Raw genomic sequence first — 72,089 nt, 5'->3', positions numbered from 1 at the left:
TAGGAATGGGAAAATGTTGGTGAAAGGGTAAAAGCTTCAATTATGTAAAAGTCTCAAGATGTAGGTTCTGGGGATCTAACGTACATCCCCATGAACATATTTAACAATACTATACTATATACTTGAAATTTGTTAAGAGGGTTGATCTCAAGTGTTTTCATCACATGCACAAAAGATGGCAACTATCTGAAGTGATGGAATGTGGTGATTCTTTCACAATCCCTATGTCAAATCATCCAACTGTTTAAATAAATACAATTTTAATTGTAAAAAAAGACAAAATGCTAATGTTGTGACCAAAATGCACTAAAATTAAAAATATAATATAAAAACAATCTAAATCTGTAAAGGAAAAATATCTGTGTTCATAATGAGACTATGCTTGCTTGATTATTTTTATTCCTGGGTAATTTCTATCTAACTTTAAAAGGGGAAATGTAAGATATCTTTTCTTGAATTCCTCTTTTTTGAGGTATCTAAAAATCGTGGTAGAAACTAGTAATTAATTTTTTTGTGATAGTGAGGATTGAATTCAGGGGCATTCTTCCTCTGAGCTACACCATCAATCTGATTTTATTTTTATTTTGAAACAGGGTCTTGCTAAGTTGCAGAGGGCCTCATACACCTGTAATCCTAGTGCTCTGGAAGGTAAGACAGAAGGATTGTAGGTTCAAAGTCAGCCTCAGCAAACCTGTAATTCTCTTGTATCAGCCTCCCAAGTAATGGGATTACAAACATGTGCCACCACACCTGGCATTAACATAAAATGCACATACTTGCATTATTAGTGGTTCTCAAGCTTTAGCACATTTAAGAATCTCTTAGAGGAACTGATTTATGGATAAATGTCCAATAACCACATACCTAGGAGAGAACAAAAAGCCCTGAATTGTAGAATTTGCCAATTTTCATGGTATAAATACTTCAACCACAGAAAATATTAGTCTATCATATGAAGTCAACTGGCTCACACTGATTTCCATTATTCCTGCAATTTTAACAGTCTGTTCTTGGGAGATGGTATTTACTAGCTTCCTCCCCACTACCTGAAGGGCTTCTTAAAGCTATTATTTCTGGACTCTCAAAGGTTCTGATTGAGTAAATCTAGGGTGGGACTGCAGAATTTGCTTTTAAAAATACTTTTATTGGTGTCTTTTAATTATATATCACAGAGAGGCTCAAGGTGATATAGACATACATGCACATAGCGTTGGTGCATTGCCATGTAAGTCCCACCCTGCTTCCCACCCCTCCCTGTATGCATTAGTGAGACTGGTAGTGTTTTTAAAAGGAATTTCCAGTATCTTCCAAAGTAATGATGTCTGGATGCACAGATCACCCTTAGTGTAGCATTTTCCAAGTATGTTTGGCAAAACCCAAGTTTAGTAAGTATTAATGTTTTAGAGGGGGGGAAACCTTCATGATTAAATATCAAGAAATACTACTACAAGCAAAGCTAAATAGGTTTTCCTTATTAGGACTTCCAAGCTTTAATTTGTCCTGCAAGGTGATACATTAATGAAAGAACACAGTTGTCCCATAAGAGATTGATTTCAGGATGGACTGCCACCCCTACTTCCACAGGATACAAGATATGCCAATACTCAAGTCCCTTATGTAATATGGTATAGTATTTAGATAGAACCTATGCATATCTTCTTACATACTTTAAATAATGTCTGGATTACTTTTAATACCTAATGCAATGTAAATTATAAGAAAATAGTTGGTATATAGTTTAGGAAATAATGGCAAGAAAAATGTATATGTTCAAGACAGATTCAATGCTTTTACTTTTATGCAATATTTTCTATTCTCAGTTGGTCAAATCCATGGGTGCAGAACCCACACATAAAGAGAACTGATTGTACAGCATTTCAGAAATTTATTTGCTCCTAGAACCTGTTTTCAAAGTCATGCTGTTCTTCTGAATAACATTAGGACTCACATTTTCTATTTATGGAATTAAAGTTAGAATGCTGGGTCATGGGATTTTGTAAAAGAATTCATTGCACAATACTAAGCATGAAGTAAACACTGAACTATAGATTTTTCAGAAGGAAGTTCACACTCAGTGTGCAGCAAATGGAAAGGCCTTTATCTAAGCACAACCTTTGCCACTTCTTTTGATATTAAATAGAAACTAGGGAACAGGTACTGAGCTCCTTAGCGTTCTTGAAGCCTGTGGCCTAGAGGAATCTGAATCTTTCAGTTCCATAGTTTTAGAGTAAGAAGAGGCCTTAGAGACTGCAGTTAGAGAATTTTGCAGCTTAGAAGAGATCTAAGAGGTCATTTGGTCAAAGCCTCCTGCTCAACAGAGGAGGAAATAAAGCCCAAGGACATAAAGTACCTACCCCAGAGCTGGGGCTAAGACTTCCTAAAGCCAGAAGTTGCTCTTTTCGCTATATTAATTTTTTTCTCTTTCTTGGAAAAAGTTCAAGACTCCAGCTGCCTCTGAGCAAGCAGTTAGGGGGCCAGAAGTCCAAATGTCCTAGTCAGAGCTGTTTCAGAATAATCCTCTTAAATTAAACTGGATATCGGTCTCCTTTGAAATTCTGATTAGTTGAGGATGTTTGATTCTGATAACCCACCAGGGAGGAAATTATGCTCTGAGGTCCAGCAACTTCCAGAAGTCAAGCTGTCAGCTTAATACCAGCTCTTTCTCTCCATTTTTATCTGCAAAACATCCGGGAACGAAGCATGGAGGGCAGAGCTGTGTGAGAAAACACAACAGCACAGAAAGTTGGCATGAATGGAGTCCTGCTCTTAGAAGCATGGCAATATTGTGTGATGCTTTTTCATTACAGTAAAAAAATAAACATGAGGGAAAATAAAACACCTGTGCTGTGTGACAATAGAAGGGTATATATAAGGGTTCCTTTGCATCCTTAGAACAACATGGTCAACTGTCTATTTTGCATTCATTATGCCACTGAAACATTATCTGAAGGAATTGTTCTAGTCCACGAAGCAGAACAATTATTCTCTCATCCCCTTTTCAATACCTACTCTCCATCCTCATGTAGAAGGCACCAGTGACTCAGTAAGTACTAATGGGGTCGAGGTGACACAGTATTTAAACCAACACATAACCAACCCTTCCACTTACTGCTCAGATACACTTATCGAGTACCAACTATATTCCAACTATTGAGCTACATCAGATGGGTATGAAACTGAGCACCCACGAGCCTGATACCTGCTCTCATGAAGCTAAGAGTGTTACATAGATGGCAGATGATAAGGGAAACATAACTCAAAAATGTGTATGTAAAATTACCAGTTGGGATAAATGCTTTGAAAAGAAGGCACATGCTGCTGTGAGTGTGTACAGCATCACAATGTGATGTGATCTAGACTAAGATTTCTCAAACTAGGTGTATGGAAGAGCCACTTTTCCTTTAACTTGTCATTGGTATACAAATTGTATGTTAGGTGCGACTTACCCTGTGAATTTGACAACGTCTGAACTTCTCTTTACCCTGTTCAACAGGTTTGGGTGTCCTGGTAATATTAAAATAACATAAATTTTTTTTTTCTGCGCTGGGCGTGGTGGTGCACGCTTGTAATCCCCGTGCTTGGGAGGTGGAGACAGGAGGACTGCGCTGGTTCGAAGCCAGCTCTGCTGGCTTAAGAGACCCTGTTTCCAAAGATAAAAAAGTATGAAATAGGTCTGGGAGTGTAGCCTGGAGGTAGAAGGGCTTCCAGGAACCCCAGCACCACCAAAAAAGGAAAAAAAAAAGTTTTTTTCTGCCACTGGGGATGAAATCCGCGATCATTCTATCTCCAAGTTACACTTAGCCCTATTTTATTTTTTATTTTGAAACAGGGTCATGTTAAGTTGCTGACAGCTTCACTATGTTGCTGAGACTGGCTTGAAACCTATATTCCTTCTGTCTCAGCCTCCCAAGTACTGGGATATGTCACCACACCCAGCTTTAAAAATTCTTATTTCTCATTTTTAGCATTTATTGTACTGCGAAGAGCTTGCGAATCAACATTGAACTAGGGATTGCACATTGAGGAGTTCTGACTTAGAATGCCAAATTAAGAAAGCTTTCTTGAAGGAAATATTTGCATGGTAATCTGAAGAACATATAGGCAAAACCAAGATAAGAAAGAAAACTCCAGGTAGGGGAAATACAGGAAAATGCCAGTATGGCTGGAGAGTACAAATGAATGGGAGATGAGCCAAGAAGAGTTGGGTGTGCAATGCCAGGCCATGCCTGTGTTATATTCATGCCTTTTTCATGGCAAGGGTAAGCTCTTGGAGGGTCTTAAGCAGGGGGACTTGATCAGGTTCAGGGTGTTAAGACTACCTTGCTGAGCTGGGCGCAGAGGCATGCACTCCTGTAATCTCGGTATTTGGGAAGCTGAGACAGGAGGAGGACCACTGGTTCGAGGTCAGCCTTGGCAGGTTAGAGAGAACCTGTTTCAAAATGAAAAAATATAAAGGGGTGGGGATAGTAGAATGCCCCTAGGTTCAATCCCCAGAGGCCCCCCCCCCAAAAAAAAAAAAAGAAGAAGAAGAAAAAAAGGAAAAGATATCATCTTGGTGTGGTATGAACAATGCATTTTGGTGTGTTTTTGTTTGTTTGGGCTGCTATAATAATATACCAGAAACTGGGTGGGAGCTTATAAACAATAAAAATTTATTTCTCACCTGGAGGCTGAGGAGTCCAAAATCAAGGTGCTAGCAATTTTTATGCCTGATAAACACCTGCTTTATAGTTCTCAGAGTCTTCTGGCTGAGTCCTCGACGGAGGAAGGGGCAAAGGATCTCTTGGGGGCCTCTTTGACAAGTATGTTAATTCCAATTACGAGGGCTCCATACTCATGACCTAGTCACCTCCTAAAGTTCCCACTTCCTGATACCCTCACCTTGGGGTTAATATTTCCACATATGAATAGTGTAGTGACAAAAACATTCAGACCACAGCAGGAGGACCAAAGTGAAAGCAGGAAAACATGACTGATACTCGACTGCAGCGGTTCCTGTCCCTTGAGCGGGTCAGTGAGCTTGTGAGATTGAGGGAGTGAAGCAGTGTTTCTGGGGGAGTGGACAGGAGGTGGAAGGAATGGGAAAGAGCAAGATGACTTTTCTGGAGCCTTATAAATCATCCCAATATTCTGCTATAATGCAGAAAGAGAATACTGCTTTTTTTTTTTTTTTTTTTTCTGTTCAGGACCAATGAAATATCTCATTCCCTAAGGAAGTCTTTTGGCAGAAGATGGAATTCCATTTCCCAAGCCCTTCAGAGGCTCTGCCAATGTTTTTGGATGTGCTTTACAACTGCCATTCTTTCTCCATTTTTCCATTTCTGGAACTTAATGAATATAAATTATTCTTTTTTTTTTGGTGGTACTGGGGTTCCTGGAAGCCCTTCTACCTCCGGGCTACACTCCCAGACCTATTTTATATTTTTGAAACAGGGTCTCTTACGCCAGCGCGGCTGGCTTCGAACCTGCGCGATCCTTCTGTCTCCGCCTCCCAAGCATGGGGATTACAAGCGTGCGCCACCACGCCCGGCCTAAATTATTCTTTAGGCTGTTTTCTCACTTTTAAAATCTTAGTTCTAGAAGATATTGATAAAAAAAAGTCTTATCTCTCATCAACCTAGAATACTCTGTTTCAAAATAAAAAATAAAATAGGGCTGGGGGTATAGTTTAGAGTTTGAATGTCCCAGGGTTCAATCCCCAGTACCAAAATAAGTAAATTAAATAAATAACACTACAAAGAATCTCATTAGAAATTAGATGTATGTCTCTATTACTCTGAATTTTATCATGATGTATGATTACAATGCATCAATACAAAATAAGTAAAAAATAAAAAAGAATATATTTGGGAAGTGCTGGGTTAGCAAGGAGTCAGACTTGTTTTTCTTCAGTGCGGGACTTCTAGAGCACTTAATATGTTAATGTGCATCTTCAGTTTCCAAGAGGGAAGATGTACTTATTTAGTTGTGGGTCCTTTATGTCAGGAGCATGTACAAGGTCACTGTGGAACATTCTTTGGGAGAGGATGCTGTGTGGTGGCTAGCATTGAGATTTTGGTTCTGCTTTATGTTGTTTGAGGCAAGAAGTGAACTAGGATATTCTAGTTCTGTTCCATAAGGTGCTTTTACTAATAGGTTAAGCAAGCCTGTTTTTGGAGTCAGCACCCCCTGTACTGAGCATGCAGTTCTGGCTCTGTTGTGAGAATGGCTTTATGCTAGTACTCAGTGTCTGTTCCGGGACAGCGTTCTGTGCATCTGTCCTGGGACAGGATGCTCTAACCAGGAAATAAATCAGAAAGGAAGACTATCTGCTGCTTCCCTGATGGGCTCAGGTGACATCTGTTTAAGAGTAGTGTGCTTTCCATTTTAGCTGCCTGGACAGCAGCAGTGTTTAGAAGTGTTAGCTATGTCTACTGAAGCAAAGTCCTCTCCATCTTCCTTTCCTCCTGGCCTTTGGGGACCATCGCAAAGAATGGAAACAAAAACATGTGTTTTTAAGTTTAGTAAATGGTGTCATCCATCAACAGGTACTTGAGATCACTAGTTTAAAGTGCACCTAAATGCCTTGGGATGGTGGTATTAAAATGCAGATTTAGACTGTAGATCTGTGTGGGGGGTAGAAAGCTTTACTTTTCCTTCCTTCCTTCCTTCCTTCCTTCCTTCCTTCCTTCCTTCCTTCCTTCCTTCTTTCCTTCCTTCCTTCTTTATTTTGTACTGGGAATTGAACCCAGGGGAATTTTACCTCTGAGCTATACCTCCAGCCCTTACTATTTTTTTTTTAAACAGTTTCCCTAAGTTGCTGAGGCTGGTCGTAAACCTGTGATCCTTCTGTCTCAGGCTCCCAAGTTCTGGGATTTGAGGTATGTACCACCATGCCTGACTATTCTAATGGGTTTCCAGGTGAGTACAGTAAGCAGTATGCAAAGCAAAGTTTGAGTAACCATGATCAGAATTCATCAGTCTTACATTTTGGAGTACCAGAGAATCCCCTGGTCTATTTCCTATAAATGCATATATTTAGGCATCACTTCTAGATATTGTTATTTAGCAGATCTGGAGTGAAACATAATAATTTATATTTATCTTTATTTTTTGCTCTGGTTTCAATGTGTCCCTCCAAACTCTGTGTTGGGCACCTAACCCGTACAGAAATAGTATTTAGAGGTGGGGACTAATGGAAGTTGTTTAGGTCATTAGGCTCCATACTTATATAGATTAATGCTGATTATTAAAAGGCTTGAGTCTGTACTTTTGCTTGCTTTCTCTCTTTTTCTCCTTGCCTTTCTGCCATGGCATGATGAAGCAAGAAGGCTCCAGATAGCTGCTGGCCCCTTAATCCTAAACCAGGAGCCAAGTACACTTCTGTTGTTTATAAATTACTTAGTCTGTGGCATTTTGTTATAACAGCACAAAACAGACAAAGATACCCTTTACCTCTATATATTTCAGTGTTTAAACCCTAAATTTAAGACAATTTCCTTGCATAATTACAGTATAATCTTCAAAAATCAGTCAATTAATCTTGATCTTGTTATAATAGTGTTATCTATAGATCGTATTTGAATTTCTCTAATTGTCCCAATCGTTTCCTTTAAAGCACAACTTCCCTAAAACAACTTTCAGGCCTTGGCCAAAGGCACCAGATGTTTACATTTTTGAATTAGTTCAGACTTAAGAGAATAAGAAGTAATAGGAAGGAATAGAAAACAATAGATTCACACTCCCACCAACAGTGTAAAAGAGTTCCGATTTCCCCACATCCTTGCCGGCATTTGTTATTTGACTTCTTTATGCTTGTCCCTCTGATTGGAATTAGATGGAATCTCAGCGTAGTTTTGATTTGCATTTCTCTGATGGCTATTGCTGTTGACATTTTTTCATGATATCTATTGGCCATTTGTATCTCTTCTGTTGTGAAGTGTCTATTCAATTCATTTGCCCATTTCTTGATTGGGTTATTTGTTTTGCTAGTGTAGAGTCTTGAGCTCATTGTATATTCTGGATATTAGCCCTCTATCAGAGTTGTAGCTGGTAAAGATCTTTTCCCATTCTGTAGGCTTTCTCTTTAGGTTCTTGATGGTTTCCTTTGAGGGGCAGAAACTTTTTAGTTTGATACCATCCCACTTGTTAATTCTTGATTTAATTTCCTGTGTTTTGGAGGTCTTGTTGAGAAAGTTACTGCCTGTGCCTGTGTGTTGGAGTGTTGAGCCTATGCCCTCCTCTAATAGCTTCAAAGTCTCTGGGCAACTATGGAGATTAGTGTGAAGATTCCTTAGAATACTGGGAATGGATCCATCATATGATCCAGCTATACCACTCCTGGGTATCTTTCCAAAGAGAATGAAATCAGAGAACTACAGAACATATGCATACCCATGTTCCTAGCAGCACAATTCATAAGAGCCAAAATATGGAACCAACCTAGGTCTCCGTAAACAGATGACTGGATTGCAAAATTATGGGAAATGCACACAATGGAATTCTACTCAGCGATATAGAAGAAGAAAATAATATCATTCGTAAGAAGATGGAAAGGCCTGGAGAACATTATGTTATGTGAGATCAGCCAAGCACAGAAAGAGAAGGGACAAATGTTTTCTCTAATATGCCCAAACTAGAGAGTATTAGGGATACCAGAGGGACTCCAGATAATGGAGGGGAAACCTCAGCAAAGCTAGAAAGGAAGGGTAGGGGAGGAAGAAGGCTGAGATTGATTAACTGGAGGAGCTACATTCGAATATGTGTATAAGTGTGAATGTATCATGGTGAACCTGGACACTCATTATTGGGAGGGAGAGAAAGGGGAAGGGGGGGGAGGGCACGAAGCACTGTGTGAATATATGCCATTTTCAGTATGATCCACATAAAAAAAGAAAACAAATTAGAATAAATGTAAAAGAAAAAAATTAAAATGCATAAATAAAAAAGAAAGCAATAGAATCTGGTAGGAATTATAGCTACCTGAAGTGAATAGCACTTCTGATGACATTTAAATTACAATATCTTAAAACTATAGTTTTATATGCACACCTCCAGCCTCCAGCTTCTCTCTGCCGCTTCCATTCCTGCGACTATGTCCTTGAAGCCTGAGACTTCCCCAGGTATGTGATTTTCCTTTGCATAGCATCTTTAGTTCCCCTAATAGAGCTCTTGGCTTTGCCAGGCAACACAGCCACAGTCAGTTATTATGCCCACGAGGCAATCCATCATTCACTCAGGCAAATGGATAAATGCTAGTTAGAAATGCCAGGTGGGGTTGTGAGCTTTTAAGCTTGTTAAACACAGGTCAGCCTATTGCCTTTCAACTACTTGCTTCCAGGTTGCTGAACTGGTTCCGTGTCAAGGATCACACCCAGACAACTAATGAGGTTCTTCCTGGAGTGGGCATTTAATGTTCCCTTGCAAAACAGCAGCCAATGTCAATCCAATATAGTTTTGATTAGTTGTGACTAAACAAAACCACCTTTTCAGCAGAAAGACATTCTCTTTTTTTGTGTTTTGAGGAAGTTGGCAGTTTAGAAGTCTGATGTCTGGCTTTCCCACTAAACTGGAATCAGGGCCATCATAGCCACAGCTGGACATAAACCAGGACTCTTGCCAATCCTAAGACAGAAGCGAGGCACAGGACCCACCTCCCAGTGCTGCCAGCCTGCAGCTTCACAGCATCTTACCTGAAATCCTGGCAGCCAGATTTATTTCAGGATCCAGAGGTGTTTGGATTTTAAAAAAGCAATACAGACCATATGCCACGTACTATGCAAAACCTCAGTGGAATCAAGGGCCACATCTCAGCATCAAATACATTAATATTGATCTAGCAAGACTATAAATATGCAGTCAAGTGGGAGAAATAAAGACTAACACATTTTCTCAGGAGTTCTCGTTAGTGTTTACAGCCACATGATTTTGGTTAGCTTGCGGTTTACTTACAAAGGAGTGATGAAAAAACTTTGAATTTTTCAGGTCTGTCTGTATTATTTGAATTGCACATGAGTCATGATGGACCTGTTCAAGAATCTGTGATGGTAGATTTTAGTCTGTAGTGCTCTGTGAGACAGTTTAAAAAAAAAAGAGTTGCAATTATGAAAACTGAGAAAGCCAAAGGAAAGTTGGAAATCAAACTCACACACTGAGGAAAACATAAAAAATATGCAATACTGGCTGGTTCTGCCTATTATCATAGACAACATCTGGTGGAATGCTTTATAAAGAAGAGTGCTAGTCATGTTCCACTGATTAAATCACTTATTACACTTTAGGATGCTGCTGTTATACCCCGTTTTACAGATGAGAAAACTGGCATTCAGAGAGGTTGAATAATTTGCCTAACGTCACCTAGTCAATGAATAATAGAGCCGGGATTGGGATGTGGGTCTTTTTGATTCCAGTGAGTTCTAGGTCCTTAGTCAAGATGCCAAGCTACCCGTATGAAATTGATGAGCAACACTTTTTGTTGATTTTACTTGTATGTGTAGTTCACCTAGGGAATCAGCCAACTTCTTGAAATCTAATCAGTTGTCATCCCAAAATATAATCACATTATCTCTTTATTCCTATTTCAGTTTTCAACATTTTGGTTAGTTCATTGATCCAAAGTCTGCTATCCCCATTACATATCATTATCACATTAAAATAATTTGGATTGAGGTTTTTAAAGTGATTCACTGTATTATTTCGTTCCTAAGAGTAATTTAGGGCTTAAAACATTTTTAAAGTTTATATATTGAGAGTTCCTAAGGAAGCAAGTAGACTATCCCCAAGTATAAAATAGCTGCTGAGTTCAACTTGAGTGAGAAGGCACTTGTTAAGTTTCTCTTTTGTGCCTCATAATCCGCTTGAGCTGGAGCTAGGAAAAGGAGTGAAGTCCTTGCCCTAAAGGTTTCCCCAGTTGGATGGCAAGACAAAACAACAGACAAGTAACTATGTGAAAATGAAGGAGGAATCACACAAAGGATGTAAAGCAAGGAACAAAGAGGGGCAGATCCACAGAGAACAGACCATTGCCACACAGTCAATACATGCATCTCATACATGTGTGGTGTGTGACATTATCTCTAGATGCCTAGCAGTCATTCTGCAGTGGGCTCTTTATTGTCTTAATTACTCCATGAAAACACAGTAACAATATACATTCTGGAATGTGTGTGTGTGTGTGTGTGTGTGTGTGTGTGTGTGTGTGTATGTGTGAGGAAATTTGGAGTTGGAGTTGTTTGTGAATTATGAAATCATTATCATATTCTTTATTTGGGTTGTATTTGCATTTCCAAAATATCAGTGTTGATCAATTTCCCCTTCCCAATCTTACATCTTTGATATAACCTTCTCTTCTCCTTCTCATTTGCTCTACTCAAGCCATGCTGGACTCCTTGGTACTCTTACAACTCTGCACCTTGCTCATACCCCAGGGCTGTTGGAGCTGTTCCCTCTGCTAGGAGTGGTCCCCCTCCAGATAACAGTGTGGCTGCCTCCCTTGCTCCAGGTCAGTGATGGCCCAGCTGCCACCTTCTCAGTGTATCTCTCCCCACAGTCACTGCCTTAGCACCCTGTGATTGTGTGGCTTCTTTCTTGCACTTTCTCCACCACGCTCACCTTGAGGGGACACATTCCACATGTCAGTTATGTGTTTATTTATGAGTTCCCTGAAGCCAGGCGTTTTACCTCTCTAATTCACTGGTACTTCCGTGGCTCAGGGACATCATTTGGGATGTGGCAGGTGCTCCATCATTACGTGCTGAATGATTTAATACATTTCTACGATCAACCTGGCCATTGCTATTTAGCTATTGGTGTTACCCAAGTGCTTGTTAAATATATTATATTCTTTCAGTATGAAAGAAGGCTCCAGGATGCATATGTTTCGCTTTTTTTTTCTTTTTTTCTAGAAAAGCTCCTCAGTGAACACTGTCATGGAGGGCTGGCTCTCAACTATGCACAAGGTTAACTTACACTGAAAAAGCAATTAGCTTTAATAGCAAAACAAGACATAGAATTCTATGTGAACTGGAAGCCAAAATGTGGACGTCATTTATTTGCAGGAGGTGTCTCAAGATCTCACTTACAGCCTACGGAAATATCTCCCAGATGGAACTGCTTTGGTGAAAGCAACCTAGAATGCTGAGAGACCTCAACCTGCAATGTGGCTCTCAGCCCTGTAGAGTGAGGACCTCATGTTGTCAATGCCCTGGAGTTTATGTGCCTGGGGGAGGCTAGCTCATTGTACCAAATTCAGAAGAAATTGAAGAACATGCCACAGCGGGAGACACAAAGTTCAGAATGAGAAAAGGACCTTATACAGGAACCAGAATTCTCTTTTGCTTGAATAGCGTCTTCTCTCCCTGGTGGCAGATGGAAACAAAATGGTATTAGAAGCCTTGTTGGTCAGAGTGGAATCTAATGAACTGACTTCTCAAGAACTTCAAGTTCCCATAGTGAGGTGATTCAAACCCCTCACCAAGAGAAAGCCTGGAAACCTCTTTCTTGGCTGGATCAGAATTACCCAAACACGCCTCCCTACTTCTTTCTCCAGATTTCCTTGGATGACCAGCTGCCAGTGAAAACCCATCTTAATTTTTTATTTATTTTTTTAACAACACAGAGCCATGTCTTCTTTGGCTAGTAAAATGCTTTATCTTATTAAGGTAACTGCACATTTCTAATATCGCCATTGATTTAATTCCAGAAAACCAACTCTATTTTTTAATGTCTTAGAGGACATATTCCTCATGACTTCCAAGCACAATGAATGTTTCTAATTAATTTAAATAAAGTCCTTGTCGCCTTCTCCTCCTGGGTTGTCCTAACATCAAATGATGACTCTGGGAAACAGCAGATGTCTTCCTTTAGAAGTGTGTGTGGCAGTGGATGGAGGCTTTTAGAACATATGCCACTCACGCTAATTGCTCAGCGATTTAAAACCATGTCCTTTCATATTATCATTTCTGAGCACTGAATGAATGCCAGGACCCTGACTGTCTTGGAATTTTATTGAAGAGACATCTAGTGGGGCTGACGCAGAAAATTATCATTCTGAATTCCGCATCACAAAGGCTGGAAGATTCAGTGCCAAGAGGGACCTCTAGTGTTCTGCGAAATTTCAGATTCAATAATGCTGAGATTCTTTACCTTCTTCTCTTTTCCACTTGTCAAACAACAATGTTTAGATATTTAAATTAATGTACTTTTATTTGCAGTTTGCTATTCATACATAAAAAACAAAGATGCTTGGCCTGCTTAGGGGTTCTGTCTAGGTGTTAAAAACAAACAAACAAACAAACAAACAAACAAAGGATTGAACCCAGAGTCATTCTACCTCTAAACTACACCCCCATCCATATTTTTATTTTTATTTTTGAAACAAGGCCTCACTAAATTTCTCAGAGTCACACTCTGATGCTGAGGCTGGCCTCAAATCTGTGATCCTCCTGTCTCCCAAGTACTGGAATCCTCCCACGTAATGGAATTATAGGCATGTACCACCATGCTCAGCTCTGTCTAGGTGGTTCTTAAGTGGATGGATTTAAATAAAATAAATGCTTTCTATGGAGCACTAGGATACATCATTTTTATCAGAAATGATATTTCTATAATATCAAATTTCATATATTAAGCATCCAATATAGGGGTCCTTCCCTCCTTGGATTGAATCCAGGGACATCCTTTCTCCAAGCTACACCCCCAGGCCTATATTTATATTTATTTTGAAGTAGGGTCTCACTAAGTTGCTGACAGAGACTGAGCCAGGTGTGGTGGCACATGCTTGTAATCCCAGTACTTGGGAGGCTGAGAAAAGAAGATTGCAGGTTCGTGGCCAGCCTCAGCTTAGTGAGGCCCTGTTTCAAGAAGGGCTAGGGATGTATCTTAGAGGTAGAATGACTCTGAGTTCATCCCCAGTTCCAGAAAAAAAAAAAAAAAGATGCAGAAACTGGTCTTGAACCTGCAAACCTCCTGTCTCAGCCTTCCAAGTATTGGGATTAAATATATGCACATTATTTCTTTTAATTGTTATTAATGGCACTATTATTTTTCTCCATGTCTTGTAGATGAAGAATCTGAGACATAGGGAAATGGAATAACCAAATATAGAAAAATGCTAAGCAGAAAGGTCTAACCCTGATTTAACATGTCTCTGATTCCAAAAACCTATATTTTTTAGCTATGACACTTTTCAGCATAGACGTGAAGAGTTTAAAAAGTCACCTTTCTCCTCCCTCCCTTCTTCCTACCCCTCCTTCCTTCTCTCCTCCCCTCCTTCCTTCCCTGTTCATCTTTCTTCACTCTCTTTTTCTACCCTTTCTTTCTTTTATTTATTCCAGCAGGTGGGGTTCAGGACACTCTATTCCAAAATACAACTCTTTGGTGTTTGAGAGAACAGTAAAAGCAAGAAAGACATTCTCATCTCTCCATTTTTATCTGCAGCAAGTCAGAAGGCCCTCGAGAGAGGTGCTTTCCTTATATCCAAGAGTAAAGGACAGTTTCATCTCTTAGGACACAGGTGCAGCACAGAATATGAATAACTGGACTTAATAAGTTCTCCCTCCCCCAGCTTACTATCCTTAGATAGTAGTTTTTTTTTTTTTAATCTGATCACACTTTTCCATGACTGTCTATTCAGGTTTATCTGTTTCTTTGGGTCTTTATTTCCTTATGAAGCCTCCCATTTCTTTTAAACCTTGTGTTACAAAAATCTGTCCGGGCTTCTCTTGTTCATCTGTCTTTTGTGATAGGGGGTCTTAGACATGAATCTAGTGATAGGTGAGGGAAAAAATCTTTACCTCTCATACACACAGTCTTTTCTTTATTATCCTAAGCTAGCAAGTATATCCATTTCCTCTCAGAAGCTTGGTGACATTTGCCACGGGAGTGGATTTCTTTCCGTCAGGGTTACACTTGTAATGGCATTTTGACAACCTATGGGAGTTGGCACACTTTGTCTTGACACTGCTAAATGATCTCCCGCATGGAATCAAAGCAGATATTTCACATGTCACTGCTGGGTAATGGCTTTTCTTGGGTGGTGTCCAATCCTGAGAACTGGTGCTATTTTATTATCTTGATGAAAATTGTTATTTGGCTTTTCCCAGCTCTCCAATTATTCTGTCTTAGGATCTCCACCTCAGTTGGAGAGGTAAGCCTGGCTTGAAAACCATGTACTTTTACTGAAGCGGACACATCAAGGTTGAGTGAGTCACTCCTTAGAAGTGGAACATTCAGAAACCTTTCATCTCAGGACAGTGCCTGGAACCTCATGGTTTTCCAACCATAAAGGGTTTTTGTCTTTTGAGGTTTTATGCTTTGTTCATTTCCAGCTTTTGAACTGGACCTAGAAGTCCTTTTAGAAAAATACAGATGATTAGGCCAGATGTGGGGAGGCTGTGGGTTGGATGGCTGAAGGGAGGCTCAGCACAAATCTTATTGAGTGCATGAGCACCTCCTGGGTCTGCCTAGCATCTGTCTGTTGGCAAAATTCCTATCCATTGTTTGGTGGGGCCACCATGCATGTGGTCATATGGTCATGTGGGTGACTCAAAAAATTTACCCCAACCTTTTCAATAGTGCGGTATTTCCTGTAGTAGGTGTCTAACTCAAGAACAGCCATTTAGAGTCATTTCAGGGGCACTGATATGGGACTGACAGAGAAAGGGCTCCTCCTTCTGAAGATTACAAATCCAGAGGGCCATTGAAATCTGAAGCTGCAGAGATAATTTGCATTGTCCAATGGAGAAAACTTTTCTTCTTCTTTTTTTTGTGGTACTAGAAAATGAACCCAGGGTCATTTTACCTGAGTTATCCTCTCAGCCTTTTTTTAGTTTTTTATTTTGAGGCAGGGTTTCCCTAGGTTGTTGAGAATCTTGCTGGGTGGCTGAGACTGGTCTCAATCTTGTGTTTCTCCTATCTCAGATTTTCAAGTGATAGAATTAGAGGTGTACACCACCATTTATGGTGAGAAAACTTAAGAAGGAGTGAAGCAGAGCCTGAAGATGAATGAATGTAAAACAATTTTATCTTAATGTCATCATCTGATGCTGTGGATCTAGCTACACCTGACTTCTAAGAAACCTACTCCTTGACTTTGCAGTTGACAGGCAGTATGTCTCTGTTTGGCTCAGACTGATTTCAGCTGGGTTTTGTCACTGGAAACTGAAATTATCTTGACTGATACAATAACGTAGTCAGATGTTTGTGGTCAAACAAACAGGAATAGTAGAAGTAGGATCCATGTACTTTCTAAACTCATCGTCTTGTAAGAAGAATCTTATGAGGCCAGCAAATGGTCTCCTGCTATCAACTATAAATAAGTCAAGGATTCTTGTTGCTCCTGCTGTTCTGCTAACACCTGATTCATATAGAGTAATCAAACGTTGGATAGTCTGTCTCCTGATTCTTCTTTCTCCATTTGGTGTAAGATATTTGTATATAACTCAGGACATAGTTGCTCTGATCATTAACTTTTGATAAAAATAAATATTGGTGTCGCGATATTTAATTCTTTGAAATTGAGTTGCACTGCCTTAGTCCCCAAACCATCATCGCTGAGGACATCTTTTTTATGTGAAGCATATTGTTTACTTGCACATTACACTTGGTAAATAATTATAATTCTGTTTTTACTATAATCATTACATTTAAAGCAGTCAATAAGAACTGATTTTCATTTGCTAAAGCCAGAATTTCTGTATGTACAAAGCCTGCTATAAACATCAGTTTTGAGTGCGATGTTAGTTTCTTTTAGAATATTTTCAATATTGTATACAGTTGGCCCTTCACACCCATGGCTTCCATAGGCAGGGATGCCACTAACCACACAAAAATTTAGAAAAATATTATCACTGTATTGAACATGTATGAACTTTTTTTTGCCATTGTTCCCTAAACAATGAAGTACAGCAACTATTTATATAACAGTTATATTATAGTAGATGTTATAAGTAGTTCTGAGATGCTTTAAAGGATGTGAGAGGAGATGCATAATCTATATGCAAATACTAAGACATTATATAAGGGATTTGAGCATTTGAAGAATTTTAAGATCTTTTGGGAGTCCTGGAACCAGTCTCCCTTGGATACCAAGGGATAGCTGTACATTATAGTTATAAATACATTGTAAATACTTTATATAAAAGGATATTTATACTCTATTATAATTGGACACTCTAAGTTTTCACATTTTGCTGAGTACTAGAAAGATAAAACGGTCACCATGCTAATAAATTTCTTAGTTTAATTTGTAGGGAAGGAAAAATACGTCTTTTATTTACCACTGCAGATTCATCAACTGAGGTCCTGAAAATTAGATTGTCCAATGATAAAGGGAGAAAAGTCATTTTTTCTTTTTTAGGACAGGGAGCTTTTTATAGTAAAGAAGCAAAGACTCAAAGAAGTAGATAGACTCAAGGTTTTATACTCCACTTTTTAACAAAGAATGATAACCTGTGGAGACATAGTAAAACAAAGGAGAAGAATTTGGGGCTTGCTGAAGGACAACAAACTGTGGGAAGATGAAGCCAGGGGAAGACAAGTGAAGGAGGCGAAGATGTTGAGCTCACCTTGGTGTCAACGTTCCATCTTCTTCACAGCCTGAAGGCTTCTCTGGGAAGGGAATTTATGCCACTCTTAGTTTCTCATTTTTTTTTTTTTTTGAGAAACCAAGCTCTGGGAAGGCTTCTTTTTGTACCTGTTAAACCTCAAATGTCTTCAAAATAACCCTTATGCCAAAATGATATATTTTGGGGTGGCCTAAAACTCATTCATATATTTCTCCAAAAGTTTATTTACTGCTTAACAATAATAACAACAATAACAAAAATTTGTTAAATACAAAGTTGAAAGAGACATGACTTCTGCTCTCAAAGACCTCACAGATTGCTTGAGGAGAAAGTAATGTGATTCTCAGGGCACGATGACCCAGTGGCATAGTAGACGAATGTGTGTCTTACACATTTGAGCAATTAGGATTCCATAAGAACACTGCCCGCTCTCCATAGCCTCTGGTCAGCCTGATGCACTCATTTTCTCCCAAATGTATGGGGTGGCCACCACTGCATAGTGTGACCACGTGACAGGCGTATGTGATTGGCCTATGGGGAAGTAGCAAGATGGTGCTAGTATGCCAAAAGACAGGATATGTGGTTTGTTACAGGCTATATTTTGAGTGACATAAATCAATTGTGCTGGATTTTCAGGTGATGTGTTTGGGGTTAGATGAGGTCAAGTAGAGCCCACTTAGAACTCACCATGATATTTTGGTACCTATTAAAAAAAAAAAAACTTAATGGGAGGCCATTGGACTTAAAATGGCTCCAATGCCTTGGGTTCCTATGTAAACAAGATGAGATCTTGCCCCACCAATTGCAAGCAGCCAACTGGGCATTAGTTATGTTAACAAAGACTTTTTACTGGGCTAATGCAAATAAGGAAACTATATGGTATTAACCAACCAAATATTATTTTGCTTTACTCTCTCAGTCATCATATAAAAGCTTTTGCTGCACCCTCTTCTTGCTAGCCCTTGGGCCATTGTGGCTTTGGAACTGCCTGATCAGGAACTACTGTTAAGTCAAATAAATGCTCTAAATTTTAATGTCCCCCCATTACCACTGGCAAACACCAAGACCATCAACTTCAGTGGATCTTCCATGGGAAACTGGGGACACTAAGAAGCAGTGCCCACTGAAACCTTTCCCTGATCTGCTATTCCCAGATTGGAACTCCTGGGAAGGCAGCTCCTGTGGTTATCATGTTCGCTTCTCATTTCTGTGAGATGGGAGGCTTGTTCTACCAAACCTTTTATCCCATTGTTTAAGCACAAGGAGGGAATCTCACTTCACGTTGGGAAGCATTACAGACAATCCTGGAGGATTGTCACAGAAAGGGACTTGGGTGCAATTGGAAAATCCATTCTTTACAACTTTTCATAAGCATTTATAACTGTGGCTGGACCATTTGATGCACAGTTACTGTCAGGATTTTGTGTGACGATTCTGCCATCACATATGTAGAAATCCTAAGGAAACTCAGCAAAGTCAGACCTGCAGCCAAGGACCTCTAGCAACATTTTCTGAATCTTTAAAACCCACGGACTTAGCCAGGTGTGGTGGCGCACGCTTGTAATCCCTGCGCTTGGGAGGCGGAGACAGGAGGATCGTGCTGGTTCGGAGCCAGCCTTGCTGGCTTAAGAGACCCTGTTTCCACATAAAAAAGTAAAAAAAAAAAAAAAAAAAAAAAAAAGGTCTGGGAGTGTATCCCGGAGGTAAAAGGGCTTCCAGGAACCCCAGTACCATCAAAAAAAAAAAAAAAAAAAAAAAAAAAAAAAAAAAAAACAAACAAACAAACAAAAAAAAACAAAAAAAAAAAAAACAAAAAAAACAAAAAAAACCCCAAAAAACCATGGACTTCAAAGATCATTATGTTCAGGGTAGAAAGGTATATGAAGGGAAAATCAGCTCCCCCACTAAAATCATGCCATTGTCAAAATTGTATAGATTTCTAAGCCTTGCAGATTCATTCCCTTTCCTTTGCCACCATATGAATGTAGAAGGATTTTTTTCCCTCTGTGCATAAAGAGGAAATCATGCTCTGGCAGCTGCATCCTGAGTAATCACTTTTGAGATTGGACTGTTTTCTTAGCTGTAAAGGCTATATTTGCATTTCACCAGCTGCTTTCTTAATGATGACTAGAATATTTTTGGTAGTGGCGCTGGCTTCAGGAGAGGTAGTGATGCTACCTAATCTTTCCTTAATAAGGGAGTTTTGCATCAGAGGAAATGACACTTATTTAGTACAATCCAGATGTCTTCTTCTTGGGTGTTCCCTTACTGCCAGCCTTACTGATCACCCCAACTATTAGTACTCGAATAAAGACGACTTGAGGTTCCATTGCGCAAGTAAAAGGAAATAGAGAATACTGTTAGCTATTCTCTAAAGAACAGCCTCAGGCTCAGAAGTCGGGTGGATGTGATAACTTGCTCCTAGGCTTTCTCCTTTTTTTTTTTGGTACTGGAGCATTCTATCCCTGAGTTATACTCCCAGCCCTTTTCATTTTTATTTTGAAACAGGGTCTTGCTGGCCTTGAATCTGTGTTCTTCTTGTTTGATAATGTAGGGAAGGAAAATAATCCAAGCACTAGGATTATAGGTATGTGCCACCTCGCTTGGCTTAGCTTTGTGCTTTTGCTATCACTTCTATATGGTTTCAGATGGTCTTCTTTCTCATCCTTCATCTTCCCTAATGCTGCTTATAGAAAGCATTTTTGTATTATTGACTTTTTACAAAAGACTTAAGAAGCTGAGCATGGTGCATGCTTGGAATCCTAGTACTTGGGAGGCTGAGACAGGAGGATCACAGGTTCAAGGCCAGCCTCAGCTACTTAGTGAGGCCCTCCACAATTTAGTGAGACCCCGTTTCAAAATATAGAATAAAAATTAGGGCTGGGGGTGTAGCTTGAAGATAGAATGCCCCTGGGATCAAAATGCCTCTCAGTACTGAAAAAAAAAAAAAAAAAAAAACAGGATTTGAGAAAACAGGGATTGCACGGCTGCAGAGCATAATAAATTCTTCAAACTAAATGGGATTTTCCCATTGATTTCTCAATGGAGGTATTCCTAGCTTTCCTCATCAGTGGAAATTTCTGAAGCTCCTCTTTCCTGGGTCTCCAGATTCCATTTTCTTGGAGCCTCTCTATTTCTTCCACCATCTTATCCTCCCCCCACCTTCCCACTCTGCTTTTGAAAACTTAATTTTTTTTGTACTAGTGTACAGAGCGATCTACTTACCTTTGACCATCTTCTTTCTGACCAGTATCTCAGAACCTATATATTTTTTAAACTAAATGGGTTTTCAATGCATTATGCTAAGCCCAAATCATTTCCTCCTTGAGTACTTTCATTGACAGCTTTGAAAATAAAATTTTGCTATCTCCTTGCTACATTAACGCATTAAGTCTATGGCATAGTCCCATATCCCATTTTTTTCTTGTCTCTCCCTTCCTTCCTTCCTTCCTTCCTTCCTTCCTTCCTTCCTTCCTTCCCTCCCTCCCTCCCTCCCTCCTTTCTTTCTCTTTCTTTCTTTCTTTCTTTCTTTCTTTCTTTCTTTCTTTCTTTCTTTCTTTCTTTCTTTCTTTTTCTTTCTTTCATCTTTTTCAGTAGTGGGGATAGAACCCAGGGGCATTCTACCTCTGATCTACACCACCACCCTATTTTGTTAGTACTTTTTATGTTTGAAACAGGGTCTCACTGAGTTGCGAAGGGCCTTACTAAGTAGCAGCTGAGGCTGTCTGTGAACTGCAATCCTCCCGTCTGCCTCCTGAATGCTGGGATTACAAGCGTACGCCACCATGCCCGGCAATATCCAGGTTTTAATAACTAAGCAGCATTAATTTTATAGTATTGCTATACTGAGACTCATTAAGAAAATATAGCCTCATATGGCCAGAGTTTAAATTTCTGTAGTTTCCATATATATGTGTGTTTTGTTTTTGTTATTTATACATATTGCTTCCTGAAGAGAGATCCTTCCCCATAATCAGCCTCATCATCTTTCTCTTTGAAAAAAGTTTTTTTTTTGGTAGGCTAGGCGTTTTAATTTCCAAGAAACCATGAGTTAGCTAGCTAGAGATGGATATTAAAATTAAAATGATAAATCTGAGGTTACATCTAGTATGTGCAGAACTATGGAGTTTGGAAAGGGGCAACGTGCTCACTTACTTTCTTATCGTCTTTGCTATGGCCAGAAACTTGCCTATGGAAAGAATCCAGGAGCACAGTTCAAAAAGTTTTTTTCTGGCTTTGCTTCATACATGCTCATTTTTTAAAACACCCCGTGGCACAGGGAATTAAACCCAGGGGTTTTCTACCTCTGAGATACACCCTCAGCCCTTTTTATTTTTTTGTTTCCCAAGCAGCATCTCCTTAGGTTGCTCAGACTCTCACTATGTTGCTGAGACTGGTCTTAAGCCTGAGATCCTCCTGTCTCAGCCTCCCGAGTACTGTGATTCCAGGTGTGCTCCACGATGCCCATCTCATACGTGTTCATTGTTGGTGCCCATCACATCCAAGACTACAAAGCTCTTTTTTCGGATCTTACTTGGGTAATGAGAGGTGGCAGATCTGAGGTTTAGTGTTGGCGGCAATTTTATAGATTATTTGAAAGTGGTTTTCATTTTCTACATGATCATTTAATCTTTACTCATATGCTTATATGCTTTCTCTCGGACAATGTCCTTCTCTTGTTTGCAAAGTGCTAAGAAGTTCTCAGGCAGGTCCGTTTTGATACAAAGGCCTAGCATTGTGGAAACCTCCTGCAAGATACACATCCAACCTTCTACAAGTGGAGTAATCTGAAAATGATTTTATGAGGTTGAGAATAAGAATGCCATCTCTGTTGCTTTGTACCAGCTGGCTTATCTGCCCCAGGATCACCATGTGACTTCAGATAATGATATCATCAGATAGTGGGGTGCCTCCAGGGCAGTGGACCTGGCCAGGCATCTGCTGGATGGCTCTCACCTGACACTTCAGAAATCAGCCAGCAGGACCATTGCTAAGATGTCCATCTGCTTAACATTACGTTTCTTATCCAGATGTTTCCTGGTTTTACCAGCTATGAACACAAAACAGAGTATTATAAATGTGATGAAATCTTAATGTCTCTGACACCCCTCCATCTGCATAAGCAGGAACCTAGCACCCCTGAGAGTGTCTCTGGTCATCTCTGCCATCTGCCCATCTGGGGATGGAAACCAGGGACATTCTACCTCTGAGTGACACCCCTAACCCTATTTTCTTAGTCCTTTTTATGTTTGAAACAGGGTTCTCACTGAGTTGTGAAGGGCTTGTAGTAGCTGAGGCTGTCTGTGAACTGCAATCCTCCCATCTCTGCCTCCTGAATGCTGGGAGTGTTGTACAAGGCCCACAGAGCAGCAGCTGATTATTTGACGGCCTCCATGCTCTTTCTATTTTTATCCCAGCCTCCACTTTCCTCATCATCTATGTGGATTGGCCACTTGTATAGCACTAAAGAGAGTAACATTTGCAGAAAAACTATAATGTACTGAGTGTTACTACATAGGCCATGTGCCTATTAAGTCACTGAATCCTTACAGTACTGTGAGGTTGGTACTGCTCATAGTTGAGAAGACTGAAGTCCATGGAGGTGCCAGCAAGTCAGAGGTCAAATTCAAAGTCCTTGCCTTTAACCATTTTGCTATTTGTTTGGTATGCTCTTGTTGTGGTGTTGACTTAATACCTCTTTAGGGTGCAAATACAGACCTTATATTTACTCATCATATAACTTTGGTGAGTTGCTTAACTTCTCTGATCATCAGTATCCTCATCTGTAGGTGGAGAAAATGTTAGTACTTTTCAGACTGTTGAGAGTATTAAGGACAATAATGCATGTGTGAAATGAGGTCCCTGGCATGTTGTAAGCATGCAATAAATGTTAGCTCCGAATGAATTTTTTTTTTTTTTTGAGGTACTGGAGATGGAACCCAGGGGCCTTCTACCTTCGGGCTATACTCCCAGACCTATTTTATACTCTATTTGGAAACATGGTCTCCCTAAGTTGCTGAGAGCCTCACTAAATAGCTGAGGCTGGCTTTGAACCTGCGCGATCTTCCTGTCTCAGCCTTCCAAGTGCTGGGATTACAAGCATGTTCCACCATGCCCGGCCTTCTGAATGTATTAGAAATAATAATCTCCAAATACACCTTTTACAGATTAGCAAACTGAGGGTTGGAGGAGTGGGGAACTTGTCCCCAAACTAAACAGCTTTAGAGACAGGCTGGGTTTGGGGCTCCAAAGTGTGCTGTTTCCAGCTAGACCATCTCACTGACCTTGAGTGCCATTGATGCTGTGTGGGATGTGAGTTTGATCAAGAACCCCCCTGATTGTATGCACAGTTGCCTATGATCAGAGCCAAGTGTGAGAATTTTCAAATGAGGAGACTCAATGATGTGGGGCTGGAGTGCTGAGCAGCTTGGGGTCACATGACTGCGAGCCCAAATGATTTCTGAGTAGTCTCCAATCTCTGGCCCAGAGCCCAAATCTGCATTTCAGCTCTTGCTGTGAAACTCTTATTTTTCTTGAAACCCAAGAGTCTGACTAAACGTGTAATATGATAGCATGTAAATGAGGGTGATCTTAGAAAGCAGGCCTCTTTGTCATACTATAGTGTCTTTGTTTCTGTAATGAAAGCCACATGCTTCGAGGTATTTTTAGCCTCGTTAATATTAGCAGGTCAACAACATTTTTATGTAGATATGGCTATTGCAGCTGCTTTTTCTAGTTACTTCAAGAGAATTCCGAATGTCTACCAAACCATAAGCTTTCAGGAGAGTGGAAAATGAGAAGAAAGTGGCCAGACTTTCCACTGGCTCACATGGCTTCCACATGGAATTTGTATTTGTTTTTCAGTCTTTGAGAAAGGAGGACACAGTGCAGCTGACCCAGGACGTTGCCTTCAAAGAATGATGGAACAAATAACAAGGTGAAATAAATCATGAGAAATGACTTGAGTTTGTCCTGGAGGCACAAGAAGAGAAAAGAGGAAAGAACAGGGGCATACACAGCTATCTTGCTGAGTTCTTAGAATTTAATGACATGGTATGGTTGTTATTATTTTTATGGTTTTCAGAAAAGGAGGATCATTTCTTTTCATCCTTGAGACCTCTTTTGAATCTCTGAATTTGCTTCTTTCAGAGAAAGTTTTCTATTTCTTGGGAAAGTTTCTTAAATTACTTTCTTTCCTAACTTTTGCTTTTCTTTAAGATGCCATTTTTCTCTCCCTAAGGAGGGGGGGGGACAACAATAAAACAGATGGAGGACTTTGACTTCCAATCTAATGATGTCACTAAGCAGATATCTCAGTACCTGGGGGGGGGGGGTCCTTGTGGACCCAAGGACTGATTGATGGGCAGGCGCTTTCTTCTTTGCCCTGCACGCTGGAGGAAATGGGTAAAAGATAGGAATTATTTTATTATGGTTTCTCATAACAAGGACAAAGGACAAAGACCCATCTGCTGTGATTAGTTTATGACAGGCCCATGCCAGAATTATTCAGAACCCTCTGTTGGCAGAGGGCAGGGCTGATGAGACTTTGTTTTGGCATGAAAATAAATAACAACAACAACAAACAAATAAACCACAGTAACTACAACAAAACTAGTCTATTAAGAATAGATCGAGTCCAATAGCTATAAGCAGGAAATGGCTCTATTTTCCCTGCCATTGACCATCCTAATAATATACTCTGCTCAACTTCCACTACTGGTCTGATCCTTTTCAGGAAACAAAAATAAGCCTTAGTTCTAGGGTTATAACTTTTTCTATAAATATTTAAAGAAAGAAAAAGAGACTAAATTAGAGCATCAATCTTAAATCTTTCCTCCAAAGTGGAGAAGGAGGGTCTGGCCCCATGGTCTGTTAACTCCTCTCTGACACACTCCTCCTTAGCTTGCCTCTCTTTTTCTGAGATGGGGGTAGAACAGGATGGGAAACAGAGGAAGAAGTTCTTCTAGGTAGCTGTGCTCTCTGTGGAACACTTACCTTCTTTCTCTCTTTCTTCTAAGATAGGTGAACTCTTGGGGAGAGAGAAAGAGAGACTCCAGGGAAATGGAGACCTGGATCTTTGAGCATGACCAGTCATGCTTATCTCTTTAGTTAGGTGAATAAAACCCCTAGTATTCGCTTGTACCAGATCACTAGAACAAAAAAACCATCAGTTTAAGTGTCACCAGATTCCAAGAGTTGCACAACATGCCCACAGTTGATTGATGGCTAGACTGCTTGACCAAGAAGCAGCATTCTGAACTCTAGATAGAAAATGACTAACATCACATTTGATTTTCAAAGATGCATCCTTTGGAGCCTGTAAACTTCTTCCTAGGTAAATAATATAAATAATCAGAGCGCTCAGTCCTAGGTGGGTCACTCTTCTTCTCTTCTCTGAGAGGGGAGCTGTGCCTGCACCCTGCTAATGGGATGGGTTGTGAATACCTTTGCTATTTTCTTTGCTTGTTCTTTGCTTGCCATGTATCCTGGAATTCTTTTCAGCTATGTAGGTCAAGAGACCATCTAGGGAACCAGGCATGGTGGCACACACCTCTAATCCCAGTACCTGGGAGTCTGAGAAAGGAGGATTGCAGGTTCCAAGATAGCCTTAACAACTTATTGAGACCCTGCTTCTAAATAAGAAGGCCCCTAGGTTTCACCCCCAGTCTACAGATAGACTCAAACCACCTGAGCTGGGTTGAGGTCCCATCCCCCGCCCTTGGAGGGACTTCCTCACACTCCGGCCCAGCAGCACTACTATCCCTGTGTTGTATCTCCAGCCTCTGCTTCTGGCATCTCCTTCCTTCAGCAGACCATGCTCTCTGGTGAGGTCTTTTAAAGATGTTTCAAGATACACTCCACAGTGTTTGTCAGGCTCGCAGGAATCCATACTTTCTTGCTCTGCCCTACAAAGACAAGGTGGGCTGCTTCTGCTGCCCTCTCTGGCCTATTCTCCTGGACAACTTCAGGTGGACTCTTGTCTTTAAAAGGAGCCCGAATGTGATGATGGCTACTTGATATGAACACATCCATCAGTTTCTCCTGTGGAGATAGGAAGTGACCAAGTGATCTGTCTTCTTGGAAACTCCCTTCAAAAAGCCTTTTTTGGGGACTTCAAGTCTTCTCCTCTAGACTCCACAGGTAGAAGACCAGTTTGGACACCTCTCAGTAAGTTTTGGTATTGCTCAACAAGGCCCTGGAGACTGGGGAGGGAAGCGTCCCCTATATAGTTTCACCTTAGGGGATTCAGCCAAAATGCAGAGACACCAAGAAAAGTCCTATTTGCATGTAATGGAAATTTGTGGGTTGAAAGTTCCTGAGGAGAACTTTCTGTGCCGACAGCACACACTGTGAGACTTCCTCATGAGTCATTTAGAAAAAAAAAAAAATCATATCCAGATTTTAGTATTTCTGGGAATTAGAACTTGCTCTTAAAAATGTCTGTGAATATGTGTATGTCTGCTTTAGCAATTATTGCAAGATAAACAGAGACATAGTGGCTATATCTACATTGGTGAGAAACCATATATAGCTATAGCTAAAATGTCCCCAGCAATTCTTTGCCTAGCTCTGCTCTATGCACGTTTTCAGTATTTAAACCCCACTAATATTATCACCATATCATAAATGGGGAGAGTGAGGTACAGAGAGATTAATACATAAACCTGGTGAAGCAACGTTAGATTCAAGCCTTGGTTTCCAGGCTCCTGAGTTCTTGCTTGTGATGGAGATTGGCTTGCACTGAGGAGCAGTGGTGTCCTCATTACCGACCTCCAAGTTTCTTATTAGGTTGAATGACTTGGAACTGGGGAACAGATGGATTCTGGCTCAAGGTCAGATCTTTTGGACAGTAGGCTGGATTTTCATAGCTTGATGACATAGCTCTATAGATGGGAGGAACATGCTGTTTTGGAGAGGTGAGATCCTATTTAGGAACAGGCTTATGACCATGGTGAGAACCTTGTGAGAAAGGTCCTCTTGTCTGGATAGTTCCCTATTAGGTCACTGGAGGAATCACAAGCAGCATACAGTTACATTTCAGAAGGAGAAAATGTCAGTGGTTCCTTGTACTTCTCTGGTGCTTCACACAAGACCAGTACCCCTCCACTCTTGTGATACTGTGGAGGATAAAGGTTCTGGGAGCAGGTGGAAGTGTGACCAGCCCTGATCCAACCTCCATCTGAGTCATGGGAAGGGAGAAGCGCTCCGGGAAGGGACTGTCTGGAAGTTCTGGATGGGACCCACCAAGGAGTGGTTAGGGGCCCAAGGCTAAGCAGGAAGGAAAACGAGTGTTCAGAATCAAGCTCCAGCTCAGAGGATGGAAAATAAACCTTTCTTTCTCAATGCACTCTTAAAGAATCTGACCTGTTTGGGGGAAAGAGGAGGAAAGGAAGACACGTGGCTTTGATCTTTCTTCACTAAAGACCAATAAGGCTGTCAATTCCTGTATGGAATTTGAATAGGATTTGACAGAAATGGGGTTGAGAGGCCTGTTGGACCAGCCAGGGCAGAAGGAGGTCAGGCATCAAGCTTTGCTTGGGATCTTGGCTGGAGCGTCATAGACAAACATCAAGGATGGCCAGCTGTCTCAGCTTCCAGGGGAAGTGGGGTCTTAAATAAAGGGGTAAGACACAACAGCAAGAGTCAGGCACAGCACTTTAGAAAAGCATACCAGACAGTGCTTGAACATGCAGTAAGTTTCATCTGAGGCCATATAAATAGCAGCACTGTAGTAGCATTTACCAGTTTCCTTCCATGTTACAATGCTTTATTTTACAATGTCTGGCTTGCACTAAGCTCAGGGACACCCTGCAATTAAAAGAGCATGACCTCTGCTTTCAGAGAGCTCACAGTCCAGCAGGAGATCAGGAGTTCCAACATGGTAGTGTTCCAAGATTATAGATGCTCTGGGCTCCTGGGAGGGCACACACAATCTAGACATTGGGTCAACAAAGACTTCCTGGAGGAAGTGGTATCTAAAGGGAGGCCCGCAGGACAAGCCAATATAAACCTGAAAAATGGAGATGGCATTGGGAGGGGGGATATTATCAAATTGAGGAATCTCAACTTGGAATGGATCCCAGAAGATAGGATTGTGCCAGGAGAAGGTGGCTAGAACTGAGGCTGGAGAAATCAAGCCAGAAACAGATCATACTGGGGTTAATTCTAATCTTTGTGAAAATAATGCTGTTATCATTTTATAGCTGAGGCCAATGAGCTCAGGGGATTAAGTGACTTGCCCTGAATCTAACAGTGCAGATGATACATGGAGTTGGATTCTTCTCCCTCACATTTTTTGGCACTAGGGATTGAATCCAGGGCCGTTCTACCTCCAAGATATACCCCCCATCCCTCTTTTATTTTCGATTTTGAAACAAGGTCTTATTGAGTTGGTGAGGGTCTGGTTAAGTTGCCGAGACTAGCTTCGAACCTGTGATCCTTTTGTTTCAGCTTCTCAAATACTGAGATAGATTACAGGCATGAGCCACCACGCCCAGTCTGGAATTGGATTTAAGATCCGTCTTGCCTCAAAGAGGAATCTTGTTTAACTTTACTCCTCTGTGTGTGTGGTTTTTTTTTTAATTTGAGAAAAGTTTAATTGTTAAAATGTGTATCCAATTAAATTATGTGTCCATCTCTAATAGGCTTCTCTGCTCCAGGCTGAGGTAAAAGTTGCTGCATAAATTGTAATTTATTTTTAAAATATTCTTCATCGATCCTGATGGAGGCAGCAAATCACCAGGAACTCAGCTCAGTGGTCAGGCCTAAAGCGGCTGGGAGCAGGACTTTGGGACAGCCAGGCCTGATTTATATTCCAAGTGAGAGGCCAGAGAAAAAAAACACACAGAAGTTTCTTTCATGAAAAATTTAAAAGGATTAGTTTGTTCATGACCTTGGTTGATTAGGGTCAGGAACTCAACATGATAATGCTTAATATATCAGAAAAATCTATGTTTTCTCACTAGCCCATGCTCCTGGTGAGGCCTCTCCAGCTGTAACCTCTCTTAACTTTTCCCTGGGGAAATGTGGTCTGAGTCTTTTTTTTTTTCTCCTTCTTTTTTCTTTCTTTCTTTTTTCTCTCTTTCCTAATTAGGGACAAAATCTAGTATCATTGTGGTATTTAACCATCGATAAGTGAAAAATAATGAGAACATTATTTGAAAACAATATTGTCATAGCTCTTAAGAATTTACAGTCTGTACCTGGATGGCTCCTCTCTCTTCTGGACACATCTGGTGATTGTCTTTCCATTGCATCACAGAGCTTTGGACTTCACTCTGTGTATCCAGTCTTGAGTACTGCAGACTCTGGTGGTGTGTCTTAGAGACAATTAAGAACTGGGCAGAAGTGTCTTTGGAGCTGGTGGCCCATCTTTTCTTCCTTTGTCTTGGGTACTCACATTAGTGGCGCACATGCCAGAAACTCATTGCCTCTTTTCTCTTTCCATGAAAATGATGACCAGGAAAAGAAAAAGGAATAATTATAATGGTAATGAAAGCTAACAACACATACTATGCAAACATACATGGTTCTAAAAGTTTTGTGTAAGTTTCCCTAATAACTCTACATACTAGAGAATATAAGTCTCTCTTTATGGTCCAGAGACGTTCGTTTACTGATTCAAAGTCACATAGAATGTGGGAGATATGTGGTCTGAGGTGAGCCAGGAAGGCTGGCCTCTTCCCTGCCCTTAATTTATTGAGAAGGACTTATTTGAAAATGGGCACAATTAATCAGCCAATGCTGAGGACACTGTGCTAAATGCTGTAATGCATTGTTTTATTTAATATTAATTGCTTGTGATATAAAGTATTATAATCTTATTTTGCAAAAAAGTAAGACAGGATAAGCAATTTGCCGAGATTTCATACCTAGTAAGTGGCATGGCAGAATTGGAACCATGGTCTGAATGATCACAAAGTCCATGTTCTTTCCACTGGAGCATTTATGTATCTAGACTGTTAATCCCGGGGAAGAGTCACTTTCTTTAGATTTTTTACTTTAAAAAGTATTAGAGCATTAAATTAGATGGTTGGAATGATGGCCACTTGACGTAGAACTGTAGGTAACAATTAGTAGGTAAGAGAAACATTTATGGGTAGACAGTGGACAGTAAGATGTTCCTGGCCCTAGAAATTGCTGCTTTCTGGCTGGTGACCATTCAACCTCCTAGCGTGGCAGCCTCTCATTCAAGCTCTTTCTCTTTGCTACTAACCCACTCGGTTTGGCTGTCTTTGTTTCAGAAGTTCACAGCACACGTCTGAAATCGCACTCAGTCACCTTTCTCATACTCACATCTAGGGTCAGCAGTATCACCTAAGCTAGAAATTCCCTTTTCCCCTAACCTGCCGTATATAATCTCTTTCTGAGGTGTATAGATCCTGCCTTTTACAAAGGTTCCTGGTCTATTTTCTTATGTCTCATCACTCATATGTTGTATAGATTCTTCATTTTTTTGTCTAATTACTATAGTCCTTACCCTGGTGGCCTCCTCACCCCGGTCTTCTTTCTCCTACTGTACCGGTGATGCTGTCCTGCGGAAGTGGCTCGAATGAGGAAATCTTATCATGTCTCTTCCTTGCCCCCAATCTGTCAATGGCAGGTCCCTAGCAGTTTTAATATTTCCTCAAATTACAAGCTATGGGTTTCCGTGATGTACTCTTGGTGACTGAAGGTATCTCTCAAAAATCATTTGAAAAAAGACTTTAATTTAGTCAAGTGTGGTGCGACATGCATGTAATCCTAATACTTGGGAAGCTGAGACAGCAGGATTGCAGGTTCAAGGCCAGCGTCTGAATGAAACATAGCAAGAGTCTCAACAACCTAGCAAGACGCTGTTTCAAAAAGCAAAATATAGAAAGGTCTGAGGGTGTAGCTTGAAGGTAGAATATTAAATTTCAGTACCCAAAACAAGTCTTTAATTTCAGGGACAGTTTAGATAAGAACATTTACTAGATCCTTTGATGACAACTATAATCAAATGATGCCAATTAATTTCAGTATCTATATCTGAACTTGTGATTGAAATTACCCTGGGGACAAGTTGCCCTGTTTTTATTGTCCCAGGATATTGAGAAAAGAATAGAGGCAAAACTTGACTCAGGGTCGAGAGAAGTGATAGCGAGTGATGTCACCACACTTTCTTTTGATGATGGAGCCATTAAAAGAGGGAGATTGGGAGTCAGAAAGAGTAGGAGGATTGAGTCAGTTCTCAGCACTGACATAGGCTAGCTGAATTTAAAATGTTGCTCATGCTAAGCCAGGTATGGTGGTGCATACTTGTAATCCCAGTATTTGGGAGGCCGAGACAGGAGGATCACAGGTTCACGGAAAGTCTCAGCAAGTAACAAGTGAGACCCTATTTCAAAATAAAAATAAAATGTGGCTTAGGTTGTACCTCAGAGGTAGAATAACGCTGGGTTCAATCTCTTGCACCACAAGTACACACACACACACACACACACACACACACACACACACCACTGCTCATGCGTATGATCAGTACCATCTTTACAAGCCAGTAACCTTTTGGTTTCAGTTCAACAATAGCATGTATTGCATTAAGTGCATTTTGTTAATTTGCATCTTATGGGGCTTTACTTCGTAAAACTTATTTTGTTTTTATAATTGTATGGTAGCCATGAAAATTGGAAAATTATACCTGGTTTATCTTTATAGGCTTTTAAATACTGTTGTAATGAAAATTACTTGTTAACATGATGAATGAAACAGTTCAAATGATGTATGAAGATATCACCACCAATCTCACTGTTCTGTACGAGGCTGGGTGGCTAACAGGGTGGGACCCGAAGGGAAACACACCAAGACCTGTGTGCATGTTTGCATGTCTTTCAGCCTCCCTACAATTTATAATTACAATGTACCAACAAAATTATGTAAAAAAGTGATCCATATAGTTTTCCATATCTGAGCTTGGGAACTCCTGATCTATAAGGTCACGTGTAAACTCCTAGAGTGACACCTGAGGGCCTTCTCATCTTGCCTCCTTCACCTTCAGCCTCATTCCCTGCGTCTTCTCTCCCTAAGCCTGCTCCGTTTTACCTGACTAGAGCTTCTCAACAGAAGGGAATTTTTCTATTCATATTTGGACCTACAGAATCTGACACTCAGTGAATGTTTGTATAACAAATTAATAAAGGATAACTAAATGCACATGTGAAGGAAAACAAGAGCAAAAAGAAGACGCTCCCACAGACCCAGGGCCAACTCCTAACAGGACTGTAAATAATAAGGTTCTGTGCATGACCCCAGGCTGGGACACCTCCCGGCCTCTCCCATCCCCTCAGCCACAATTTTATTATAGAATAAATTACTTACAGGAAGAGAGTATGAACAAGAGGGAGAGGGAGAACACGATTCAAAAGCAGCACCCCAAAGGGTAAGGTCAAATGAAGCCTGTGTCCCAAGAGAAGAAAACTTCTCACAGCATTTTCCCGTTGGAAATTCTCAGAGGATCAAAGAGAGACCGTTCACATTGCCACTAGTCCCCAGCCCTGTCCACCTCTCCCCTCCTACCCATTTTTAGCTTTCTAAAGAATAATGATTGGTTTAAGCAGACTTTTCTGTGTACTTTATTTTTAGTCCAGGAAGTATCAGCCTTTAATGTTTATGTATGAGAATGTGAGTTCAGATCAGCTGATGCAGGATTAGGGGTCGACAGCTGGTTTCCGTGGGATGTAAGTAATTTGGCAAATAAAGCTATATAGCTGCTATGATCTCCAAGGCTCTTGTCAGTTCCACAATTCTATGTCCCATTACAGTCATCTATAGTGGCTCTCTAACACGATATGATTCTCACAAGGTGAATATGGGTTTACTGTGTAGCCAACCTCAAACCCTAAAACAGAAGAACATTCTTCCTTTCTCTGTTCCTTCCTTCTGTCTTTGAATCATTCAATACTTGCTTCAAGCTCCAGGCATGGTGCTATGCCTGTCTAGCTTTTAACCTTGATCTGGCCCAAAAAAGTTTTGAAATAAATTCCTCCTGTACCTGCTTTACACAGGGATTATTCAGTTATGAATCATTATAGATAATTCAAAAGGAGATGTCAATCTTGGTTCCTTCTCTAGCAATCTGACTTTTTTTGTGTGTGTGGGTCTGGAGGTGGAACCCAGGGGCATTTGACCTCTGAGCCACATCCCCTGCCCTATTCTTTTTTTTATTCTTTATTTTGAAACCAGGTCTCACTGAGTTGCAGAGGGCCTAAGTAGCTGAGGCTGTCTGCGAACCACGATCCTCTAGTCTCAGCCTCCCGAATGCTGGGATTATAAGCGTGCGCCACCACACCCGGCTTGCAATCTGACTTTTAATACGGCATTTGGAGAACAGACAATCTGAGTTCTAGCTCTGTGACCAGGAACAAGTCATTCACCTCTTTTAACCTGAAATGATTATCCTACAAAATTATGATGGAAAAATGCCTACTCTTTTTTTTTTTTAAATGTGAAATGCAGTGGTGAGCATTAAAAAGAAAATGAGATGATCCATATGAAAATTATTTGTCAACCTTAGAAAGTACTAAAAAAATTTAAGGGGAAGTTTCTATTCTTAGGATGCTTCCTCCATTAAGGCTTCACATCCTACATATATAAAAGTGTTGAAAATAGGGCTTTGGCTGCACATGGTTTAATAGCCATGGTGCACATGGCTACCAGGCAGAGAACCAGACATGGACAGATACCCCAGGCAGAGGCACACAAACACTGCAGCTGGGAGAGCAGGTCAGAGAGAGTGTGCTCTGAATGGAGGGGCATCCTCTTGAAGGCTGTTCTCATATGGTATTTAGAGCTACAGGATAGACAGAAAACAAGTAAATGTAAGGTGTCTAACCTTACTTGTCTTCTTCTTAAGCATCTTTCCATTGGGAGTATGAAATAAACTTCTTAAGAGTTGTGGCCACTTAATTGTATATTTGCACTATACCCAAATGGCAAGAAAAGGCCATCTTTTGCCTCCTGTGAGCTGTTTGTAGACATTCTGCTCTACATATATGTCTATCTATCATCTATCAATGTTACCTGTCATCTGTCTCTCACCACTTTATTGATGTACAAAAGTCCATACATATTCAATGTATATAACTTGATGAGTTTTGGAGTAAGTATATACTTGTAAAACCACCACTCTCAACAAGGCTGTAGAAATATCCATCATTTCCCAAGTTTTCTTTCACCCCCTCTTATTCTTATTGTTATTTGTGCTAATAACACTTATGAGATTTATTCTTTTTTTTTTTTTGGTGGTACTGGGGTTCCTGGAAACCCTTCTACCTCTGGGCTACACTCCCAGACCTATTTTTTATATTTTTTTATTTGGAAACAGGGTCTCTTAAGCCAGTGAGGCTGGCTTTGAACCAGCGTGATCCTCCTGTCTCCGCCTCCCAAGTGCGGGGATTAAAAGTGTGCACCACCACACTCGGCATGAGATCTATTCTTTAAGAAAAAATTCAACATATAACACAGCATTGTTGATTATAAGCTCTAGATTAACACAGATCTCCAAAACATTTATCCTGGAGAGCTGAAATTTTATATCTTATGACTAACATCTACTTAGATTAATTCTGCAGCTTGGATTTTGTGAATAATGTGGTATTAACCATGAAAGTACAGGTATTACTTTGAATTACTGATTTCATTTTCTTTGGAAGTTTCCTTGTTTTACCATGTGGCAGTTATCTTTTTGAGGAATCTCCATACTATTTCCTAAACTGGCTGGGCCAGTTTACATTCCCACCAGCAGTGTACCAGGGTTCCCTTTTCTCTATGAATTTGCCAAGGCTTGTCATCTTTTTAGATATCTACTTTAAAAATCATAGTGATGCCGGGCGTGGTGGCGCACGCTTGTAATCCCTGCGCTTGGGAGGCTGAGACAGGAGGATCGCACAGGTTCGAAGCCAGCCTGGGCTACTTAGTGAGGCTCTCAGCAACTCAGTGAGACCCTGTTTCCAAATAAAATATAAAATAGGTCTGGGAGTATAGCCCGGAGGTAGAAAGCCCCTGGGTTCCACCTGCAGTACTAACCCCCCCAAAAAAAAATAAAAATTACAGTGACAATTTTCTTTGCTAGTTTAGTACTCCCTGTTCTCCACTCCTGCCCTCTAAAACACATGGTAAGAAGGACACATTAGTGCCCCAGTAATGAGGATATAAGAGCTTTCTTTGTGATACAGCTACCCACTGGTTTCTCAACTCCTACCTCAGCAAAGGCACATTTCCTCTTCGTGGGAAGAGATCTGCCCTATTTGTGGCGAGACAAATTTTCTCCACTGCCGTGTGTGTGTGTGTGTGTGTGTGTGTGTGTGTGTGTATGTGTGTGTGTAACTGGGGACTGAACACATAGTCATTCTGCCTCAACTATACCCACAGCCCTATTTTATTTTGAAACAGGGCCTCGTAAGTCACAGAGGGCCTTGCTAAGTTGCTGAGGATGGCCGATAACCTGTGATCCTCCTGTCTCTGTCTTCCAAGTACTGAGATTACAAGTGTGTGCCACCATGTCAGGCTCCCTTCACTGCTATCTTAAATAAATACATCATATGGTAATTGAGGTCCTACTGTTGTGATAGGCACAATTCTACGAGGCTATGAAAATCAGTGAACAAGAAAGAGATACACAGTCCCTGCTTTTATGACTTTTACTTACAGAGTGAAAGGGTACTATCAGCAAAATTTTAATAAACAAATACAGAGATAAGATAGCTTCCGATGGTGACGAGTGCCCTGTGCAAAACACAAAGAGTGACATGAGGTACAAAGACCAGGAGGGGGGGTTATGTGGAAAGACAAGGAGGACCCATCCACCAGCAGATCTGGACAGAGCATTCCATGTTAGGGGAACATCAAGGGCCAGGGTGAAAACGACTCATCTTGTTTGTTGAGAAGCCAGTTTACTTTGCTGAAATTGAGAACAGCTGGGTGTCCTGATTGCTGGGCCCGTTCTCTGTCCTGGAAACCATGTCACTAGTGAGTGCTCACAGAGTTGACACCATGGGCTGCCGGACTTTCTTCTGATTCCTCCTTTTGCAGCAAAGAGAACACTGCCAATTGCAGTGTGGGTTTTAAGTTATTACCTTTGCTTGTTTACCCCTATTTCTACCGAAGCCTCTAAATCTTCTGTTAAGATCTGTGTGTCCGCAATGTTCACTGAAGCCAAGGCTAGTACACAGCGATTTTTCCTAATTACAACTAGCAATAGAAATATTGACCTTCACATCTACAAATGCACACACACACACACACACACACACGCACGCACTCCTCAGTCTGGGGACTTTTATAGAACTGATGTAATGTCCATCTAAGAAAGGACACCTGTGTAAGCAAGTCTGAACAGACGGAGCTCTTGGTTCTTATGGATATGCTTAGATAAAAAGAACACGGAATGGAACAAACCTCCCTTGTAAGTCAGAGGCACCGAGGAAAGAGAAGCAGGCTTCAGAGAGGAAAACTACTCACTACATCTTTACAGCTCTCCTTTCTCTTGTAATGTGATGCTCCATGGGTACATTTTTACTCAAGTTCTCCAAGATGCCTGTAGAGATTTGCTTGGTGCTCTGGTCCTCCTGCATGCTTTTCTCTTTTCTGTGTCCATCACATCTGGAAACATTTGAAATACATGATGATCATGTTTTATCACATAATTAAACTAAAAATAGAGGACAGAAGAAAATACTCTGTAACTCATATCAAGTAAAGTGGATGCTGTTAATAACCACTTCTGAGCCAACTCAATCCCAGAGGTTTGCTCTCCCCACAACAAGTAATGCCATAGTTCCTCCTGCCTCTCCGTTTAAAGCCTGTCACAGAAGTCCACACGGTGGCCGGACCTTGATCTCCAGCTTCCGGACCACGTATAACTGCTTTAGAATCTGTTGCTTATTTCTTTTTCTTCAGGGCTATTATTTGCAAGTAACATCCATTGACTGATTTAAGACATATTTATTGAACAACTTCCAGTAGCCTGTACTCGGCTACGTTCATGGGAAAGCAGTCTATTTGCCACTGTGCACAACAAAACATGGCTCTGATTCATGTGGAACTTGACATTGACCAAGAAGGGGGAACAGTGCCGTTCTCCTGAAGGAGCATCTCTCTGTCTCTGCCGGTCCCATATTCCAGGTCTCCATTGGCTTTTCTTTCTTCCTTCCTCTGGAGATTGGTGCTCTTTTCCCAAAAGGCTTCATGCTTCTTGGGACACGTTTAAGATAAGGACTTAGAAGAGTTCTGTGGCTGTGGGGAAAATTCTCTCTCTGAAGTTAATAAGCCAGTGTGGGAATAAAATCAGATCCTGAGGATTCATTAGACCTGTGCTCTACCTGGATGATATAGGGCAGAACCAATAGTTTTAAATCAACTATTCAAATGAGGAGGTTTGCATGAATTTCCAAGCCCAGGACCTGATGTACCTGTTAGAATTTTAATAATTGAGGCTGTAACCTTCAGTATTTTTATTACACAATGACTGACTACACTGTGGTAAAATGCATCAGTAAAGTCTGCTGGGTACTTCTGGGGAGCAAGTGAAAATTTAAGACTAATAGTGCTTATATCTGTGCCAATTACCACATCTTTTCTCATTCTTTGTGATTCTTATCTAGCTGTGTGAACTAGCGCTCACACAGCTGTTGTCTTGTAGAATCCCCTCTTTTATAGAATTGTTACATTTGTCTCTCATTGGCTTGAGACTGAAAATCTACTAGGTTTTGATGTTCTTTCTCTTTACACACAATGACCTTGGGAGCCACTCTCCTTCTCATCTCAGACTTGAGTTTCTGATTAGTGAGTAGGATAGAGCTTACGGTCCAGAAGTCCCAGATGAGATCCTGAGTCACCTTAGATAAGGGTCCTGGTGGGGCAGAGCCTAAATCCAGGTGCCTCTTCCTCAGCATAGCGAATGTCCTCAAAGTCTCCTTGACCTCAAAATCCTCCTGCAGTTCTTCTCTAGTGCTCAGAATTCCTTATTTTCTGTATATTTAATTATTTTCTCATTACCCCAATATATATGTCCCCTATAGAACAGTGAAAAATAAACAAAAGTCAGAAGTATGAAATTAATCTATAACTCCAGGTTTCTTAGTTTGTAAAGATGGTTGTTAGTGTATTTTTTTTTTTTTATTCTTCAGCATGCAGTATGTATGTTTTGGTATCAGTCCAGTATAGATGCTTAATAATCTGCTTCCTTTTGTCATTTCCTTTCTATGAGCTCTTTTTTAAAACACGTGTAAAAAAGAGATCTGTGGACAAGATTGTGGAAGATCTGTGACATGTTCTTCCATGACATTCTGATGGATACAAAGAATTCATCATATAAATAAAACCAGTCCATGTTGGATGTTTACCGTTTCTAATTTTCACAATTCTGTAACAAACATTTCTTGCTATAAATCCTTGCAAAAAATAAACAATAAAAACCTTTGCAAGAAGTCTCTATATGTTTATCATTGGAAACATTTCTCTAGGTCCAAGACAATTTTGGTAATCTATTACAATAGGCAGAAACCCAGAATCATACATTATCCTCAAGAGGAAACAGTGATCACCCTTGGCTGAATTATGAATTAATAATAATACCAATGGTGGTGACTCACTCAACTTTTCCTTCATTTCTTGTCTTCTCCTGTCATCTTATTAATGCTTAAACAGCTTTAAGAATGGATACTGACTAGGTTTATTTTTTATTTATTATTTTTAAAAAATTTTATTTATAAGTTGAACATATTGAAAATGGTGTACATTTAGATTGTGCTTCGTGCCCTTCCCCCCATTTTCCTTCCCCCCTCCCAATAAAGAGTGTCCAGGTTAACCATGTTATATTTATACTATTACACATATTCATATGTAGCTCCTCCATTGAACAACCTCAGCTTTCTTCCTCTCCTATCTTTCCATTCTAGCTTTGCTGAGATTTCCCTCCATCATCTGGAGTCCCTCTGGTATTACCAATACTCCCTAGCTTGGGCATATTAGAGAAAACATATGTCCCTTCTCTTTCTGTGCTTGACTAATCTCACTTAACATAATGTTCTCCAGTTCCTTCCATCTTCTTGCAAATGCTATTATTTTATTCTTCTTTATAGCTGAATAGAATTATATAGCTTAATTACACTAATGTAGGAGTAAGGTTGTATGCTATCTTATTTTAGCACCAGAATCTATGGAGTAGAGTTGCTCTTTCTGTGGTCCTGTGTTTTCCAGATGAGAAGTCTAAGCCTCAGGAGGGTAAGTGACTCCCATTTGTGCTGTGGTGCCTGGTGGCATCTGAGTTCACACTCTGAACTCAGGTGTGGGGCTGTGCCTGTGGGGAGCGGGACATGAGTCTTCCAGTGTTCTGCTGCCTGATCCGTGTGTTATATTAAATCAAAGTCATTTGTCTTGCAACAGTTCTCAAACTCTCATTCTATTTCTTCTCTAGAACAGTTATTCTCTTGTTCACCAGCTAGTCCTTCCTCAATACTTTTGAGGAGGTAAAATAAGTACATTTTGAAGCAGAGAGGTGAGGGGATAGGAGTGGGGGCTGTGGGATCCAGAGCAGAAAGAAATGGCTCCAGTGGAGTTGTCTGGAGGGTTGCTTGGGTAAAAGAAAGAAGTGAGAGGGAAGAGAAAAGTGCCCCCCAAATATACCCAGGCTCTGACAATTGCCACTCTTTGGTTGGCACCACACCTGTTTCTGAGACTCAGGCTGGATCGATCATTATGAATATACTTTCATCTCATCATATTCTTATTATCATCAGAGTATCAAATAAACATACACACACACATGGATAGATCACTAGGGAGAGAAGTCAATTCAGATGAATTTGTTTTTTTCTATGTATGTATGTATGTATGTATGTATGTATGTATGTATGGTACTGGGGATGGGACCCAGGGGCATTCCACCTCTGAGCTATACCCCCAGCTCTATTTTTTTATTCTTTATCTTGAAACAGGGTCTCACTGAGTTGCAAAGGGCCTAAGTAGCTGAGGGTGTCTGCGAACCGTGATCCTCCTGTCTCAGTCTCCCAAATGCTGGGATTACAAGTGTACACCACCACGTCTGGCTCTGGTTTTTGTCTTTTATTATTATTATTATTATTATTATTATTATTATTATTATTTGCGGGTCTGGGGATGGAACCCAGGGGCATTCGACCTCCGAGCTACACCCCCTGCCCTATTTTTTATTCTTTATTTTGAAACCGGGTCTCACTGAGTTACAGAGGGCCTCACTAAGTAGCTGAGGCTGTCTGCGAACCGTGATCCTCCAGGTCTCAGCCTCCCAAATGCTGGGATTACAAGCGTGCGCCACCATGCCCGGCTTTGTCTTTTATTATTAATGCTGCATTTGATTTCCTTTCATTGCAAGTTGCTTCTCTGATGCAGCATAGATAACATGTACCTGATGGTCTCGGCCAGAAAGTGCTCACGGAAGCCCCCATCCCACAGGATTCTGAGCATTTACTCCTAGGAGCACAGTGCAGAAGTACAGAGCAAGCAGCAGCCAAGATTCCAGGAATTAAAGTCCTTACTCACAGAAGCCAGAACGGAGAAAGCGCCCTCTCGTGAAACTTGGCGCACTGTCTAATCTGCCTGGTAACAAGCTATCTTTTTTAAACCAATGGTACTCCCCCCCCCCCGCCCCCAGGATTTGTGTCTGAATATATTCCTGAAAGATTTTAAGTACAATTCCTGACTGTTTTTAATATCTGCTGACAATTGGGAATCTCAAGTCAGTGTGCAATTCAAAAAATTGCTTTATTCTTTTTAAGAGAGCCAGATTAACTGTGAATTGTTTCCCAAACAGGCGTGTTGTAATTATTTTCATCTTTTGAGGCAAAACCTTCCAAAAAGCAGTTTGTAATTAGATTAAAATTAAAAAAAAAATCATCTCCACCTGGGTAGGATTTAAGCAAAGCCCAAGCAGTTTGGGGCTATTTTTAGTCCTGATTAATTATTCGGTTAAGATAATCCCAGGTTCAGCAGCTTTCTTGGAGGAGGCACGACAGCTGGGCACTCAAGGCAGCCTCGGGTCAAAACCGACATCTTTATAACAAAATGGTCCTCTCCCTGTGTCGGGGGACAGAGTAGGGGGTGGCACACGCTGTGACTCCAGTGTCATCGTTGCCAGCTTGGAGCCAGCGAGTGCAGAGGGAACTGCTGATTCAGGAGCCTTCGGACGTGGCTGATCTCACTGCAGTGAAAATAGGTCACTAATGACACTTGGCATGGAGCCGGAACACAGTGACCAGGAGCTGTAAATGGTGAGCTGGTGGCAAGATCCATTTTACTCGAACTCCAGAAAAAAAGCATTCTGCTTTACTTATTAAAAACTCACACATACACAAAAACAACAACATAAAAAGTCATAGAATTGCAGAAATCACAGTGAAAGATTATCTTGTTTCCCCCATCTTATTTTTCTAAATGTTTAAGTTTACTGTTGCAGTGTATCCCATTTCTATTCCTGTTCATGTGATAACCACAGAGCTCCTGCCTCATTTCTGAATAGGCAAGTTATTGTGTCCACCCCTACCCACATACACATAAGAGTCAGGGAGCAGAATCTAGGGAGCGATGCTATCAGCCTCTCTGATTTCTTCTACGCTGGCACTGAAATGGTTCTGGCAGTCTAGCCCATACCACATTGATCTTCATGAAGTCATCTCTGTGCTCCTAAGGAGAGTGGTCTGGTGTTGCTGTCATGTGCTGAAATATAATTGCACATCATCTTGGATGGCTTCTCTCTGGATTGTTATTTCCTACTAACCGCAACAGTTTCCTTGAAGGAAGAAGGGAATGGTAGAGAGGAAGGCTAGGAAGGACTAAGGCCAGGTGTGATGCAGAGTGAAGTTGAAGCCAGGGATTCCCACACTAGAATGAGCATCAGGGTTCCTTGGAGGGTCTGATGAACCCAGACTTCCGATCCTACCTTCTTCCCTTTGATTCATAAGGTTTGTAAGAGGAACACAGGTGCGAGTATCTCTAACAAGCTTCTGTGTGATGCTGATGCTGTTGGCCGAGGGACCACATCTCAAAGCATCCTGAGATAGGCAGGTCAACAGCGGCCTCAGCACTGCCCCTCACCTCCCAGCAATTTCAGTTGCCCAGAGCTTCCTCTGTTCGACTGTAAGCACTCTTGTCTTCCTTGAATGTCCAGATTCCAGCATAATGCCAGACACAGAGAAAGTACTTATTAAGTGGTTGTTCAATTAAGGAGCCTGTGACTCAACCTTATTAGTTGATTTTCTTAAAACCCAAGTGTTTCTAGGAGATACTTTTCTGATAGTCTGGAATTATCTTAAATAGAATATTGGTTGCAATGAATGTTAATGATAAAATCACTGAAATTAATATTTTAAAACACAATGGAGTGAGGAGAAATTTTGCAATATTCTCTCTGCAGGGAAGTCTAGGTTGAACAAGAAGAGCAAGGTTTTAGGAGTGGGCTGGGCAGAGAAAAGGCAAACCCCTTAAGACAAACAATGTTTTACCATGATTTATAATAAGAGATAGACCTTCAGCAAGTGGCATATTAAGAGATGGCCTGGCAGCTTTTTCCTGAGTGTCCGCTACTAGGAATCCTACAGGCTTGGGAGAAGCATAGCTCTTGCATCAGGAAAAAGTTTTTCAGCATGGTTTGTGACTTAGGGACTCATACAACTTGGAAACAAGCATCCAGCACCTGGATCCCACTCCTGGAACCCTAATCTTGTGCCTCTTTGGATGAGAATAAAGGTAAGCATGGAATTAGAGTGTGGCTTTATCAGATTCCTCTGCCCTACGCCAGCTGCCACCACTGTACCCTTCTCATTCCCTATCTTGCATTTCACACTCTATCAACACTATCTTGCTGGGTGTTTTCTGCCATCCACAGTGCCTCTTCTACATTCCACTTTTTCCCCTTTCTTTCTCATTCTATCTTTGTGCTTGGAATGTCTCCCTTTATCATACAACAAGACAGAGCCTGGATAACTCAGACATGCCACTTAGGACTTGACTTTAGCAAACACCTCTTACAGAAAGTCTCTTTGGGGGTATCTCCTCTATATTTTCATAATAACCTCTATCATTTATTTATTCAACAATTGTATATTGAAGGCCAGGCTTAGTGGTGCATACTTGTAATCCCAGCATTCAGGAGGTGGAGACCGGAGGATCATAGTTCGTAGATAGCGTCAGCTATTTATTGAGGCCCTTCGCAACTCAGTAAGAACCTACTTCAAAAGTAGAAATATTAAAAAAAATAGGGATGGGGTGTAGCTTGGAAGTACAATGCCCCTGGGTTCCATCCCCAGTACTGTAAAAAAAATTGTATATTGAGTTTATGTGCTGTGTATAATGCTAGCCATTGGAGATACAAAGATAATGGCGTGGCTCTTGTCCTTAACTAGTTCATTGCCTAATGAGGAGATCCAGACAAGGGAAAAAGTAACTAAAACAAAGCACAAAGTCCTAGGATAGGAATAAGCTTTGGGTGCTTTGGGAGTCCACAAAAAGGAACTAACGCTGACTCGAAGCATCAAGAAGGGCTTTCTTGCTAGGCTTGGTGGTACATGCTTGTAATCCCAGAATTGGGGAGGCTGAGGCAGGAGGATTGTGGTATGTGGACAGCCTCAGCTACTACTTAGTGAGGCCCTCTGCAACTCAGTGAGACCCTGTTTCAAAATAAAGAGTAAAAAATAGGGCTGGGGGTGTAGCTCAGTAAAATGCCCCTGGGTTCCATCCTCAGTACTGAAAAAAACAAACAAAACAAAACAAAACACACACAAAAGAAGTGCTTTCTAGGTGAAGTAGCATTTTGCTAAAAATATAAAGGGTCGAGTGAAATTTGGCCAAATAAAACAGAGAAGAGCATACCAGGAAAAAAAAATGTTATTTGCAAAGAGCATTATCTATTTATATAATTGGTCTAGATCACAGATCCCAGGGGCTGAGACTGTGTTTTATTCTTTAGTCTGCCCCCAACTCACAACACAGTACCTGGCACACAGTGGTTTCCAAGGAAATGTTTGTTGAGTAAATGAGTGAATGAATGAAGGCATGAATGAATTAACCTCAGCTGAGATGTCCAACAAGGGCGCTAAATGATGATCCTTAGAAAGTGAATGTTTGTTCTCAGTAGCCTTCTGTCCTGGTTGTTGTATGCTTCTTCCTGCATACTTAGCAGTTGTTCAGCAGATATTAAATTGCATGAGCCCAATTATGGTTGAGTTTGGAATATCCCCCAAAAGGCTCGTGTGTTGAAAGTATTCCCCAGTGCAACAATATTCAGAGGTGGAATAATAGAATCAGGGCTCTAATCTTATTATCCAATGAAGGATTAATAATTTGAATGGCATTACTGAGTAGTAACTTAGGCAGGTAGAGGCTGGCTGGAGGGGATAGCTCACTAGGGATGCGGCCTTGGGAACTCTATCTGTCCCTGGTCACTGCTTCTCTTTCTGTCTCCAGCTGACATTGAGTCGAGCTCAGCTTTCCTCCACTGTGCTGTGCCATCCTGATGTTTGCCTTAGAGCCAGTCAGTGCTGAATTGGACCTCTGAAGCTGTGAGCCTGAATAAACCTTTCCTCTTCTAAGTTATGCTTTTCAGGTCTTTTGCTCACAGCAACTAAGAAGCTGACCCAAACAGGATCCAAGTATAGTTGCATTTCCTGTCTGAGTATGATGGATGATATGGTTTCTGCATAGCTCCCAAATGCTCCAACCAAACGAGTGCTTTGAAAACAAATGTGCAATTTCTGAAAACAGGATTGATGTGAACAAGGTTAGAACTAGTTGGGAATTTTTAACACTGCTTAAAGTTGCAATAAATCAAATTGTGTTTTCAGGTCTTTTTTTTTTTTTTGCAATCGAACAAATACTGACTTCTGTTATTGCCATTGCCAGTTGCCTCCCAAAGGGTGTTGTGCCTTTAACAGAATGGTGAGGTGGTTCCACAGGCCTACATTCCTGCCCACTCCCTGCCAGTGAGCTCGGCACTTCTGAATCACCTTGGGAAAGTGGAAAATGATTAACTCCAAGTGAAAAGGCAATTTATATTTTCTGAATGAACGATAGTAAGTGCAAATCTCAAGAGATTTGCAGAGGAGTTCCTGAAAACAGTAGAGAGCATCCCTGTATTCTTAGGAGTGGCTTTATAAAAGAAGCCTTGCCTTGGAGTAGGGGAGGCTAAGTAGTCAAGAAGCAGTGCGTGGGAGAATCTGAGTGTCATGGTTGGAGAATCCTGTGCTGCTGCTCTATGCCATGATGCTGTGGGCTGACACCTTAGTGTGGGTAGATGCTCAACAATGGCTCATGGCTTGCCATAGCACACACTGGTGCTTCCCACCTGGGAATGTGCATTAGAACCATCTGCAGAGTTTAAAATATACAAGTCTTAGGGCTTCACCTCAAGAGTTTCTTATTTAATTGGTGTGGGATAGGACCCAGGCATTCAAGATGTTTGAAAGTCCCCTAAGTGATTTTAATTGGAAGCCAAGGTTAAGACTAATTGGTCACGGTAGATTAGGAGAGGCTCATGCTAGCTCAGGCAGGGCTCTTTGATTATAAGTTGTCCCCTACCATGATCTCTCTCACAGGACAGGGAAGGGAAGAGAAAGCAAGGAGAAAGAGGAGTAATTAAGGATTTAGTGTGATCCTTTAAAACCCTAAGCCAGAGAGGCTTTAGGAAACCAGATTACATGCACATTGGTTGGCATTATTAACCTTGGAATCAAAAGGAGAGTATGGAAGATAATGAATGAGCTAAATGTTTTTAAATGATGGGGCCATGGGATACAGCAGGATACTTCCAGGAAATCTTGCAATGTGTTTGTCAAGAAACTCACTGATTAGACAAAAGAGCCTGATAAATGGAATTTTATGGGAATGGAAGATAAATACTAGAAGGGGACAGCTGTGGGCCTAGAGGGCAAGGGATAGACTGCTGAAACACTTACCTGAACAACAATGGGGGCTTCTCTGTGGCTCCCAAGAGAGGTAAGGAAGAGGCTCCTGACAATGTTCATAGGCATAGATGGAAACACATACTCCGGGAATTTAGGGAACTGAAAAACAATTTTTAATTTATTATCTTAAGTATTGCCAGACTGTTAAGGTGGGACTGTATGTGCAACCCATTGAGACTCTTTCTGGTGGTCCGGGATTTTCCACTCTATTCTAGAATATTCTCAGTCCCCGAAGAGAAAACATGATAGTCATGGAGCATACACACTTGACTTTGGGCTTGGATATCCTGCTTAGGCTCCTCTTAATCTGCTCAGGTGCAAACAAAAACTCTGCATCCTGGCTGGGGGCTGCTTGAGAAACTCTCATGAGTGGAAACAGGCCAGCCAGTGCCTGAATATCTGCATAGCTTTCTGCATCCATGAGCCATACGAATGCTCACATGCACTGCACACACATCTGAATCCACCCAGTGAACATGCTGGAGCCATTCTATGGCTCCAGTCTCCTCTTGAAAACCTCTTGGGTTTGATGAGCTCTCAGTTCCCCTCACTCCCACCACTCCCATGTGTAAGAGTGCCCAGAAGACTTAAGCACTGGGCCACAGGGTCCGGAGTCACGGCGAGGGCGGGCGCAGCTGTGGCTCCCAAGAATCACTAAAGCCTCCTAACAAGGATTACTCAGCGCCGAGTTCCTCCTCTTCTGTGGCTTCTGCCATGGCCTTTTCAGATATAGCTGGACCTCTGTGTCCATAAATTTAACCAACTACAGATAAAATATATCAGAAATAAAATTGTTCTAAACATGAACAGACTTTTTTGTCATTATTTCCTAAACACGACAGTATAATAACTACTGACATAGCATTTGCGTTGTATTAGGTGTTATAAGTAATTCAGAGATTAAAGTCTTCAAGATGATTTGCCCAAGTTACATGCAAATACGATGCCACTTTATGTATTGGGCTTGAACACCCATGGATTTGGGTATCTGGGCAGGGGTCTTGGAAGCAATCTCTGCTACCATGAGATGGCTGTAGTGAGTCAGCTGAGCTGAAGTTTGGGTGCTGAAGGTTCTTGGTAGCCTGAGTCTGCTCTTGAAAGCCTGTAGAAAATGCAAATTAATTGTTTCTTCACTTCATCCAGATGGCCTTAAATCCTAGATATCAAAGGGGTTGGTTGTCTCACAACCACAGAATTTTGCCTGTTTCTTCTTCTTCCACAGCAACAGCAGGTTATAGGATGGCCTTGATTTCTTTCTTCAAGCACTGTCTCTTCAAACCTTCCACTCTGCCAACATGAATTGACCTACCCTTAAAGTTCCTTGGAGCAATGGACAGGAGGTATCAGAAGCTTAGAGGTCCGAGCGGGGCTAGTCCTCCTCCTCCACACCGGGGCCCTGGAGTTCCGAAATCTCCCCTCATTCCTTCTCCATTTAGGTTTATCAATGGAAAGAAACAAGAGGGTCATCTCTGGTATGTCTGCCAGAGTTCTTACAGTAGCTTCCTTGCATCTTTTTTCCCCTTCTCCCCTGTCTTACTTATTACTGCGTTCTATAATAAAGTTTCCAGAGTTGATTTATACACAGAAGCCATGCTCCTTCCCTTCACAGCTGATTGGAAATTGGACCTGCCTGCCCCAGAGGGGCTAGGGAGGGTCTTCACCAGCTGCCCCTGACAAGAGGCCGTGTTTGCCCTGAGGCCACCCAAGACCTCCTCCTATAGGGGCAGCATCTATCAGCCATCTTCTCTCCTCTGCACCTGGGTCCTGCCACTCTTCATGGTCCCTCAGAGGTGCATGCTGGCTCTGACCAGAAGGTGCCCTCTCCCCTGCTCCATGTCGTGCCGATGAACTACTTCTGGAAGGCTTGCTGCTCTTAGTAACAAGTCAGAGGAAAGGAGGACACATCAGACCGGGAGGTTTCCCATGGCTAGAATGGAGTTCAAGATGTTAATTGTTCAGTGACAGACAGTAGGTTCAAATGTTCCTGAGAGAATCCTCAGGCTATCCCCCTCACCTCAGCCCTAAGAAGCGCGTGGGCATGAACAGGGAAAAGTGGCTGTTAAAAATCGAAGTCTGTGGGATCTAATTTTTCCACCTGCTTCAGAGAGGACACTAACCTCACTTTGGAGCCCCTCAGCCCTACCAGTATCTCTGGGACAATTCTAAGAGAATCAAATATACACTCTTGTTTCAGGCAGAAGGAGCTATGTACCTTCAGGGAAGGAAAAGAAAAAAATAGCAGTCTTGGTATCAGAATAGACTGAGCAGAAGAGAAAACCCCAGGGGGGGAAAAAAAAGTAATAGTATAGCTGGGTGTGGTGGCACTTGCCTGTAATCCCAGTATGCAAGAGGCTGAAACAGGAGGATCATATGTTGGAGGATAGCTTCAGCAATGTTATTGACACTCTCAGCAACCTAGCAAGACCCTGTTTCAGAACAAAAAGGGCAGCTGGGCGTGGTGGCGCACGCTTGTAATCTCAGCATTCGGGAGGCTGAGACCTGGAGGATCGTGGTTCGTGGACAGCCTCAGCTACCTAGTGAGGCCCTCTGCAACTCAGTGAGACCCGGTTTCAAAATAAAGAATAAAAAATAGGGCAGGGGGGTGTAGCTTGGAGGTCAAATGTCCCTGGGTTCCATCCCCAGACCCGCACCCCCCCACACACACACACACAAAGGGCTAGGAGAATAGCTTGGAGGTAGAATGCCTTGGGCTCAATAAACAAAGAAAGGAAGAAAGAAAAAAAGAAAGAAAGAAAGAAAGAAAGAAAGAAAGAAAGAAAGAAGAAAAAAGAAAGAAAGAAAGAAAGAAAGAAAGAAAGAAAGAAAGAAAGAAAGAAAGACATTAATCAACAAATGGTGTTGAAAAACCCTGGCTAACCACTGGAGAAAAAAATAACTTTATTCCATGGCTAATACCAAATTAACTTCCACAAAAATATGCAATAAATATGGGCTATTTCTCTTTTACAATGTAGAAAGAGGGAATTTCTGCATCACCCCAAAAGTGACCCATCAGCAGCATCCTTCACAACACCTAACACTCTGTCAAAATACAATTCTAGTGCTTGGCCAATATTAAGTACTTTAATCAACAAACCAACCTTATGAGGCATTTACTATTTGTTTTCCTCATTTCTGATAAGAAAATGAAGGCATAGAGAGATTAATTTTCCAAAGGTCTTAACAAGAAACAGTGCCAGAATGCAAAGCAAACAGGTACAATTTCTGGGTTCCAACTTTTAAATGATTAAACCACACAGTAAGATACTGAAAGATTTAAATACACAATCTAAAAGTTGCATGGAAAAATAATCATGTAAAAGAAAGTAGAAATGGCTATGGGGAAAGTCCTTCCACATATGTAACAGATAAAGTCTTAATATCCTTTACTGAACAATTTCTCAGATGTTATTGTGCAGAACACTAGTGTCTTGAACGATGCTAATGGGTGTTCTGTGATAGAAGAAGTTTTGATGGTCAATTAACTCTAGGAAATGATGTGTTAAATCTGACCATGGAACCCGCTTGTTCCCTCAGCATGCCCGTTAACATCTCATGAGGCAATAAAGTTCCCTGAAATACACTTGAGGAGATGTTGTCTTTGTATGAAATGAGTTCCTACAATCAAGAAGGGAAATATGAATACTGCAATAGAAAAATAGATACAAGAGAAAACAGACACTTTATAAAAATACAAATAGTTATAAGTATATGAAAACAGGTTCAACCTCATTAATAATCAAGGAGAAATAAAACAACATGGAGGTACCATCTTTTATTTTTCAAATGGACAAAAAAACAAGAAGGTTCGGTGTAAGAGTAGAAGGAAAAATTAAACTTTCACAAAATCAGTGAGATTGTAAACAAATACAACTTTCTTGGAAAAGAACAATTCAGCAATATGAAAAAATATGTATGACTTAACTAGCAAAATTTATACCTAGGAATTTATCATAATAAAATAATCAGACAAGTGGACAAGATACATGTACAAAGAAATTTATTATAGCTTTATTTATATTAGCAAAATACTTTAATATAGTTAAGTATAATACGATATATAATGTATAAGTATACATTGTAATATGGTATATGTTTTAAAAACTATGATCTGAAATATTTTCATGGAAAATACCCATTGTATATGTAGAGGAAGATTACTGAATAATTGCTTTTGTAAAATGAATTAAAAAATAAAAGGAGTGAAAACATTTAGACTGAAACGTTAATGATAGTTTCCAAGGGTAGGATTTGGTTTGATTTTTGCTTTTTCTATATCTTTCTGCATTCTTTCTTTCTTTTTCTTTTTTTTTTTACATTGACTCTTTGTTACTTTGAAGCTAAAAATAGCTATTACCATTTTGAAACACAAACTTTTATTACTCTGAAATAGTGAGAAAGAGATTAGAAAGATGGTTTATTATAAATGCAGCCTTAGTCTGAAAAGCTAAACTCCAAGTGAAGGTGGACAGAATTTATGAGGAAGAAGAAAAAGAAACAAAAAAACCCCTAGAGTCTGCAGAAATGATAGTTTCTTATAAAAAAGATATAAAGGAAAGGGGCAATTAACCTTTGCATAGTTTTGTTGGTGCATTGAATCATTGGCTTGTCAGAGGAAAAACCTGAACAGTTAGCGGGAAGTAAGAGGATGTCAAATAGCACTTGGCAAACGGACCTACAGAGTAACCCTCCAGCAATTTCTGAAGGGAATCTCAACTTCTTGTTCCTAAATCTGTGGAACAGCATCTGGACCAACTCCCTCCCCTACTCCCCTCCTTTTTTTTTTTTTTTTTTTTTACTAACCCAAAATGAACTCCTTATGCAAAATCTGGGCTGATTCCAATATATCCAGTGCTCGAGGTTGTCAGCCAGCTGCTGGCAGCTCAGATTCACTTTCTCCTCTCTTTAATGGTGCAAAAATATGCTGCTTTACATACACTGGAAAAAATGAATTGAAGGATCTAATTTGAAAATACCCCCAGATCTCCTAAAATCAGCTGGAAGACCCCATCAGTTTATCTACCCAATCATTCTGTTGCATTAACTTTGTTGACATGGGGAGGGGTCTCAGGGAGAGCTGCTCTCCTTATTTATGGTATGTGAAGGGAATTCCCCAGCAAATTCCCCTGGAAAGGAGAAACCTTGAATACTAATGAAGAACCTATCTCCCTTGCCTTTCTCTTGCCACTGACAAACCCTCTTCAAAGCTTGCTGCAGCGCAGGGTTGCAGAGGAGAGCCTGGGGAGGAGCAGGACGGGCTCCCTGTGAGGGGAGCTTGCAGGACCTCCACGCCCTGAAAGTGAGTTAAGATCCAGGGCTGCTGGTCTCGGACCAGTTTCTTAACAAATAATTCTTGCTCAGGCTTTCATTTAAGTGACCCAGGAGAGTCTTCCTTGCACAAATTTGTATCAAATTAGCATATTAACCAACCTAGAAGCTGGGTCTTAAACCATCTAGTTAGGTAGAATTTAATATTTCTTAAAAGAACTTTTAGAAGTTTTAAATTTCAGTTGATAATATAACTTGCTTGATTTCTATTTTGTTTGTTTGTTTGTTTGTTTTGTCCTGGGGATTGAACTCAGGAGAGGTTTAACTCTGAGCTAAACACACTGCTCTTTTTATTTTTTAATTTTGAAACAGGGTCTAAGTTTCTGAGGATGGTCTCGAACTTGCAATCCTCCTGAATCAGCCACCCAAGTACTGAGATTACAGGCATGTGCTACCACGCCCTGCTCTCCCTCTTAGAATATGTCAGTAGGGCACGATGTCATACACTTATAATCCCAGTACTTGGGGAACTAAGAGGATCACAGGTTGGAACTTAATGCACAGTGACTTAGCAAGACTATGTTTCAAAGTAATTTATTTTGTTGTTTAAAAAAAGATCTAAGGGTATACTTTAGAGGTAAAATGCCACTAAATTCAATCCCCAGTACCATATACATACATACAAAGAATGTATCATACTATTTTTTTTTTTTTTTTTTTTGGTGGTACTGGGGTTCCTGGAAGCCCTTCTGCCTCCTGGCTACACTCCCAGACCTATTTTTACATTTTTATTTGGAAACAGGGTCTCCTAAGCCAGCGCCCACGGCTGGCTTCGAACTTGCGTGATCCTCCTGTGTCTGCCTTCCAAACGCAGGGATTACAAGCATGCACCACCACGCCCAGCCAAAGAATGTATCATAAAAATCGGTATAGTTTGGGCAATACAGCATTTGAGAAACTGTATTATGCTTGTTCTGTATCATCCAGTCATATTGCAGGATCAGTGTGCCCTAATGGTTAAGGTTGGGAGCACTTCAGTCTCTGTCCTCATCCATACAATATTATCTATTCTGCTGGGCGTGGTGGCGCACGCTTGTAATCCCCACGCTTGGGAGGCGGAGACCGGAGGATCGCGCTGGTTCGGAGTTAGCCTCGCTGGGGCTTAAGAGACCCTGTTTCCAAATAAAAAAAAATACATATATAAAATAGGTCTGGGAGTGTAGCCCGGAGGTAGAAGGGCTTCTAGGAACCCCAGTACTACTAAAAAAACAAAAACAAACAAACAAACAAAAAATCCAACCAAACAAACAAAACCAATATTATCTGTTCTACCGCCCAATCGATGAGGGCAGTGGCACACATCACACCTTCATCCTTGGCCCCTGGTTTACTTAGCAAGCAGGAGTATAGAACACCACGAAATCCTTAGGTGTTTAGAAAGATACCACAAACTTCTGGGCTTATTGTTTGGAAATACATTTACTGCTGTCTTTCCTAGAAACACCGCTGTTTTCTGAGGTAGCGGGCACGTTCTCCCAATTCACCCTCAATTCTGCAATGCCTGCTGCTTCTGGGTCTTCCTCTTCACCAACGCCACCAGCTGGGGGCCAAGGATCAGCCTCCTTTTTCCAAGGGTGGAAGGTAGGCTTTGAAAGTCTCTTGGCTACTGTCTGAGGGCCTTGGCAAGTTCACCAGTCATAGGAGAATCATGGGGTGTTGTGTGGGAACACACCACTGGGAACCCCTTGTTAGAAATAAATTTCAATGGTGTTGTAAGAAATGAAACATATTTGAAAGTGGCTCTGTGAGGCGAGTTTGCTTTTTGCAAAAAGCGGTCCTGCTACCAGTAAAGTTAGGATGCAAGAAAAACAAGGTGGAGAACTGCTAGAGAGAATTGCTAGGGATTCTATTTTCGGCCCGAGGCTCCTATAGCCACACAATCTTTACGCCATTGGCTGGCACTTGCAATTCCCAGGAGATAGAAACTGACAGAAAACCATCTAAGTGCACAGGAGGTTACAAAATGGCAGTTTTACACAAGGGAGCTTCAGTCAAGCTCTTCCTTTGATAGAAAAGATCTGATTATATTCTCACACACTGTGAGGCTGTGAAGAAAGAAACACAGCAGAGAGTGGAAGCCACATCCTCTGACCAGAGCCAGCCAGACCTGCAGCAGGCCTCCCCCTGGGCTGGCTGCTCACAAATCTTTGTCTTAGCAGAAACTCTCTGATCTGCTTTTCTGTATGGAGCTTGGGTGGAAATAAACATTCTGAAAAAAAGAACGTTTCCTTTCTCGGAGCCTTCCAGTCATAACAACTCTCATTCCTCTTCAGATGAAGTAGATACTCGTGCCCACTAGGGGAAAGGTCAGGGTGTGCTGAAAAGAAAGAAAGCACGATTATTATTATTTCAAGATCCTGTCTTCCACCCCTGCAACCAAAGCCTTCTCTCAATTCGGTGTAGTTGTTAGGGATGCAAAGAAAAAGAGGTAATTGGAGTGTGCTGCCTCCTCAGGAATATTTCTTAATGGAGACTATGAGGAAGGCAGAGAGTTCCCGTGAGGCTCTGGGGTGGGCATGGGAGAGGGCTGGGGGCGACTGTACTCTACCAGGTGCTCAGTGTCCCTAGAATAATTCCACACGCAACACTTTAGCTTTTTCTCTTTCTTTAAGCCCTCTCCAAGGCCTGGAGGAATCAAGAAATCACTCCAGGAGTCATTTTAAGCAAGACCAAGTTGGTCAGCTGACTGACTCCTGATTCCATAGCGAGGACCTTCTAGTTTGTGAGACACACTAGCCCATCGTTGATTAAGAACTGCTATAATGTGAGGCTGGGCCTGCCTCCGGTTTTTTCTCTGATTCATGGATTAAAGTAGAAACTTCCAGAAAGGGTTAATCTGTGAGGAATCCTTCTTTTAAGTCTGCAATTCCTCTATTGGCAGCAGGGCAAGCCCTCCTCCAGCCCATGTTTGTATCTCTGCCCACTCCATCAACTCCCAGCCAAGGGGGAGAGGAGTGAGCAGCCTTCCCAGAGAGGGACTGTGGCATTTCAGTGTGGCTTTCACTGATTCATGCAAAAGAGTCACAGGCTTAGTGATAAAGTATCCACAGGAATTTGGGTTTCCTCTTTTTATTAAATAATGCACTATGGCTAAAAAGTAATTTTGAGCAGGGCATGGTGAGGCATGCCTATAATCCCAGTACTTGGGAGGCTGAGATGGGAGGATAGAAGGTTTGAGGCCAGCTTCAGCAACTTAGTGAGCCTGTTTCAAAATAAAAAATAAAAAAATAAAAAGAGCTGTGGGTGTAATTTAGTGGTAGAACACCCCTGGATTCAATTCCCAGTTCTGCAAAAAAAAAAAAAAAAAATTGTAGTTAAACTTTCCAGAGCAACTTATTTACCTCTTTATGCCTCAATTTCCACAACAGAGATGAGAGGAATTGTGCAGTTTTTAATATCCTTTCTGTTGTTGATGCTATTATTTTTAAAATAATAATACTTTAAAAAACTTTTAAAAATATATTTTTCATTAAAAAAGGAAAGAAGTTCTAGATGACAAAATTTTAGTGATTTATTTACTTATTTATTAATTTTGGTTCTTGGAATTGAACCCACGGGTATTATACCTCTGAGCTACAGCCCCAGCCTTGTTTTATTTTTTATTTTTGCATCAGGGTCTTGCTAAGTTGATAAAGCTGGCCTCAAATCTAGAATCCTGTTTCAGCCTTCCAAGTATTGGGATTATGGGCACATGCCACCATATCAGGCTGGAACATGTATTTCTTGCTTGTTGTCTAAGCAATGGTGGAGATATTTATTAAAAGTTCAACCTAGTTGAATTGCTTTTTAAGTGCAGGATAATATTAATATTTAAGAAGTAAATTCGAGGGGGCTAGGGATGTAGCTAGATGGTAGAGTGTGTGCTTAGCATTTGCAAGGCCCTAGGTCCAATCTCCAAAAACCACAAAAAATAAAAAATAAAAAATAAAGGAAATTTGAGGGAGAGAGTTTAATCCCTAAAATGCTATCATTAGAACACAATTCCCAAGTGGGACTTGATGGTCAGACCCTAGTAATGGTCACTGGCATGAATGTGGGATAATAACTCCTCATTACTTAGGCCTTGAAATAGAACATTGGTGGCAGGCACACAGTACCAACACTTAAGAGAACCTTTGGGTAACCAAGATTTTCCAAACTATGGGGCATGAGTGAGCACCAGCCCACGAAGGCAGGCCTCGCATTCATTCATTTCCCAACCACTCTTTATGGGTTATTTCTGTAGACAGGCACTCACTGTGGTTGGAACAGGATTGGGAGAGCGTGGGGAGGAAGCTTTTGTGTCCTTTGAAGTGAATTCTTAAAAAAAAAAAAAAAAGGATTCCTGCAAGGGAGGTCGTTTTTTTATTTTGCCTGGCTGGTTCTTCCTATTAAGCAAAGCTTATCAAGACAATTGTCTACCCAGATTCTTCAAGTCACTTGGAGTCACAGGACAGAAAGAGATAAAAACGGATCTCAGCTTGTAGAGGTTTTCTGGCCTCCTCTGTCTGTGTTGAGCTACTAGTGTGCTTTGTAAGGCCTCGTCGGACCCTGACAGTAGGAGGGATGCCAGGATGTGCTCAGAGAGCGTGGCCACACACCTCATGGGCTGTGGCATCAGTGGACCTTGGTGGTGTCCATGGGGTCAGATTGTTTCAAATTAATATCATGAGATTTCTGAATGCCAGGGAAATCTGCTGTTCATTTTCCTCCTGTAAACATGTAAGATATTGCTTGCCATTTCCTGGAGTATCCTAAACAAGAAAAAGCAACTCAGTGCCCATCCTTACCTTAGACTCGCCCTCATTTCAGACATGAAAAAGATTTTTATATCCCACCTTGCAGGTGTGTGTGTGTGTGTGTGTGTGTGTGTGTGTGTGTGTGTGTGTGTTACTGGGAATTGAATTCAGGGGCATTCTACTTCCAAGCTACATCTTTAGCCCTATTTTTTTTTTTTTTTTTGAATCAAGGTCTTGCTAGGTTTCTGAGAACCTCACTACCTTGCTGAGGCTAACTTCAAATCTGTGATCCTCCTGTCTCAGTCTCCCTAGTACTGGCATTACAGGTGTGAGACTGTTTTACCTGCAGTTTAGCTCTATTGCAAACCTCTGAGCATGCTTTCTTTATACCAGTCTTGTCCTATTTGTTATAATGGACCCATGCAAATCACTTTACATACTATGCAGTATTTTCCTTTCTTTATTGATAAGTCCAGAGCTTGTCCCACTAGCTATATTTGATAATTTTTAAGACCTAATATCTGCTTATTCTTAATTTACTACTACGTCGTAGCAACCCCTTCAAAGCTTTTGATGGGACTAACCAGTGGAATATTAAAGATATTCCAGTCATCACCAAACCCAGTAAATTCCTCTAGACTTTACCATGTGAAATGTAATTTGCCTGAGTGACTTAACAATCTAATGTTTGACTACTGACCCACAGAGACATTGCTAAGTAAATTAATAATATAATAAACTGCTATGCCAAACAATCATAAAGATTCAATGCTTTCTTTCAGGCTCTGGGTTTAGCAATCTTGGGATGGAATTCTACCGGTATACAGAGTCCACATATGTGAATATCAATGTACAGTGTCTAAGACTAAGAGAGCCATTTGGAAGCAGTAAAGGTTTAGTCCTGAAAAATAAAAAGAATGTTCATGACCAGTTTAGAGAAATGACATGTCCCTATTTTTATTCAAATTTAAGTTCCAAGATATGGATTCTGGCTTGGTCTCTTGTGGGTAGCACTCTTACCTTAAAGTCAAGCCAAGGATCATTGGAATCTGTTATAACAAGTGGGTATTCTTATTTTATTCCTTCTCACAGGAACAATGTATTGAAGCAGCTACGTACATACGTTAGGGCAAATAATGTTTCAAAAAAACCCATAACTACCTCCACTGAGAAGGCAAAAGATACACACACCACTGTCTTAGAGATCTGATAAGCATTTTGTATTTATTTATGACTTAAATATGATGTATGGTTTAACCACAGTTAAACATACTATAAATGAATTTGAGTAGACAAGTTGCTAATAAAAGATTTTTAAAATTAAATTCAAGTCCTTGTACATGCTAAGTAAGTGCTCTATGACTGAGCTACACTCACAGCCCCTAGGATAGGATTTCCAATATTAATAAACTTATTTGTAACCAATGGTGCTCAAGCTTATTGATTGGCTCCTAGGGCTACAAGTAGGGCTTCCACCTAGACCCAGTTCTTTAGAATGTCTATCATTAGGCCTGGAATGCATGCAAAAGAGACACTCTAACTCAGAAAATTAGAGATTAAACTAGCAAAGTTTTATTTTATTTTTAATAAAATTTCAGGAAGGAAAGAAGAAACTCCTGAATATAAAAGGGTCTAAAAGTCAGATTAGATTTTCTAAGGCCTATTTATAATAGTTTAACCCAATCATGGGGACTGGAAACTATATCTTTGTCATTTGTGGCTGAAAAGTGAAAGAAAGCAAACTATTACTTTTCCCACTTGGCATATTGAGAGGCAAATGCATTACTGTAAGAAATATACCTTTTCCCCTCTCTGAATCAGATGAATTACCTATTCCTGTGGACAATGTGCACAGAGAATATCCTTACTTAAGCCTGTGGGTAGAATGTGCAGTAGTACTGTTTCATAAGCTTTGATGATGGGGGTGCATAGCCTCGTGGAAGGCTATCCCTCCCAACCGTTTCCACTTCTTTTTAAGTTTTCTCTCCCTCTTCTCTCCCTTCCTAACAGATCTGAATGTGACTCTGAAAGCTATCTTAATTTTTCTTTCTTAAATGAAAATGTGAGCCAGGCATGGTAGCTCGTGCTTGTAATCCCAGTGCTTGGGAGAGTGAGACAAGAGGATCATAGGTTCCCAACCAGCCTTGGCTACTTAGTGGACTTCCACAACATAATGAGATCCTGTTTCAAAAATAAAGAATAAAAAATAGGGCAGGGGTGTAATTCAGAGGTATAATGCCCCTGGTTCAATCCCCAGCGCGCGCGCACACACACACACACACACACACACACACAAAGAAAATGTGAGATATTGTTTATTACTTGGTGGACATCACTCTATTTAATTTTTTTTCTATACTCTGATAAGGAAATAAAAACCCTTAACCCTTGACTAAACTGATAGAAACTTTATCAAACTGCATATTAGGAAACCTGAAATGATTTGCTTTGTTTGTTTTCTAAATTTTTGATACATTTTTAATGTAGGAAATCCAAATAATACTTCTTATATAAATGTAAGCAAAGCATTCTATTTGCAGACTATGATTACTTTATTTTCATGGCTTGACCATCTCAGTCTGATAAGCCACACCCTTACAACACTCTTTTTTTTTTCTTCTTTTGTGGGTTTGGGGATGGAACCAGGGGCATTCAACCTCTGAACTACACCCTCTGCCCTATTTTTATTCTTTGTTTTGAACCAGGGTCTCACTGTTGCGGAGGGCCTCACTGAGTAGCTGAGGCTGTCTGTGAACTGCGAATCTCTAGTCTCAGCCTCCCAAATGCTGGGATTACAAGTGGATGCCACCATGCTCGGCTGTCTTACACACTCTTAAAGTGACTGAGATAGATATTCAATTTATGACCAAGAAAGAACAATCTTTAACAAGCTAGAGAAAAAAAAAGGGTATTTCATTTGTACAAATGTCTTCTGTCTTCTAGGTTGCTACAATGGCTCCAACTACCATTCTACTGTATGATGGCACACTATGCTAAGTGTAATATAGGATATTTTTAGTTCTCTAATAGTCTGATAAGAATTCTATAGATAATTCTATAGATAAAATTCTATAGAATTTTATCTATAGAATTCTATAGAATAAGTCTATAGATAATTCTTTAGATAAAAATTCTATAGATAAAAATTCTATAGATAAAAAATTAATTATATAGATAAAAAATTAAGGCTAATTCTATAGATAAAATATCTAATTCTATAAATAAAAAATTAAGGCTTAATTTAATGAACTGGGGGACTGAGGTTAATGAGCTGGGGAAAGTTCATACAACGAAAGTTCATACAACTGGGGAAAGACTGAGAATGCACATTCTTAAAACCTACTTCTTATACCTATGTGCATGAATTTGCCTGTTGATGAACAGGTCTCACCAATGACTGTTTCACGGTGTAGCACATTCCAGTTTACAAAGCACGGCCACACTCATGGTTTCTCCCCTTCAAGCTTCATAACAGTTTTGTGAGTGAGTCACTGTAACCCCACTCCACAAAGGAAGAAATAGAGCCTCTAAATAGTGCAACCAGGACAAGAAGGCCCCCTGGAGACATTTGTGAAATCTCTGTAACAAAAGACTAATGTGCTGGTGTACATCTGTAATCCCGGTACTTGAGAGGCTGAGACAGGAGGATCACAGTTTTGGGGCCAGCCTTGGCAACTTAGCGAGGCCCTCTGCAACTTTGTGAGACCCTGTTTCAAAATAAAAAATAAAATAGAGCTGGGAGTGTAGTTCAGAGTTAGAATGCCTTTGGATTCAATCCCCAGTACCATAAAAGTAAAGTACTATTTCTGAAGTGGAAAGTAACTAAGCAGGCTCCTCTCCAGAAAATTCTGATTTACCAGCTAGGGGCAAAATCAAAACAAGTTTAACAATCTCCTCAACCTGCAGATCCTATGAGAAGGAATGAAAGGGCCAAGTGCAGAGGAAAGTAAAATGAACTGTTTCTATGAACCCGGGGCAGTGCACACGGAAGGTTAGTGTGCCCACCTGTGTGTGCCCGGTGGAGGACTGAGGTCTTCTTATCCCATCAGGACAAGTAAGAGCAATCCCGGCTCTGGTACCAGCCAGGACCCGAGGTAATGTCCTGTTGCCTCTGAATGTGTTACAAAGAGGCCCAGACCTGCTTGAACGTTGTCAAGATACAACCGTCACATACATCTTCTCCCTATCCCTTCAGATTGTGCCCCCCAGAACCTCTGTACTTTCTCAACTCAAGCATAACATGCTATTTTTCCTACTTTCAGTCTCTGCTTCTATACATAACTCAGGACCTGTAGGCTACAGCTATTTTGGAGATTGGCCTGGGACCAAAATGTGAACTATCTGTTACAAGGTTGGCTTTGATGTTTTGATGTCAATCCATCTGAAGACAGGCCATAACTGAAGAGCCCATGCCATAGGTCACATTGTACCCATTCCTTTTTGGGATTATTGATCCTAAACAATCTCTTTAAATGTCAGAGTCACATTTGTTCCTTTATATAATATCCCAAGAACTCACAAGTGCCATGGGATATAGTCATAGACTTTGCATTTATGCCAAAGGCCAAAATGGGTCCGTGTCATGTCGCTTTGGAGTTGTGCTTGAAATGATTCTCTAAGTGGAATCTTTCTTTCCCAGCATCTGGCCCTTTCCAGTTATAACACTCAGCTGTTTTTAGGAACTGGCTCCTTGCAACGATTCTTGAAACCAGAGGTATTGTCTGAGCTGCCCTTAGAGTAATTTTTCCACTTCACATGCCTGGAGCTGGGAAGAGGGCCCGACTAGGGCGGGTCTGTTTGACTGTTATTGTTAATACAGTCTGTGTCAGCAAGGGCTGCGGTCAGCTTGTTTACCACATGTCCCTAAGCCTCGAGCAGACAACTGCTGAGATAATAACTGCCTAATCCAGCTGAACAGAGGAAGCTGGAGCCCCGCAGCCCTGCGCCTCTTCTCACGCCAATTGCAGTGAGGTGTTCCAATCTCCAAGTTATCCTTTACCTAAATATATTCTGCATTTTTTAAAAAAGAAGAGAGCCACTCTTTGACGGGTTAATGCCAAGGAACAGTTGGAAACTAAGTGATTTTCTTTCACCCAACACATTTTAAAGTTTAGGAAAACCTAGAAACGAAATGCCTAAAATAAGCTCGTTTCTCTCTCTATTTCTAATCATTTTTGTATCTTTAAAAATGTGATAGTGTGATCCACGGGAAAGAAGGGGAAGAAACATATATAGGGTATCTAATGGTATGTGTTTATGGTGTGTACATATTCTGACTTCCTATTTCTAAAGATAGCATTTATAAATCATACTTGCTGCTTTGGTGTTATATATAACAAGATATAGACTTTTAGCCTGACGTGCTGGCACATGCCTGCAATCCCAGTATACTTGGGAGGCTGAGATGGGGGATTACAGGTTCAAAGCCAGCTTCAGTACTTTAGTGAGACTCTCAGGAACCTAGTGAGACCCTGTTTCAAAACAAATAGTAACAATAACGACATTGTACAACAAAAGGGCTGGGGTAGAATGCCTCTGGGTTCAATTGCCAGTACTACATACACAAAAAGATATAGACTTTTAAAATAATGCAATTATGAAACTTTCTTCACTCCTCCCACAATTTCATATATATGTGTGTGTGTGTGTGTGTGTGTGTGTGTGTGTGTGTGTAGTGCTGAGGATTGAACCCAGGGCATTCTCACTCTGAGTTACATGCATAGCCTTGTTTTATTATTTTAATTATTATTATTATTTTTGCAAACAGAATTGTGCTCAGTTGCTGAGAACCTCCCTAAGTTGCTGAGGCTGACTTCAAATCTGTGGTTCTCTTGTCTCAGCCTCCCAAGTACTAGGATTATAGAGGTGCACCACCATGCCTAGCTGTATTTCTTAAAGTATGGGGAACTTAATTCTGGTCAGGGATTTAAACAATTCAATTTTGTTTTGGTTGCTGGATTAATATTTACCTTTACTCTATCTGTATGTAGCAAGTAGAATATGCTAAACAAAGGATTAGTATAAACTCATTTTCAGGATTGTTGCTTCATTTACTTACAAAAGAGCTCTGATCGCTGGGCTGGTGGGCACGCTTGTAATCCTCATGCTTGGGAGGCGGAGACAGAAGGATCGCGATGGTTCGGAGCCAGTCTCGCTGGCTTAAGAGATCCTGTTTCCACATTAAAAAAAAGTTAAAAAATAGGTATCCCATGGGAGTGTATCCCGGAAGTAGAAGGGCTTCCAGGAACCCCAGTACCATCAAAAAAAAAAAAAAAAAAAAGAACTCTGATCAAATTTAAACCTATTTTAACATCCTTTAAAGGTAAATAATTAGGGAACAATTTACAAAACAATAGTCTAGACTGACAAGGTCTTTTAGGACTTTCTTGAAAGAACCAGAACTTCTTTTAAGACTATAATTTCTCACTAATTCATACTAGACTTCCCTCCATTTATTTGAAGTGGATGAGATTTCATTTACCATGAAAACGGGAGACTCTTGAGAGAGGAGCTCCCTGGAAGGGTTGGGTCTCCTTCAGTACGTGGCTCAGCCACATGGTGCAGCAGAGCTGGACTCTGCATTGGTGCTGCCATTCGTTTGTGTTCAAAATGTTTCTGAGTACCTCTAGGCATTGTGATATGTGCTAAAGATAATTGAAAAACAAAATATATGGCCTGAGCTTGGCCTCACAGAACTTAGTCAAAAGGACAGAGAATAGTTACCATCCTGTGTGAGCTTTGATGAGGGAGAACAGGGCCCTTAGGAGACACAGGAAGGGGCTGCGGGCCAGCAACCAGGAGCCTTGTCTGAACTGAGACCTGGAGCTGAAGAGGTGAGACAAAAGGAGGAATGCTTTAGATTGTGATGTAGAAGAAGTCACAGAGACAAAGGAGAATGTGGCCTGGGGGTAAAAGAGGAGAAGAAAGTTCAGTAACTTAGAACCCAGAGGGCAAAGATGCTGGTTCTAGCAAGAGAGGAAGCTCTCTACTCAGGAAAGGGCTAGAGAGCATGGCTTCTGCTAAGCCCTCCAAACAATTCAGCCCTCCCTCTCCTTCCTTCCCATTGGGCTTCCATTATTCCATACTCACTTTTTATCTATATCACTGGTTCCTTCCCTTTCTCCTTTTCCCTTGCTCAACTTCAAAATATTCGAGTGTCCCCCAAACTTTGTGCAGCTTAATTGCATCCTCGAGAATCTTCTCTTCTTGATTTACATTTTACTTACATTTACAAAATGAATTTATTCAGTCACATGACTTTAAGTAGCATCAATGACTTTGAACTTTGAATCTGTATCTCCTGTCCATAGAAAAAAACCTTTTCCTCTACTCTCTTGTTTAGGATTTGGGTCTGTGAATTAAAATGACAAGAGGTAGATTAATGGGAGAAAAAGTGAATTTATGCATACAACACTCATAGATGTGGGAGTGCTCATTAATGTATAACTTAAAGGGATGGTAAAATTTGGGGGCTTATAAACCTAATTTATAGGGGAAAAGTGGGAGTGTGGAAAGAAAAGGCTTCTATGGTTAGACAAATTTTTTTTTAAGAAAATACAAATGGTCTTTTAGGAGAACAAATGAGAGATATAAGTTTGTGCTAATGTTTATCTGCGTTGTTATGACTTGTCTTTCCATCTCCTCCAGGGACTTAAAGCTCCTCCACAGTGGGGATTTATGACAAGTTTGCTTTTGGTCTTATTCCTGGCATAGAACCCACCCCAGGGAGGGAGTTTATGGCAACCTCGTTTCCCAGAAACCTCTGTTTTTACAGATAAGAAAATTTCCAAGAAGGCTTCTTTTCTGCTCTGCTGAATTTCAAATGTCTTTAGTTTATAATAAACCCTATGCCAAAGTCACATTTATTGGGAGTGGCATATCCTGATCCCCATCAATATGGCATTCTTTTAGTTGAACAAAGTTGTACCAAGGAATTCCAGAATTCTAAATGAGATCTTTAGCTAATTTTGGAGTTGTGAGTCACCAAAGGGCCTAGGTTAGTATCATTCTTCTTAGCTCTAGCCCACTAACCTTCTATAGTTTTATTCGCCATAAGATTCAAATGTAAGTCAAGAAACATTTTTGATCAGCTGCAGTACCTAGTGGATGATATATTGTATAGTTGGGCCAATTATGGTGCCTGCTATGGTCTGATCCCTGTGGTGAACTTCAGAGCTGGCATATTCTTTGATGACATTTACAGCCCCCTTTAACGGCCTCCCTGCCTCCTTGCTTTTCCCTTGTCACTTTATAGCCTTTTTCATTCTGATCTTGAGTTCATCTATCAGACTTGTTTTGGCTGCTGGAATGATAACAAATATGCTGCCACCAGAGAATTTTAAAGTTCATATACCCTGAGGCTTACTTACTTCTTTTCTTCTCTTCCTTGAGGTTATGATGAGAATAACCCAGGCCGCCTGCTAGAGAATGAGAGACCACTTGGAGCCTCAGACCCAGATGAGGCCGTCCTCCTTAAGAACAGGTAACTGGCCAATTAACCATTAATGCTTATATTTGCCCAGTTAAGATCAGTTAGGTCTACTCGAAATCAGCAGAACTGCCCAGCCAATTTATTCACCCGTAATGGATAATGAGGGGCAATAATCTCAAGCCACTAGTATCAGGAGTCATTTTTTTTTTTTAATGTAACAATAGCTAACATAGTGTGGAAAAGTCTTGTCCTTTTTGTTTTGTTTTCAATTTTATATTTATATTTATTTACTTTTATACTTTCATTGGTACATTATAGTCTCACACCATAATGTAATTCATAGGATTATTGACATACATGTACATAGCTCTTGATGAGCATTTCCCTGGCTTCTTTCCCACTTACCCCTTCTCTATACAGGATACTGAAATTGAAATTAGTATTCTCACATATGTATGTAATGTCAACAGAAGTGATTCTTTCATTGATTCTCCTTCTCCTTCCCCTCCCTTTCCTCTAGACCACCTTCACCTTCCTGGTGCCACTAGAGTTTCTCCTTCATTATCTAAAGTCCAACTTATTCCCTAGCTGCCACATATGAGAAAAAAATATGATTCTTCACTCTCTGTGTTTGGATACTCTCACTTAACATAATGTTATTCAGGTTCTTCCATTTTCCTGCAAATGACATAATTTTGTTCTTTATTGCCAAGTAGAATTCCATTGTGTGGATATCCCATAATTTAGTAATCCATTCTTCTGTTGATGGATACCTAGTTTGGTTTTATAATTTGGCTACTGTAAATTATGCTGCTATGAACATGGACATGCATACATTACTGTACTTCTCTGGTTTCAAATTTCTTGGAAAGATATTCTGGAATGGTAAAGCTAAATTATATGGTGGACCCATTCCTAATTCTCTGAGGGATCTCCACATTGATCTCTATAGGAATAGGAAGAGTTCCTATTCCTCATCAGCATTTATTGTTTTTTGACTTCTTGATGATTGCCATTTTGATTGGGCTTACATAGAATTTTAGTGTAGTTTTGATTTGCATTTCCCTGATTGCTGATGATGTTACATATTTTTTCATGTATTTATTGGTTATTTGTATTTCTTCTTTTGTAAATTATTTATTTAGTTCAATTGCCCATTTCCTTGGGGGGGGTTCTTTTTTTATTGGTACATTGTAGTCAATTGCCCATTTCTTGATTGGGTTTTGTGTTTTTTAGTGTTAAGTTTTTAAAGTACTTTTTATATTTTAGATATCAGTCCCCTATCAGAAAAATAGCTGGGAAAGATATTCTTCCATTCTATAACCTCTCTCTTTAGACTCTTGATAATGTTTTTAACAAGCAGAAACTTTTTAGTTTAATGTTATTTCATCTATTAATTCTTATTCTGATTACCTGAACTTTGGGGTCTTATTGAAGAAGTTTGTACAAGTTCCTATATGTTGGAGTGTTAGACCTATGCTTTCCTCTAGTAATTGGTCTGATTTTCAGATTTTGATCCATCTTGAGTTGATTATTGTTCAGGATGTGAGTTAGAGATTTAATTTCATTTTCTACAAATGGATAACCAGTTTTCTCAATACCAGTTGTTGAAAAGGCTGTCTTTTCTCCAATGCCTGTGTTTGGTACCTTTGTTGAAAATTGATTAGCTCTAAGTATGTGAATTTTTATCTGTATCTTCTATTCTATTCCATTGGTCTATGTGTCTGTTTTTGTGCCAATATTATTCTATTTTGTTACTATACCTCTGTAGTATAATTTGAATTCAGGAATTGTGATGCATCCTGGTTCTTACTGCTGGTGTATGGTCCTTGTTGCTGAGAATTGCTTTGGTGATTCTGGGTCTTTTGTTTTTCCATATAAAAAAAATTTAGCACTAATTTTTCTAAGTCTGTGAAGAATGACATTGGTATTTTGATAGGGACTCATTGACTCTATAGATCACTTTTGGTAGAATAACCATTTTGATAATGTTTTTCTTGCTTATTGAAGAGAAAAATCTTTGCATTTTCTAAGATTTTCTCCAATATATTTCTTTAGTATTTTATTTTATTTTATTTTATTTTATTTTTTCAGCAGCACATGAAAAGGATTTTATTTCCAGAATGTAGTCAATCTAATATTTTAAAAAATCAATTAATGTACTACATTATAAAGATCTCCCATTTTAATACACATAGAAAAAGCATCTAACAAAATCCAATGCCCATTTATGCTAAAAAAAAAAAACTTTTTTTCTATTTTTTTTTAATTGGTGCACTGTATTCATACATCATAGTGGGATACATACTTTTGTAGACATACATGCACACATTGCCCAGTCAGCCCCCACCCGATCCCCACCCCATTCTCTCCCTATCCCTCCCTCCCATGCTTGGCTTAGTGGTTGACATCTAGTATTATAGCAATTTATCAAAAATTAAAAATGATAATCTCACATAACAGTTTCATTTGTCTGATACCAAGCTTTTGATGACTTAAAGATAACATTTCAATATTTCTTTTTGCTTTCTTTCTTACCAGAGAATCTATTTTTTCTGTTTTTTAGGTGAAACTATCATATATTTATATATTTATTTTTCAGAAAAAAAATCTATCCTAATATGGAATATGGACTCTTGGTACCCACAACGATCTTGAAAAAGAACAAAGCTAGAAGATGTATATTTTCTGATTTCAAACCATATAAAGCTACAATAATTGAAACAGTGTAGTACTATTCTAAAGGCAGATATATAAACCATTGGAGTTAAATAAAAGCCTAGACCTAAATTCTTCCCTATATTGTCAAGTTATTTTTGACAAGGTTTCCACGAACCTTTGGTGGTGGAAATACTAATCTTTTAACTAAATATTGTTGAAAAATAATAATTACATGGAAAAGACCCTTACCTAATCCCATATACAAATATTAACTCAAAATAGATAAAATACCTAAATATAAATCTTAAGACTGTAAACTTTTAGGAGAAAATCTGGGTCATAAAACCTCACAACATTGAAATTGGCAGTGATTTCTTGGTTATGATTTCAATGGCACAGGCAACAGAAGAGTATACAAACTCCCTAAAAAATAAAAAACATATTGTATATCCAAAGACAATGTAAACAGAGTTAACAGTTACTAATAGAATGGGATAAAATATTTCCAAATGCTATATCTGAAGCTATATTAATATTCCAACTAGAAATCCTAAAAATTAACAACAATAAAGGCAAACAATACCATTTAGAGATAGGCAAAAGACTATCATAAGTAATGAATCTCCACAGATAACCAATCTTAGTTGTCTGTTGGATGGAAAATCTTGTTTCTCTAGTTCTGATGTGTGTTACCTATTTCTTCTTTATAGTTAATCTCTTTGAGTATTTTCTCTAGCACTGGTTTTGAAGACATAAATTCCTTCAGTTTCTGTTTGTCATGGAAGCTTCTTATTTCTCCATCTAATTTGATAGAAAGTTTTGCTGGGTAGGAAATTTTTGGCTGGAAGTTGTTTTCTTTCAAAATTGGGAATATGTTACTCCAAGCCCTTCTGGCTCTCATAACTTGGTTTGGGAAGTCTGGAGTGATTCTAATTGGTTTGCCTCTGAATGTCACTTGGCCCTTTGCTTTTGTTGCCTTTAAGATTCTCTGCTTGGCTTCCACATTGGTCATTTTGACAATTATGTGGCTTGGGGATCCTCTTCTCCGATCCTGTCTAAAGGGAGTTCTGTAGGTTTCCTGGACCTGTGTATCAACCTCTTGCTCTATGTCTGGAAAATTTTCTGCTATTACTTCCTTGAAGAGATTGTTGATCCTTTTGGTTTCACTTTCTTTTCCCTCCTCTATTCCAATTATTCTTAGGTTAGCTCTCTTAAAATGGGCCCATATTTCTTCAATATCAGATTCCTGCTGTCGGATATTTTTTCCTAGATTAGAAACTATGCATTCATTTTTGGAGTGATCATCTTCTAGGAGCGAGATTCTGTTCTCCATGTGGTCTAATTGGTTGTTTGTGCTTTGAATTGAGGCCTTTACTTCATTAATTGCATCCTTTATCTCTTTTTGGCTCTCTCTGAGTTCTTTTCGAAGCACCTCTATTATTTCTACAGTTATTTTCCTGATTTGATCTTCTAGAAATCTCTGATTTTCTGTTTTATCGGGTTCTGATGTTGTGGGGTTGTGAGCATTCATTGCTCCAGTATTATTCCTCTTTCCCATGATTTCGGAAGTTTGTGCCTTCTCTGGGTTCTTCCCTTTGGTCACTATGACTTCACTTAAGGTGCTCTGGATCTCGAGTCAGTAGTATCTCAGACCCCACTACTCCTTTACTGGGTTGTATCACAGAGTCTCCGACCCAGAGAGTCGATAGAGGCTGCTTTAGACCGTGGGGGGTGCCAGGTTGCACGTTCTCCTATGGTGTGATATCACTGCCACCGCCCCTCTCCCACTGGGTCAAGTCCCAGTGAGTACAGTACTGGGATTTCTCCGCTGTGGCCCACAATTTGACTCACTGTTCTTGAGTACGCAGATGTAGCTGTACTGAATTTGGTGAATTCGGTGCTGTTGCCGCCGGTGGCAATATGGCGCCGTTGCTACGCCCTCGGCTATGGGGATGGCGTTTTTTTTTTTCTTGGTTTTGATTTCCACTCTGAATCCCTGCAGCGTGTGCTGAGCTCAGCCACTGGGAGCTTTAGATGCCCTCTGCGCCGAGAAATCCCGCCTGGCTGTTCCGCAGCGGCTCCCCTTGGCTTGCTGTGGCCGTCCCGTGAATTCGCCGGTGCCTCCAGCAGTATGGCGCTGCTGCCATGTCCTCGGGCGTGAAGCCGCGTCCTCGGGCGTGAGGATCTCCTCTGTGGCTCTGTTCTCAGTCCGCTTTCTCTCTGGAGCCTGGTGTTTTTTTTTGTTTCTCTGGTGATGTTGTTTTCTGGCTTTGAAAGGCGCTGATTTTGTGGTAATGGAGATTTGTTGTTAGCGGGGCTCTTAAGCCCCGCATTTCTTGGTCGCCATCTTCCCGGAAGTCTTCTTTAGTATTTTATAATTTTCATTGTAGAGGTCTTTTATCTCCTTGGTTAGGGTTATTCCTAATCATTTTATTGTTTTTGAGGTTATTATGAATGGAATTGTTTTCTGAATTTCTTTTCTAGTGGATTCAATGGTTGGCATATAGGAAAACTACTAATATTTTTAGATTGATTTTGTGTCCTGCTAATTTACTGAATTTGTTAATCAGCTGTAGATTTATTTTAGTGTCTTGGGTCTTCTAAATATAGGATAATTATAGTATTTTTTTTTCCTTTTTGTATTCTTTTGTCTTATCACTCTGGCAAGAATCTGAGTGGTAATAGCAGGAATCCTTGTCCTGTTCCTGGTTTTAAAAGGAATTCTTCCAGTTTTTCCCTGTTCAATATGATTTTGGCTTTATTGTATATGCCTTAATGATGTTGAGTTAAGCTTCTTCTATTCCAATTTTATGCAGAATTTTTAAAGTTAATGGGTGTTTGATTTTGTCAAATGCTTTTTTCAGCATCTGATCATGTGATTTGAGATGATCATGTGATTTTTGTCTTTAGTTCTATTTATGTGGTAAATGATGTATTGATTTGCATATGTCGAACCAGCCTTGCATTCCTAGGATGAAATCAACTTGGTTATGTACAATTTTCTTGATGTGGATTTTAATGTATATTGCTAGTATTTTATGTATTTCAGTTTATTGAAGTATAAATTTTCAAAATTGTTTAGGATTTTTGCATCTATGTTCTTTAAGAATATTGACCTATAATTTTCTTTTCTTGAGAGGTTTTAATCAGTTTTGGTATTAAGGTGACTCTGGCCTCATGGAAGGAGTTTGGAAGGCTTCCATCTCTTAAGTCTTTTATAAAATATCTTTTAAAGTATTTGGGTTAGTTCTTTTGTAAAAGTTTTATAGAATTCAGCTGGGAATCCTTCTGGAACTGGGGTTTTCTTTGATGAAAGTCTTCTTATTGCTGTTTCTCTTTGCTTGATATTGGTAGGTTTAAGTTTTCTATGTCTTTTTGGTGCAATTTAGGTAGGTTGTATAGATATATAGAAATGTACTGATTTCTTTTATATATTCTAGTTTATTGAAGTATAAAATTTCAAAATAGTTTCTGATGATCTTCTGGATTTTTCTACCACCTTTAATAATGTCTCCTTTTTATTTCTGATTTTAATAACTTGGGTTGATTATCTCTTTCTTTTGATTAGTTTAACTAAGACTTTCTCAACCATGTTAATTTTTTCAAAGAACCAGCTTTTTGATTTATTGATCTTTTGTATTTTTTCATTGTTGTTCTCTATTTCATTGATTTATGCTCTGATTTTAATTATCTCCTGCTTATTATTGGTTTTGGGATTAGTCTGTTCCTGTTTTTCCAGGTCCTTGAGCTGAGTCATAAAGTTGTTTATTGGTGATTTCCTGTTTCTCTTATGTGGGCAGGGCTGTCAGTGCTATAAATTTTTCTCTTAAAAAATTTTCTCTTAAAACCGCCTTGATGTGTTCCATAGATTTTGATGTGTTGTGTGTTTATTTTCACTTAATTCCAGGACTTTTTTTCTTCCCTTATTTCTTCTATGGTTCAGTCCTCATTCAAAAATGTATCATTTAGTCTCCATGTATTTATGTAATTTTTTGATCTTCCTGTTGTTAATTTCTGCTTTTATTTCATTATGACCTAAAAATGCAAGCAATTAAATGATATCGTATTTTTTGAATTTGCTTTGTGAACCAAAATATGGTCTATTCTGTAGAAAGTACCATGAGTATCTGAGAAGAAGGCATATTCAGCTGTTGTTGGTTGAAATGGTTTGTATATGTCTATTAGGTTCATTTGTTTTACTTTTGTCTGAAAGATCTATATAGTGGTATGAAGAGTGTATTGATGTATCCCAATATTATTATATTTGGGTCTATTTGAGACCTAATCTCCCCTAAAAGTTTTACAAAAGTGGTTAAACCCACATTTTGGTCATAAATGTTCACTTAAATGTGTACTATCATTGCATCTTCTTGTTGAACTGTTTCTTTTATTAGTAAGAAGTGACCTGCTTTGTCTCTTCTAATAAATTTTAGCTTAAAGTTTGTTTTGTTGGAAA

Source organism: Muscardinus avellanarius, assembly GCF_963383645.1.
Source record: "Muscardinus avellanarius genome assembly, chromosome: 11".
Taxonomy (NCBI): domain Eukaryota; kingdom Metazoa; phylum Chordata; class Mammalia; order Rodentia; family Gliridae; genus Muscardinus; species Muscardinus avellanarius.
This window is presented reverse-complemented; position numbering follows the sequence as displayed.